Source organism: Passer domesticus, chromosome 3, assembly GCF_036417665.1.
Source record: "Passer domesticus isolate bPasDom1 chromosome 3, bPasDom1.hap1, whole genome shotgun sequence".
NCBI lineage: Eukaryota > Metazoa > Chordata > Aves > Passeriformes > Passeridae > Passer > Passer domesticus.
This window is the reverse complement of record NC_087476.1, coordinates 4874366-4934029: the sequence shown is the minus strand read 5'-3', so window position 1 is coordinate 4934029 and position 59664 is coordinate 4874366. Positions and strand designations below refer to the sequence as shown.

At 40.0% G+C, this 59664-nt stretch overlaps 1 protein-coding gene and 1 long non-coding RNA gene across 6 annotated transcripts in view; both read left to right on the top strand.

The window, feature by feature from the left end:
- The first annotated feature begins 2919 nt into the window (after positions 1–2919).
- Positions 2920–27518, top strand: LOC135297865 (uncharacterized). Of its 3 annotated transcripts, XR_010359788.1 has the most exons (4): positions 2920–3038; positions 14614–14747; positions 27183–27274; positions 27413–27518. It is a non-coding gene; the product is annotated as an uncharacterized LOC135297865 (long non-coding RNA). The 3 variants fall into 3 exon arrangements; XR_010359787.1 differs by lacking the exons at positions 27183–27274; positions 27413–27518 and adding an exon at positions 19291–19398; XR_010359789.1 differs by lacking the exons at positions 2920–3038; positions 14614–14747 and adding an exon at positions 20767–21047.
- Positions 27519–53879: 26361 nt separating this feature from the next.
- TFAP2D (transcription factor AP-2 delta) overlaps positions 53880–59664 on the top strand; it is a 50216-nt gene continuing 44431 nt past the window's right edge. Inside the window, exons 1-3 of one of the 3 annotated variants that reach the window (XM_064411645.1) lie at positions 53880–53932; positions 54879–55376; positions 58884–58944. In XM_064411645.1, the coding sequence (XP_064267715.1) occupies positions 53894–53932; positions 54879–55376; positions 58884–58944 (598 nt within the window). In that variant the 5' untranslated portion in view covers positions 53880–53893. The other 2 variants (XM_064411646.1, XM_064411644.1) reach the window with 2 other exon arrangements.

Sequence of the window (59664 nt, the reverse complement as noted above, 5' to 3'; positions counted from 1 at the left end):
ACTCCCTGAAAGGAGATTGTAGCCAGGTGGGAGTCAGTCTCTTCTCTTAAGTAGCAAGTGATGGGACAAGAACAAATGGCAGAAATGGGCTCAAGTACCAGAGGGAATTTAGACTGGAAATTAAGAAAAATCCCTTCTCTGAAAGGATGGTCAGGCTTTGAAACAGACTGTCCCAGGATCATCCCCGGAAGTTAAAAAAATGTGTGGATGTGGTGCTCATGTACAGGTCTTTCCAGAACAACCCAAGCTCCCCCTGCCCAAAAATTTCATATCCCAACTTTCAGAGGTACAATAGCACTAAAAATATATGATAGTAATAGTTTTGCAATATAGAGTCACATAATCATAGAATTACTTGGGTTGAGAGAGCCCCTAAAGATCATTTCACTCCAGCCCCCTGCCATGGGCACAGACACATTCCACTAGCTCCAATTGCTCCAAGCTCCACCCAACCTGACCTTGAACACTTCCAGGAGGGGGGTTAGATGATATCTAATCATGCATTTATGATAACAGTGCACCAACATTATTTACTAAAATCACTAAAAATATAAGTAATCAAGTGACAGTGCACGTGGCACTAGCAATAATCTTCCTTAAATAGCATAAAAGAAAAACAGTTGAGTTTTCTCTGTTAAGAAAGACAGAAAGAACCTTAAGACACCTTGTATTTTTTTTCCACAGTCATTTACAACCTATAATATTCCACCAGCTGGTTGTATGTAATTAACATCTCTCTATTTCACTCCAAGACATTGTTCTGCCTCCTTGCTTATTTTACTTCATTGCAGACCAAACCACTGCATTCCAGTTCCATTATTAAGGGGCTGTTTTTAAAAGTGTTTAATTCCTCAATACAGATTCCTTAATAGTCTAGTGGAGTAAACTCCAGACATAAAACTTACTGCCTCAAAGAGCTGTTGCAGCTCTTCATGTCCTCTTATGAGAAATTTTACTTGGGATTGTAACATGCTTATCATATTTATTAATCATGTAGCACTTTTTCAATTATTAATATAAGTGAACCTTAATACAGAACATGCTTAGAAATGACTTGCACTTGTGCTGTGAAAGGAAAAGTGTTTCTTGCAGTGCTGCTCCCATTGCAAGAGAGGAATGGCACAGGAAAGACTCTGGGCTTTAGCCACCATCATCTGTCTATGATGGTTTCCTGTGGTGTGCCTCAATTTCCCTATTTTAAAAGAAGCAGTAGCACAGTTCTGTTTTGCACTGCTTTTGAAAAGCATCATTTATTTCCTTTGTGAAAGCAGCAAAGAAACCCAGTTCCCTTCCACAAAACCTCACAAGCACAGAAACCTTCCCTTTCCTACATTGTTAAAGCGAATCCTAACCATTTGCCTCAGTGCAGCAAAATAAAACTCTAAAAGTCCCAGTAAGCCCCAAAAAAAAGCTGCACAATGAACAGATTGAGCAAGTGCACCTGGGGATAAATGCATTATGGACTTAGATCCATTATCACACCTCTCCCTGTCACAGCCACTATCCGAACCCCACAGGAAATCATTCATTGAGACGCGGAATGTCATTTTAGTTGTAGCATTAATTTCCCAGCTGCTGGTAAAGATATATTGTGCCCCTTCCTTGGGTATAAAAGAAAATGAGCACAACTCCATTTGATAACTTCGCTACTGGATGTAGGTTTTATTAAGGGCCAAGGTCTCTGTAGTGTAAATGTTGGGAACATCCGTGTTCCTTGCTAAAGATGGGCCCTTTGATTTTATTGTCTCTCCAAGCAGTGAATAACATGCATTGACATACTGATGAGGAGGTTCCAAATGAAGAATATGGCCATAACTAAAATGATATAATTCTGTCCCCTCAAGGGGAAGCTTTCCTCTCCAATCCCAGCAGGAGGCACTTGTGATAAAACTCAGTTTGGGACATTATCCTCCTCATGTTTATTTACTTTTCCCCTTTTTTATATATACAATCAATATGAAAATGGAAGCAAATGTATGTAATACCACATAAACCCAACTGTTCCCTCCCTCTCTCTTTTCTTTATGCAGCAGATTGAATCTTAAAAGCTTCTACTGATCTGAGCACTGTGGAGCCAGGATGTTTTTAGTGCAGATAAAAGGTAGCAGTGTGCAGTTTGGTTCTCTCCTTTGATTCACGTGGCCTCTTTTAGACACCTGAGTTAAGATGAAACCTGTAACAACCCAGAGAGCTTATTTCTTTCCGCTCATTACTCAGAGACACTATAATGAACCCCACAGATTATTATTTCTGTGCTGTAATTGCTTGAATTTGATGAGCTGAATCCTCACCCTGTTGTCCAAGGGACCGGCATTCTTGGAGAACATGATCTGGAATTGTGGCCATGGAAACTAGAAGCACCTACTGTTGGTAGATAGGCCTAATATGATGTTTTTTTCTGGATGAAAGAAGCCACATCCAGACGGGAATGGGGCACACTGGTCTCACCCCTGTGGTATCAGCCAGTCCGGTTCTCCCAGGATCACTTTAAGTGGTTATTCACACACTAATTCAAATTAGTAAAAATAAAAAAAATAATAGGAAAGATTAGTTCACACACAAATACAAGCATTACTTTAGAAAAATGGGTCCTCCAAAGTGTAAACAAGGGGGTTTTTCAATGAAAACAAGTGGATATTTTGCAAAGCTCCTTGTAAATGTGGCTCTAAGTGTTATTGTTTTCTTTGCTAGATCAGTCTTCAGTGTTTAAATCCTGGAGAGCCTATACACATTAGTTAAATCCCAGTGAAGTGTCTCTTTCAGTCTTATTAGGAGCTAAAACAAACTTCACTGTCCTGGACAAAGGGTTTATTTTCACAGTGGATTTAGGAAAATCTGAGGCTGTTTTCAATGGGAAAATCCCATCCTAGTCACCAGCTCTTAAGTCCTCACTATGACATCACAGACCTCCAGAAAGATCTTAATCAGGATATCAAGAACATAGTTCTCAATGCAAAAGAGCTCTAAAAAAACCAGAGCTTTCATCCACTGTCTTTCAGATTCACCTGATCATTCAGCCAAAAAACTGACAATTCAGGGTAAGGAAATGTAGTTGCTCCAGAATTGTTACTGAAGGAAATTCTCCCTTAGTTGCATGGACTTAGACTGGTTTAACTTGTGCTTGTGATCAAACCATAATCTTAAAGCAAATTTAGAGTAGAGCTCTTTTCTGTTCCTTTTATTTTCAGTCTTTCTCTGAAAAAAAAAAAAAAAAAAACAAAAACAAACCTTCAGAAAAATTACAAGTGCGTCAATGGGACTAGTTCAAGACAATATTGTGAAGCTGTGAGCTCTCCACATTGCAGAGGAGGAAATTCTATCAGAGAGGAATGAGTCAAAAACATTTTTTACTACATGGCTGGAAACTGAGATAATGTGACTTGACGTGATAAACTCCCACCCTTTCAAATGCCAGAACAATGTCCATTTTTAATCTTCTACGTTTACATGTTTTAACCCTAAAGTAGAAATGTATCCTGGCAGTAGGAAGTGCCAGATGGTCTGTGTGGTGTGGAGGTGATCAAAATAGTACAGCTGGAACAGTGGCTGATGAAGAAGAACCTCTCACTTATCCAAGCTCTATATTTACTGATAAGTCAGTATTAAACCACCAGACAGGTCCACAAACTCCATGGTCATCAAGATTTTTGTGGTGCATTAGGAAAAAATCCAAAATACCTGTACTCCTGTTAGGAGTTCAGTTACCCCTACCTAAGTTAGAATAAGTGTTTAATAGAGTAAGGATTGTTCTCTCTAAAAAATATGTATATACTAATGGCAACAGTTCTAGTCCTCAGAACAAAGATGACATATAATAAAAATTATGTCATGGTCACAGTGATGGGAGACTCCTGGAAGAAGGGTCCATCACCTCATTTCTGTCCCCTTTCTAGGAGTCAGGCTTTGGGGCACCTTAGGGCTAGGGGACATTTTCATTCTCAAGTGTTCAGTAATAAACTTGAGAAATGTGGATGATCCCCTCTGAGAATTCTCCTGATTGGGGCAGTCCCATGAAATGATGGGAAGGCTGTTTAGGATCCTCTCCTGATATAGAATCCTGGCTGGTTTTTCTCTGCACAAAGTACCAATCATTAGATTACTTATTAAGAGGAAAAAAGAAAATGAGACATCACAGCAAGGAAATTGCATTTCCTAGTTTCCTCAAAAAAAAAATTGAATTTAAGTACTCTTTCTGGTGTAAAACTGATAACAATCTCCCAGAAGAACAAACACAGTGGTTACTGCTGGGGTTAGGCTCTTACCTGAAGAGAGAGAGGAAAAGTAGATGGCAGGAAGGAGTTTCTGCTGGTGATGTGTAGGAAATTCAGGTGCCTGTATCCCTAGGGGAAAAAAGATTAAATTAACTGGACCACTTTCCCAATACTCTATAGTAATTTTTCTCACTGCCTAATTGTGGTGCCACAAAGTGTCTCAATCTTGATGGAAATCAACAAATTAGTACCTATATGTGTTTTGGGATACATAAGTCAAACTGCCTTCCATCTGTCTCATGTGAGGATCTTGCTTCAGTAGATATTCTCACATCTCTCAGGCTGGATTATACTCAAAATGTTATCACACCTCCTCCTGCCTCCTCCCTACCTGGGGTTCCCCTGCTTTTGATGGGACAAACAGGGAGGTGTTGGACAAATTTCCTCCAGGAGAAGCAGGGAGTAAATCCAGAATTTCCATAGATGAAGTAGACACCCTTTAAGGTGTGATTCCTCTGATCCCTCCTGGGAGAGCATCTTTCTTTCTCTAGACTATAAAGACACTCTCAGGTGACTTTTCTCACACAGACATCAGATTTCCAAATTTATCCCAGACATAGCTGAATTGTGACTAACATGGAAATACTCCAGTCACCATCTTTAACATCATAACTTTCCTTTCCCCCACATTTCCTACCCTCAAGCATTTTCTTGTCCCCGCTTTAGGAGGTGAGAATGATTCCTCATGGTGCAGTTTTGCTTTTCCTTCCTGTTTCCAAACTCGTGAGTTTTCCCAGAGACTGAAGTGTGACTCCTTCTCCAGCCACAGTTATGCAAATTGGGAGTCACAAACTGTTCACAATTTGAATGAGCTACAGAAATCCAGTGGATCTGGGGTGTCTTTTATACAGGGGAGTCTTTTGCACCTTCCCACTGTGTGTAAGCAGTGAGACCAATTCTACAGATCCAGCAGTATCCATTCCATAGGATCTCTCAGGCTGCAGTGTCCATCTGCACAGGAGCTCCACACAGCAGCCTAGGCCAGATGGGATTGTTTTAGTCCAGGCTGTTGAATGTTGGAATTCAGAGACAAACACTTTATACCACAGAAGAGAGAAGGAATAAATGTAAACCCATTCTGAGCTGTCCCCTCTCACATGCCAAAGATAAACAAAATTATGACTGGTGTAGAGAAAGTTAACAGAAAATATTTATTGTTTCTTCTAACATGCATGTCTAGATGGCAGGAAACAAAATTCCCTGGTAATGAGTTTTAAACAAGAAAAACCCATTGCATTTGCCATAAACTGGAAATCCTCACTGCAGTGTGCTGTGAAGTCCAAATGCTGAGTGGATTAGAAAAGTGATCAGATGAATTAATGAAAAAAAAAGTACAATAGATGAATCATTATAACTTGTCTCTCAACACCCCAGTCCAGACACATCCCAGAATCTTGACAGACATGTCAAGGACAATGGTCCATTTCTCTATATGTTCCTGTGAAACCTATCAGAGGCAGAACAGCAAATTAAGTGGACTTTTGCTCTGATGGGGATTCCTGTATTTTATACTCCGGGAAATCATCCAGGATATCAGCCACAAGAAAAGCTGTACCTCTAGACTGCATTTTACACCAGTAATGTCTTTACTCAAATATCATAGTAACACACTCTTTTTCTTACCCATGCCAAAGTTTTCTTTGCATGATCATATCCACTCCTTTTCACAGGGATGGTTTTCACACCAAATTGTTGCACCATTTTCCAACTCTCCCGAGTGGATTTTCTTATGGATCTGACTCAATGGTGCTGCCTGGTTTGCCCAGCTGCTGGCAGTGTTAAAAAATGTTGTCCACTGGACAAGGCAGCTTGTTATGATAAATGCCAGTAGCCTTTTCTGATATAGAATCAAGTCCTTTTCGAAATTTCAGCTGACAGCACCTTGACGACTGATTTGTCAAATCACCTCATGCCAGAAATGCCAGTATACAAACTGGTGCTTATGGGACTGACTGGAAGGGCAGGAATGGTGATAACCTGTGCTGTACTCCATATTCCAGAAGAGCTGTACTCCATATTCCAACCGATGATTCTGATGATTCTAGATAGAAACATCGTGTGCTTTTCCAAAGGACACTTGTAAGAAATTGTGTGCTCCAATTGACTAACAAAGATATATTTTATAGAATCATAGAAACAGAAAGCACTTTGGATTGGAAGGGATCTTAACAATCATCCAATCCCACCCTCTGCTGTGGGCAGGGACATCTTCCACTATCTCAGCTTGCTCCAAGCCCTGTCCATCCTGGCCTTGGACACTTCCAGGGATGGAGCAGTCATAGCTTCTATAGGTAACCTATGCCAGGGCCTCACCACCCTCACAGGGAAGAATATCTTCCCAACATTTAATCTAACCTGCTGTCTTTCAATTTGAATCCATTCCCCCCTGTCCCTTCACTTCAGGCCCTTGTAAATGGTCTCTCTCCATCATTCTTGTGGGGTCCCTTCACGTCCTGGAAAGCCAAAATTAGGCCACGTCAAATTCTTCTCTTTTCAAGTCTGAACAATCCCAATTCTCTCAGCCTTTCCTCATTGCCAGAGCTGCTCCGCCCTTCTTATCAGTTTGGAGGTCTCCTCTGGACTCTTTCAAACAGGCTGATGTCCTCCCTGTGTGATGTACAATAAGCCTGGATCAAGGTGAATGAGAAAGGAAAATAATCCTTTCCATTGTAATGAGCAGTAAATTCAACTCAATCTGCCTGTGAAACAATCTCAAACTGTTCTATGTTAAGATGAAATTATGATCTAAGCTTGACTTTCTTTTTCGTCAGCTTAGTGCCTCTTTCTGAGAGATACTTGCCATTTTTGCAAACTTATTTTAATCCAGTCATGAGAAATGTATGAGACTCCCCAGTACAGGCACTAAAAAAGGTTCATCAGTGTGCCCAGCATGGCTGGAGATGGGATACATCATGTGGGTTGGTTTTCCATTCCATAACCTGTTGGTTTTCCACAGTAAACCAAAATAGAAATTGGTTAGTGGTGCTTAATATTTCTGTGCTCGCCAGGCTGTGGACAAAGTCCAATACCTGAAAATGGAACACCCCCTTTCCTGAGCTGCTATCCTCACTTACCCCAAATCTTTAACATGGGTGGACTTGTGGGAACATGCCCCAGGGAGTTTACTGTGATGTAATGAAGTCTGAAGTGCTGTGTTTAGCCAGATTGGACAACTTTAATGGAGAAAAGTCATAGAATCTTGAAAGAGATGGAAAAATAGGGTTTAAGTCTCCTCATAACTCCTATTAGGAAGAAAACAACTAAATGCTTCCATTATTTGGGAATGTGAGAGTGCTGTAGCCCAGTCATGAAACTGGAGAGCTGCACTTTGACAAAGCTGGCACCAATTAGAATAGAGGCAGCTTAGGGGCAGATATTTTACTTTTAGGGACAGAATTTCATCTTCCAGTTTAGGACTGTGGATCTCTCATTTCCATTTCTTGATCTCCCCAGTAGTTTGGGGCAAAATACCTTATTTTCTTATTTATGTACTTACGTATATGGGATTGCCTGAATTCCAGTGATTTCAGGGGGAATTGAAGCTCTTTGTGATTTTAGACCTTGGTTGCCTTAGCACCCCAAATACAAAATTAGACATAAAAATGCTTCCTACCTTCTTGGGCTGTTTGGAGAAAAATCCTGAGCAGACTGGGGTGCTTATGGCTTTAACACAGACATACAAGTCCCTCAGATAGGCAGCTAATATAACATATCAAGTACACACCCTTTTCTACAGCCTTGCAGGCGTTTGCACTGGCACAAAATGATTGCTAAATAGAAGTAAAACTTGGATTCACATAATTTGTGACCCTTTTTACAAACACAAATGATTAGGCTGTGAGGCGCTGGCAGTTCAAAACAGAGACACATCTCAATATCCAGGAGCCTTGTGTTTTCAAACATAGGTAATAAACCAATGTGAAAACTCAGCCCAAAATAAAGAATACCTGACTTCCCTCTTAGGTTTTTCTTAAGGGAAATGGGAACAAAAACTTAATTTTATTTTGCTAATTACTTTTGATGATGGTCAGCCTTCTGTGTGCCTTTTTACAATAAATCTTTATGGTAGCTACTCTTCCATTAATTATCCCAATAGGAATAAATCTTCTCAACATAATAATAGCATCATACTCTAGTGCAGGAGGGAAAGAGATTTTTTTCCCTGTATTTATGAGTGACAAAAGAAAAAAATCTGGGAAAAGTAAAAATTCCATTCTTGTGTCTTGTTTAACTAGTGCCCCCTCTTGTGGTGCTTTGGCAGCAGTACCAAACCCCAAAATCTAATTTTCTGAGGTAAAAAAAAATTCAGAATGTGGTATAGGTTTGTTCCAGAGGTGATTTCAATGCAAGGTATAGTAAAATAGATTAAATTATATTATATGTGTAATCAGCAGGAGATCCATCAGCTGTTTATATTAGAAAAAAGAACAGTGTTAAGGGGATGTGACAAGAAGGATACAGCAGACAGGAGAATAGGATGTGCCTGGCTGCTAAAATCATTCCCCTTCCCTTCTGAACTGGACTTCTTGCTGGTGAACAGCTCGCTGACATTTTAGCTACAACCTTTCTGAAATCATTGCTCATTCGAGCATCCCATTCCTCCTTTCTCTCTTCATTTCCCCTCTTCTCTCTCCTGACCATCTTTCTTTTTTTCTTCGTTTCCCTTTCATCTGTGGCATTGGTTCTGCACTTTCTCTGCTCTCCAACTTTTTTCCTTGTTATTATCTCCAAAAGCCAGGCAGACACCTCATATTCAAAACAATGCCCAACAGTGCCCTATTTTTTTTTCCTCCTTGTTTACCACCCCCAGCTTGGCTTTTCAAAATCACTTTTTAAAGACTTTCTGCTGATGCAGCATGCACTTTCCTTTCAGATTAATTCTATCTGTGCTGGCAGGAGCATGAGGAAAAAATAACCCCAAAATGACCATTTTGAGCAGCGACTCGCAGGATTCTTCCTGGAGAAGTTTTAAGCCAGGAGATGTATCTTGTTCTACAGGGATCTCTGTCAACTTCTCTTTTTATGCATTTAATGTTCTTCCCCAGCGATAGCCTAAGGGTGCTTTCACTAAACAATTAATGTAAGGCATCTCCTGGGAACCTAATGGGTATTTAGCAATAAGTTCACTTCCAGTGAATTGTATAATGTGATATTTTGACAATGGATATAGCGAGGTTCTTGAAAGGTGAAGTTTTCTCCAAAGAAACACTAAAATACCTAACAGAACTTCTGATAGCATTTTGTGGGGTGGAATGGGATAGAGAGTGGGTCAGAAAGAGTAGGGAATTTAGCAGAGTGTTAGTGCTGTTGTACAATATGTTCTTTAATTTTAGTGTCATCCTGTAATAATGTTCACTTTCACTAATACAATGTACAAGTCGTAATCTATTAGTGAAAATAAAATTTGCTGTGACATTTGATATGAAAGCCGCTAGCAATGAAGGATGTAGTACTGCAAGTGATATTTGTATTATGTTAATAAAAAATGATATTAACATATGAAACTAATACTAGGCAAGGAAAAGTGTTTAATATTAAGGCTTGAAATGTAGAAAGTAACATGAAATCTCCAGTCTGGTCTGATGTTGCTGTGTTCAGAATTACACTGAGGAGACTGGAGGCAGCAAGTTTTTAAAAAGCAATTTTTTATTGTTTTTAAAAGTAATTCCAAGTGTTATCACAACAATAATTTAGCATATTAACCCAATCATTTAAACATAGAAGGTGGCATTTTTATATAGAAAAAATTGCAGGGCATGTATCCAGCATTGGATATTTCCCCACAAGAATTATTCTCACTGTGTAATCTAAATAAAACTAAATCTTCAAAGATGGGGTGTAGGATTTTGTGCCATTTATCTGTGGTGTGACAGCTTGCAAACTGCCAAATATGTCCAGCACTGTAGGATTGTGTGTGCAACATTTTTACAGAGCCAGTCCTCTATAGGGTACAGCATGGTATGGTTTCACAAAAAATAAGTTGCAGATAGGTATGTACATAAAATCAGCTCATTTTTTTCTTCTATTTATGCACTTGAAGCAGAACAGATTGGAGGGGTTGTTTTATTACTATGCTTTTTTCTAAGAGAACCGTGTTATAGTAGAACTGAATAAATCTGAATCTAAGATACATCTCTATCAAGCATATACATGCATAAAGAAAGAAAAATAGAATGAAAAGAAAATAGATTAAAAGAGAAAACTGGACTTCTGATTTTTTACAGTGTTATTCCCAAAAGCAAAATTAAAGTTTTACTTTAACCTTTCATTGTTCTCATGCACAAAGCAACATACATCCTACAAACAATGAAACTACAAGAAACAAAACAAAAGCAAGAAAAAAGTTATCAATTCTGTTAACCCACTTAACCCAGTTGTAAAGATTATATCTTTTGCTAATAAATTTAAAAATAAGTATTATCAATCTGGGTGGACTGTATTTACTGATTCACTGTAGATTTTCAGCTATTATATTAGATTTTATTTGATTTGATTTTCCTTCTAAAATGGTTTTTCAAGGTATTCAGAGTGAAGCCTATGTGATATCTTACATCAGAGGCATCCAGCAAATGATTCTAAAAGTGCTTTATTTCACAGGGTTCTGTCTTCCCTCCTCAGGCTTTATGTTAAAATTAAGCTCGTTATCATATTTTACAATTTTTTTTTCAAATATGGGAAACAATATGTTAAGATTTAACAAGGACATATCTAAGCAATGAAAGCATGCAAGTTCTGTTATTTTTATAGGAGCTATTTCCATTAAAAGCAATGATAATTGTAATATTTAACATTTAATTCCATTAAAAATGCAATAAGACATAGCTTTTATATGTATATTTTTTGTTTTACTCATTTTGCAAAATTGGAATATGAATCATAAGCTTACAGCCACCCTTATCCCAATCTCTTAAATTTCTACAGATAATCTCAATTAGGACTAAACTAATATATGGTCAAATACACACTCAACAGAACAACAAAAAAATGTAGAAAAGTAAAATAACTGCAAAGGCTTTTTCCTGAGCTGTGCACATGGTTATTAAAGTAGCACCCTTATGGCAATAATTTCTGTTCAATAAATGTAGCCTAAGGATTTCCAAGTAATGAATTTTTCCAGCTGAAACTGTAAATGAAGACTCATTCCTTTCTATGAATCTATCAGATTCTGGGCCAGTGGAAATTGGTGTAGTTCTGTTAACACCACAGAACTCTGCTGATTTACAAAGTCCAACAAATATGCACCATTTGTCTTATAAAACACCTCAATTTGCAGGACAGAATCCAGCAGAGTTGTCCCTTGCAATACAAACATTTCTCAGGCTGTATTTGCAGGCTGATTTATCAGCTCAATATTACAATGCACTGCTTTAACGTTCAGAGACACGAGTGCAGCATTAGTCTATGTGCTAAACACAAGCATAAATAACAGTTGATGCCCAGAGCCTTAAACCTGTGCATGTATATTCAGCTTCAGCCTCTCGACCTTAATGATCCACTCAGAATTGCACATGAACACAGAATTTGTAGCCTTATGCTCTAACAGATTTCTGTCTGCTTATTTTTGTAGAGGCAGAGCATAATCACGGTTAATCAGGGTAAATATGGAGTGTCTTAGCTCAAGGCTGTGGGATTGCTCAAGATTCAGATATCTGAGTGTTTCAGGGGGTCCACATTTCAAGCAGACTGCTCACCAAAACAGGGTTTGCTCTTGAGAAAGTGTTTGACTGCAGAGACGTTACAAAGATACTCTTCTGCTGAAAATTATTTTCTTGAACTTGTAAAATCCCCACTCTTTATTTTTTCTTCCTCCTTCCTTCTTTATTCTCTAGCACGTGCTACAGTCAAAATAGAGCCAAGGTGGACTTAGAATCATAAAATAATTGGGTTTGGAAAAGAACTCCATGATCATCAAATCCAACCATTAATCCACCACTGCCAAGCCCCCCAATAAATCATGTCACCAAATGCCACATTTACACATTTTTGGAACACTTTCAGGCTGGTGACTCTACTGCTTCCCTGGGAAACCTATTTCAATGTCTGGTCACACTTCCAGTGAAAAAGCTTTTCCTAATATCCAGTCCAAACCTTCCCTGGTGCAACTTGAGACCATTTCCACTTGTTACAGGTCCCCACCTGGCTACAATCTCTGGTCAGGAAGCTGTAGAAATGGACAAGTTTCCCTCATTGATCCTCATTTTCTCCAGATTAAACTGGATTAAATTCCTGAGCTGCTTCTCATCAGACTTGTGCTCCAGACACTTCCCCAACTCTGTTGTCCTTCTCTATGCTTCTTTGGAGGAACTCAATACATTTCAGACCTTCTGAAACCCACACCTATCATCCTTTTGGTTCCCTCAATCCGCATCCAATGTTGCCTAAATCTCTCTTTCATGGCTGCTCCCTGGGGAATTCCTACCTTCATTTTTATTTGATTCTCACTGGGTCTTCATTTTGAGTAGCTCAGCAATTAGACAGAAAAACATCCAAGTTCTCTCACTTATTTACAAATCTAAAAAGTGGAGGCTCATTTTACTGAGATCTCCAAACTAAACTTCATCTGTCTCTGGAGAACACTTAAAGATGTCAGTAAAGAAGGGTGATTGAGATGGAAGAGAGGCATGGGGCAGAAAACACTCCCTGTGGCTTTTACAGGAAAAATCCTTAATAGGAACTACTTTAGTGGGTCTGGAAAGGCTGAGAGCAAGAAGGGGAACAGCTCTGAGGCTGAATACTCTAAGAGTTCCATTTGATACCATTTCTGCCTTGTCAATTGGCCTTTTCTTATTATACTCATCAAAGGATCACAACTGAGGACCAAAGTTTGCAGTTTGGTCCTGGGTCAGATTTTTTTGAGGGAAAATTGTTTCCTTGGGGATTGTATGACTAATGATTATGAAAACTTTACGTGTCACAGAATGACCAAATGGCAGAATGGCTAATGCTGGAAGGGACCAGAGTGGATCTTTCATCTTGTCCAACCTCCCTGCTCAACAGGGTCATCCCAGAGCACTGGGATGCATAAGAGTGTATGCAGAGGGGTCTGAAATATCTCCAGTGATGAGACTCCACAGCCTCCCTGGACAATCAGTTCAGTGCTCAGTCACTGCACAGGAAAGAAGTTCTTCCTCATGTTCAGGTGGCACTTCCTGTGCATGTCAATTTACTTTGAGGTGTGCATTCTTGTCAGCTAACTATAAGGCATTGTCCTTTGAAAGTAAATAAATAAATAAAAATAAGGCACTTCACTAGGAATACTCTTGTTTTCCTCTAATTTTTTGAACAAAAGTTACATGCTATGGAAAGTTACCAGGCTGTGGTGAATTATTGTCTTGCTTATGATAATAATGTTCTTCTTCATTCCTTTATAAAATGGAATTAGAGATATTGTTGACCATAGTGCAGGAAGCTGAATGTTCTATATGAAATATTATATTTAATTGCCAAGCTAAAAAAAAAACCAAGCTAGAGGTTATTCCAACCAAACCTCTGTTCCTCTCTGTCCATTTCTATCAAAGACTGAGTACTTAAAACAACAAAACACATTATTTGAATTAAAATTTTTTAAATGCACTGCTGCAGTTTAAAGAGATCATGAAGAATCATACAAATAAGCTGCCAGTATTGTTTTTTCTTTTTCCATTACACTGGAAAAATAAAATGAAAAAAAACTTTTCAGATAACATTGCTGCTTAATAATAATTTCATCCATTTGTGATTTATTTTTAAAAGACAGATTAACTTCTTTCTCTATTAAACACACAACAGATTCCTCAGTGTTACTGACAGCAAGTTACCCTTTTTGAGGCAACAGTGTCATTTTAATGAACGTACTTGGAAGCTATTTTCTCATCTTATGAAAAAGATGAGAATTTTTTAAGTTACCTACTTCCTATTAGAACTGGTACTTCTGATATATGTCTTCATATCAAAATGTGGCATGAAAATTTGATTTAATAGGATAACTCACAATAAATATGTGGTTCTTGACTGTAAAACCAGTTAGTACTAATTTGAATTTGCATATAGATAAATTATAAATGTGTTTATTAATTTACTGACAAGAAATATGTGCTTGAACAGTGCTTCAAAGTTAATGGAAAATTACCAAATAGTAGGTGCCAGAGAGAATACAAAATGGGGAACACAGTGTTTTCCTAGTGAAGACCTGAAAATGTACTTTTATGTAGGGTGTCTTTCCAAAAACATCCTTCTCAAGCTTGTAGCAATAAGAGTGTTGATACTTTAATAAAAAATGTAAATCTGAATGTATTCCTCACTAAGATGCTGTATAATCAAATCTGCTTCCTTTTCCTTTTGAAGTAATTGAAGACTTTTTCAGTTTCCAGAAGGAAACATCAAGCCTTAGGTCAACTAAGGATCATTTAGTTGGAACATGGGAAGAAAAATTCCAACATCTGGGCTGAATCAACAGAAATCCTCTCTTGGACCTGAAAAAACCATTCCCAAAGCAAGGTGTGTTGACAAAGTTATTTTCCTAGAGTGTATTTTTGTTATTAACAAATCATCCTGTTATCTATAACTTAGTTATAAACTAAATCTGCTCTCTGTTGTGCTTGAAGCTAAGCTTATATAGAAACGTTTTCCCAACTAGGAATAAATAAGATGGCAAGCAGGACCCTGATGTGATGCACTGTGAGTAATTTCATTGGTTTTAATGGTGCATGTAAATTTTCACATGACCAAAGGTTTAATTAGTTATGACTTACACTTTCCAAGTAAAAGTCCATCCTGTGAAAGGTCCAGTTATCTCAGTTCTTAGGCTAGCAGCAAAAACTCTAAGGGTGGTGGCACCAAAGGCTGATGGTAGCCTACAGCACTTGGCTCTGTTCTGCCAGGAAATAAATAAATTCTGGAAAGGGCTTTCCTTAATCATTCCCTGAAGAAGCAAGTGTCTCTCTCCCTCGTTTTCCTGACTAGAGGTCAGCTAAGTTATCCACCTCTTCAGGCCAAAATTAGCCTTTGTGTGCTCTCCCCTGAGGATTTGTTTATATGCACACACAGAGACATAAATATAAATGTTTTTTCTCTATAAAGCCCAGAGAATATCAAGTTACTTTGCTTTCCTCTGCTTTACACCACAGTTGTCCTCTCAAAAACTTTCAGAGTCACAGAATGGTTTGGGTTGGAAGGGATTTTAAATATCATCTCGTTCCAATCCCTGCCGTGGGCAGGGACACCTTCCACTATCCCAGGTTGTGCCAAGCCCCATCCAACCTGGTCTTAAACACTTCCAGGGATGAGGCATCCAACTTTTCTAGGGACAGTGTAAAGGCAGCTGTTGCCAGGTCAAACTGACCAGTACTGAATCAGAACCACTTTGGATAAGTCACTTGGGTTGTCTTGGTAAATGCACACACACTTTCAAAGAAAGTGATGGAAAAAAAAAATAGAGACTTGGGAAAATTTAGGGACAAATGGAACACACCAAACTGAATGAATGTGAAGTTCAGTGTGACCACTTGGGGTGTCTGAATGCTCCACTGAAAATGCTCAGTATACACAGGAATGAGCCAGTATATAACTAGAATAAAATACATAAACCATAAACTTCATTTTGGAGCCTACTGTGGTTCCATTTTTATAAAATGACATTTTTATTTGGGTAGCTTTGTGGGGCTTCTGGATTCTGCCTGGTTAGTCCTTGGCCATTCATCCATCAGACATCTGGAAATAAAAAAAATCAACTCAGAGCTGACACTAAAAAATATTTCCATTTAAACTCCCCTAGGCTTCAAGAAGAATGGTCTATCCCATCTCTTTTTCCTTGTTTCCAAAGTCAGTGTCTAAACCAGGATATGCATTCCTTGAGAGAACTAAGTTTGGACTTCCAAGACTCTCTGACAAGAAGAGTTTTGGAACTGTTCAGATTCATCCTGAACTACTCTCTATGACAAAAATCAGCCACTTGCAATGGTCAAACATCACTTTCTCCTTGGTTTTTCTTCTTTGGCCACTTGCATGTTAAGTTCTCAGGAGTTGTGTTTTGCTCAATTTTTTATGTCTTTTTCTTAATAATTCACTGTAAAATATTATATCTTCAGTTTATCTGAAATTGTTCTGTTCCATTGCCAATATGACAGTGTATCTTATAGAAAACCTTTATCTTATTTTACTGTTGAATTAGCTAATAATTAACAAGGAACAACCTGATGAGTCATGCAATTTTGATAACAATTTTTGCAGGAAGTCCTGATCAAATGTGGGGCTTGTTTCTACATATTGATTAATTTATTAAGCTGTGAAAATACACCTCAAGTTCTACAAATTAGATTTATATTCTTCTGTCTGAGAAAAGACACAAAATAAGATACATTTTCTGAAGGCTTAAAATAAGTTTAAGACCAATGTCCTTGACAAAGATAAAATATGGTTACTATTTTTATTTTATGGTTACTATTACTATTCAGATCACAGAATGGTTTGTGTTGAAAGGAACTTTAAAAATCATCTAGTTCCAATGGCTTTGCCAAAGGAAGGGATATCTTGTACTAGAACAGGTTAGTCAAAGTCCCAACCCACCTGACCTTGAACACATCCAAAAATATCCTTGAAATGACATATAAACAAAATATTTCATAAGCTGTTCAGTCTTGTGTAGTGAGCAACTTCTCCGAATCTGCTCCAGAAGAAATATATAGAGACAGGCAGGTAGCTGATAACACACCTGGAGGTAAAGGCAGATCATTTTTCCAGCTGTCAACCCCACATGCTCAACGTTAGGACCCAAAAGTCAACCCCTGCTCTTTCCATCCCACACCTCATCAGAAGTGACATGGTTTCTGAAGCTGCACTTGCTGACTGGAGTCAGTGGGCAGCTTGCCACTAACTCCACTGGAAACTGGGTCATTGCTGGCTGACAGTGGAGCTCAGGACACAGGGGCCAGCCCACAGTCCCAGAAGTGCATTGGGTCTGCAGGACTAACTGGAGTCAAAGACATCCAACAGTAATGGGGCTTTGTGGGCAGAAAAACAAGAGGAATTAAAAAGTTGTTGTTATAATTTCATCAATTTCTAACCAGGAGTGTGATTCATGAAAAGGAGACTTCAGTTCTCCCATCTTTCTTCCCTCCCAGAGGTACTATGAAAACATCCAGTTACATGTAGTATCTAACAGGTGGAAAAGCTCTTTTTGAAACCAGTAAGGTGTCTTTTTTTCCCCTTCCTCTCACAATAGTAAATTAAATCTCCTGTTCACCTTCAGAACCTGCTTCACTTTGCTCTTTAGAGAGCTCTGCAAAGCAGAGCAGGTAACCAGGGTGCCATCAGCTCTCACTGAGGGTGACTGTGGAAGTGACTTCTCTGGAACCCATGGATCATCCTCCCCCAAACCTGCAGGGATGAGGCTTCTGTCGTGGTCCCTCATAATGATCACTCTTGTTTGCATCCAGGACAACATACATTTGGAGTTATTTAAATTACTTTATTGTTTCCTACACGGACAAGAAATAAACTGTATCAATGGTGTTACACAAGTGGCCTCATGCTCAACATTTCTTAAAAATTGTCTTGAAAAACTAGAAATGTTTAAAAAGACGAAAAGTTATGATAATTTTGCGTCCCTTGTGATAATCCCAGGCATGTTAACTACTTTCCACATGCATTAGAAGCATGCTTTCCTTAGTCTGCAGGTAGCCCATTCTAAATATAGAAAGAATAAAAAGAAAAATATAATGTAAATAATATATATACACACACAAATATGCTTGGGGATAACAGCTGCCTGCATAAATCTGTTTTGAGTTACTCAGCAGTTTGTACAATAGTTATAAAATATCATTAAGCTACATTTTTGGTTGAAGGATGTAGTCAGTAGATTTAGGGAAAAACCCCAACTTTCTAATTAATCTGGGAGTCTGTAAAGGTTGGAGTTCTTCTCCATTTCCCTGTGCCCTATGAGTCCTCCTCCAATGCACATGTGTGCTCTGAGTACAAAATTCCATAGCACGAGCAAAACTGCAACATGCAGGGCTGATCAAAGCATAGTGAAATTAACTCCACATTAAACACTCCCAGGGCTGAATGAGTCACCAAGGGCCTATTTCAGTGAGAAGAGTGAATTCCAAGTCACTCTGTAGTCACAGTGATTTCTGGAGGCCATGGGTTTCTCAAAGCTTGCAAAAGCAATGTAGATGTCTAGCTTGGTCTTAAAAAACACCTATTAAAGACCCAGAATTAAATGAGGTTACTGGTGACTGAAGATGTATGATTTTTGAAAGCTTTGTGAAAGTTGATTATACTATATAAAGACATAAAGCCAATATATGCATACATATATAAACCCAAATTTGCAAGACCACACTTTGTGGTTCTTTCCCCTCTGCCAAGGAAGGAAGGAAGGCAACAGTTTTCAAAATTATCTAATAACAATAAATTAGGGACATCATGCATTCCCCAAGTCATTCAAAATCTTGCTTTGGACTGTACTTTTTCCTAATATGTTTTCTTGTTCCGTTTGGAAATTTTATTTGGGAGAAAAATAATTTTGGGCAATTTTTTTCAAGTTCCAATGCCAGACATTCAGTCAGAGCATGGTTTCTACACTGTTCCAAAGCCACAGTAGGCAAATTAATTACATGCAATGTGATACATCAAATCCAGTGAGGCTTCAATAAAATAGACACAAACAAATTTTTTGGCCAGTTTGCAGGAGTTGTGCCAGGGCTGAGATGCATCTTGACATCACAGGATATTCCTGGGATTGCATTCCTGTCTGGTCTATATTTCTACCTGGTGTGTTCAGTGTGAATGCAAACAAGTTCCAGCTGCAATCTGCAGCAAGTTCTCTTGATTTTAATAGGACAATGCCCACACATGTTTTTGATGTGCTCATAGAGATGGTTTTTGATACAGGCAAAGCAGACAAGGACTCTATTGACAGATAAAAGGACTCTATAGACAGATAAACTAAAAGTGGTGTAGTTGAACCAGTAATTCCTATACATCCTCCTCCTTCTTTGCCTCTCTGAAAGATAAATATAATTTATCATTCCTGCAGGTTATGATGCCCATAAAGCTGATTGTCTCTGACCAGCACGGCAGAGCAAAAACAGCTTTTTAATTCCTTATATAGCTGTTCCTGCAAAAGGAGGTATCAGGATTCATGGGTTAACAAATCTCTTAAGAAGCATTTTTTGCTTCTGGGAGCAATAGTAACTACTGCCATGGTTGTTCCAAGTAAAATAGTGGAACAGTTTTCCCAGTTATTTGGGAGTTCTGATCCTAGATGGGTTTTTTTTGCACTGGCTCCACTTGAATGACTCCACTGAATAAACCTGGACTGGCTTTTCAGACTTTGCTTATTCAGTAATAAAGGACATGATTTCTTGTGCTTAAGGTGACAGTTAGAAATTTATTTTGTTCAGAAATATTCTTCTGGTATGTCCAGGCTCTCCAATACCCCAAGCACATTCAGATAAGGGAGGAAGAATGCAGTGCATATGTTAGGGCTGGAAAGGGACATGGAGTTTAAATATAGAACAAGAAAGGCTATAGAAAAGTGAGTGGGAGGAAATCAGAAGATGGGGTGTGTAGGCAATTTTGGTGCTTTAATCTAAGAAGACCATGATTAATAGATTAAAGACCAGAAGGGACCACTGTGAGAATTTAGCTTTACCTCCAATGAACTTCTGGGAACTCTATTTTGTGTTGGAGTTGAGTCAAAACTGTTGTGATTGGTACACATGTTTGCAGAACATCAGGGTAAATCAAGCTTGATATGAAGATTCCCAAGGTATCTTTTCCAAGTTGGGGTAATTGCCTTTTACTGTATGATGAAAGTTGTTATTTCTCCATCTAATGGGTTTTTTGAGAACACTGAAAGCAATTAGGATTCGGGAAAATGTGTGCAAATAATCAGTTTGTGTTGACTCACATTGTTGCTTGGGTTTATATTATTGCTTTTTGCATCCAGTGTCTTCTTCCTTGTTGAAAAGAAAAATGAAGATTAAGACAGGGCCTTGGAAACATGGTCACAATGTGTGTAAGAAGTGTAATATAAATTATTGTATATTTGGCATGTAAAATAATGTTGAATTTTCATTTCCAAAATAAACATTATGTCTTAGTAAGAATTTATGTAGTCCATCTATAAAATATTTCACATTAAAGGAAAAACAGCAAAGTGGCTTTCACAATATTACTAATTTTTGTTGTTATTGTATTATTATTATTGTTGTTGTTGTTGTTGTTGTTCTTGTTGTTATATAAAGCACATCTGTCATCTGTGTGATACAGAAAAATAATTACAGGTCTACACAGAGAAAAAATAATTATGGCTTTTGGTCCTAATTTTGTAATTTAAGCTCATGTTGGAGTAAAGCAGAGGAGTGATCTTTTAGAAAGAATTACTCATGTGTTTAAGCAGAAATTATTTGCTGAAGTGTTTTCAGTTTTACACGCTAAAAACTGGACTCCAGTCTTAGTTCCTTTTTATTTCAGACACAGAATTTCTGTTGACTCACTGAAGATGCTGCGCAAATTGCTCATGGCTCCAAAAAGAATGCTAAATACCAGCCTGGGCTGTGCTAATGCTGGTGGTGAGGGTGACTCACAAACTTCACAATGATGTTGTGAAACATCCATTCCAATCCTGCCCAGAGCTTCCAGCCATGAGATGGAACCATCAAACTCCACACACCTCAATAAAACCCTGGCAAGGAACTTCTAAGGTCAACAACTCTTCATTTGAGAGATATTCTCAGAGAGCAGTTTTCTCAGAGATCCTCAATTGTGGAATTCGTTACCCTGACTGAGGTAAATGGGGGAAAACAAAGTCTGATAACAGGGTCTAAAAAAGGTATTTCTGAAGACTTTCACATTACATTAAGTGTTCAAGGCCAGGCTGGATGGAGCTTTGAGCAACCTGGTGTGGTAGGGTATCCCCAGCAGGGAGGTTAGAATGAGATGAATTTTGAGGCCCCTTCTAAACCAAACCATCATGAGATTCTATAATTGTCTATCACGAAAGTCAAAGTACACACATTTCATCTAGAATGCTGTTCTACTTCATCACATTGTGTATTTCAAGCCCTAATATTTTATGGATTTTTAAAATATATGTTTTGGTTTTGATTTACTAAATTAAAGGATTTTTTCTAGTTTTTGTTAAATGTATTTGGATTTCTGAAAAGTGTTTTAATTTTAAAAATTAAAGCATCTCTTTTTTCTATTTTTTTGTCAACTTTTGTTTATTATTTCACAAAAATGTTTCATTTTCATGAAGACTTAATCCAAGAAATTAAAGAAGCACCTGTTAAAAACACTGCAATAAAGTCCATTTTTAGCTGTGTTTGTTTAAAAATTCCCATTTTCAAGGCAGTTCTGTTACTTTAATTGAACAGTCAATTGTCTGGTTGCTTTTGTTTTCTCTGACACTCTCTTGTTCAGAGCCTCCAGTGGTCCACACACTCCATGCACAGCCAACAAGAAGCTGTCCTTGCTTCCAGGAGTTTGCAAAATAAATGAGCAAGAGATGCAAAAAGCAGGAGATGAAGCAGTGCCTGAGCAAGATCTAAGAAACTGAAAGAACCAAAGCATTGAAATATGGTGCTCTGATCTGCTTTCTAGAGCACTGACTGAGCTAAAGATCAAATATTTTCTTGCTTAGTGCTGGAACAAAGGACCATGGAATGGGAGCCATGGGGGTGTAAGCCAAGGGGGATGAAGAGGAAGAGGAGGAGCTTCCTGGGAGTATCTTTAAGATTACTACTAAACAGACAAAACACTGACAGTGTCTTCTTCACTGTCCTCTTCACTGCACCCCTGGAACTGCCGTGTATTATGAAGTGTCTCCCTCAGCTCAAATATAAACCTAAGATTGTGTAGGCAAAGCTTAGAAAAGCATTGAAATGCTTTCCTCAGCCCACCGCCACACTACAGGTTGCATTTCTTTATTTCTGATGCTTCTTTTGTCCTGCTCTCTCTGCAGCAAACATTGTCAGGGTGAAGGACTCCAGAGCCCTGACCTATTTTTTGCCAATGACTTCCAGGTTTATCTCAAAAAAAAAAAAGAGCATAGCAGAATTAATTCCTTTATTCTGTTGCAAAGTGGAATGTTTGGAGATGGAGAGAAAACAACTACCCTGTCCAGCCAATACAGAATCACAGAATCATTGAGGCTGGAAAAGACCTTCAAATTCATCAAGTCCATCAGGGCCCAGTATCACCATGGTCACGAAACCATGTGACAAAATGCCATGGCTCTCCATTTTTCTAACACTTCTGCGAACATTGACTCCAGCACTTCTCTGGGGAGCCTGTTTCAATGCTGAACCACTATTTCAGTGAATAAATTGCATTGCATATGTATATATATACAATATATAGAGGGAGTCAATATTCTGTTCTCTGAAGAGGTGTGACTACATTACTTTTTAAAATTAAAAACCATTTAAGCACTGCAGCAATATAAATCCCCTCACTTTGACAGTGCTACATATATCAAATTCCTGTCTGGTCTCAACCTAGAGCAGCAAGATCAACATCATCCCTTGTTTTCCTTGAGTGATTTTGTTCTCTTTACACAACTGGCAGTAAACAGCACTTCTGAGACCAGAAATGTGTGACAAGTCTAAAATTTGTGTTAGTGGTTTGATTTTCATTAAATACTGTTCTTCAACAGGAGTGGTTAGGAAGTTTCATGTCTATTTTTGTGGGCATAAGATTGGATTAAATCAAAATATTCTATAGGGGCTCCTCTATACATATGTATGGGAAGTACTATTTCCTTCGTGGGAACAGACCACACCAAATCTTTGCCAGCAGGGATCACTGGAAATTTCTGTAAGAAGGGAATAGTGTAAGCCATTATATATCCAACCCAACTGCTGTATCATTAGTTCCCCTAATATAAATTAGAATAAAAAGTATTTCCATATATATAGAGTTGGGATTTTGGGGGCTTTTTTTTCCTACTGAATACATTGCTTTATTTGTTATTTCATATATATGATGCTGAAATACATTTTCTTTCAGGACAAGAGGGTTTAGAGAAGGTGATGAGGGTGTTTTGATATCAAATGACATGGTCGTTTTGCTGAGATATTTGTAAATCTGGGCTGTTTAAACAGCAAAGATTTTAATATGATTTTTGAGTCATATGCCCTCATTAGTGTTGCTAATTAAAAAGTGATACTCATGTGAGATGTGTGAACAACAAAATAAACCCAAATATAGTGTATTTTATAAAAGGAATGTTTGGCAAACAAAAATAACAAATAGGGCCAGACCCTATTTAATCTCAGTCTTGTCTGATTGTCAACACATTGTCTGCTGTAAACAGTATTTGTGGAGAATTTTGAACTGTTTGCAGATCATCTACCCTGGTTTTGAAGATGCTGCTGGTTATGTGAAAGTATTTGCTGTGTAGCTTGAATTAGCTAATTTATTTTCATTGCCCATTGTCAATCTCCCAATAATTGCTTGTAGCTATTCACTGTCGCAGTATGTCATTAATAATGGAAATCTGCTGCCACATAGTCTAATGTTATGTGAAAGCACTCTAACTATTCAAAAAAAGACTAAAATTAGGCTGCAAAAATTGGTAGGATTCTAGAGAATTTACATTTCTTACAGAGAAACTATTCTCTTATTTTATGGATGAAAAAATCCTGTTACTCTCTGTAACTTAGATATAATTTTGTATTAAATTCTGTGGGATTCTTGAAAATACACAAAATCATTGTCAATATTTATTGAAGGCAGAATTATCCTTAAGTAAAAGCTTTCATGAGGGATTTCAATACTTTTTTATGTTAACCATAGATAATGAAATTCAAACAGAGAAAATAACAGAGGAACAACAGATGGAACAAAGCTTTCCAAACCAGTCTGTGCAAGAGACATTGGTATGAAATGGGGGTTTCAAATCACTTTTTGGGTTAGGTTTTGCTCATGGCTCTGAAATGTGGTAGTCAGGCTGTGACTGACAGGTCTGGTGTTTGAAAGGTGCAGCAAGAGATTTGGAAATTAGCAGAGATAGAGAAGATGCAGAGAATTCAATTAGCTCAAAGAAAAGACAGGAAAGAGGCACAAAGTCATAGAAGTCTTGCAGAACAGGTGGGAAAAGGGGTCTTAACAGGAGAAATAAAGACATAAAAAAACCAGAGAAGGGAAAGCCTCAAAATTATCACCCAGCCAATAATAACTATATTCATTTGTTCATCCTTTTTTTCCATTTTACCTTTACAAGGCCTTCACAAACATTTTACTTTTTTAATATGATTTTTTTCCTCTTGATCATGACTTGACTGCACTATATTTCTCTCTTCATAACTGAACCCATCACCAAAAAAAAAGCAAGTTTTACTTCATGAGCATCAATCTTTCTGAACCTGCCTTCAAAAATATCTATCTCTCTCTTTCTATATCTTCCCTATCTTCTACACAAGTTATTTTTATATTTCTCTTAGAAGTTATTCTCTAGACAATTTCATGATCAATTCATTGTCTCTAACTCTATTGCCAAGGTCTGCAATGGGGTTAGGTAGATCTTGTTCTCAGCCTTTCACCCACTCAGAGTGACTCAGCTTTCACCTATTTAGTTTATTACTTCCCCTTTTACCTTGGAATAGCCTCCTAAAAATTTCCACATACCTAGGCCTAGCTGTTCATCATTCTTTAACTTTTCATCCTTTACTGAGTTTTAAAGTCCAATTGGCACTGACACAGGTTGCCCAGAGAAGCTGTGGTTGCCCCTGGATCCCTGGAAGTTCCAAGGCCAGGTTACATGGGACATGGAGCAGCCTGGGATAGTGGAAGGTGTCCGTGCTCATGGCAGGGAGGTGGAACAAAATGATCTTTAAGATCCCTTTCAACACAAACCATTCTGTGTTTCTATCATTCAGCTGTGAATAAATGCCAGAATTTCAAGAAGAAAATGGAAGAAAATGGAGGAACACTTGCAATCATGACAAAGGAATTCTGAAAGTAAAATCCGTTTTTAACAGATAAAACATGCAGTGTCACATTCCAAAGACCCTAAATGCCTTTCCAATGGACTGAAATTAGAGCCTTCTTCCAGAAAGTCACTGTGCATGGTTTAGTCCTAAAAACTGGTTTTCAGGAAAATGGGATGCATTCATAAATCACTGAACACATCAGAAGCATGTCTGGCTTAGGGCGCTCTGAAGCTACAGATGGTTTAGAGGCTGGGAAGGAAGTTGAAGAAAATATAATATGTTGCCCTGGTTTTATGGGTCTTCCCTGAGCATCTGATTTTTGCCAGCTATGGGAGACAACTTGCTGGGAGAGTTGGTGAGGTTCAGTCAGGTTTCTCTGGTGTTCTTATGATCTTAGAGGAACTCAGACGAAATAATCTGACTGTGAGTTAGACTGTACTAACATGGCTTGTACTTATGAATTGTGGAAGGATGGACCAGCACTTGAGGGTTACATTAGACTTCTCTGGTGGAGACATCTGCATCTGCCCTTGAAGGAAACAGACACATTCAGGCTTCATTTGTTTGACCTACTTGAACCTTTTGCTTTTGGTGACATCAGTCACAGCCTCAAGATACCCATTCCTCTCCACTGACCACAAAAGGAGTCCAGGGTGTGTAGCTCAGAGATAGAGTTTTACATTTCAGACATCAGCATTACATTAGATTAATTCTATCTGGAATGCATTTCCAATAATTTTGAAGCATTTGAGTCATATTCTGACTCAGAAAAAAAACTGCAAAACCAATAAATCACTGATTCCTAGTCCCTGCCCCAAAAATCCATGATTCAACCCACAGATGACACATACTACAAAATAAGGCAAGATTGGCATTAGCAGTCATACAGACAGGTCTAAATGCATGTCATTTTTACAGTGTAATGATTTTTTTCCACAATGGCCACCAGCAAGTAGAGACAACATTAGACTGACATGTTCTACATTGGTCTAATTCAAATAGTTACAAGGGTCATAACTCCAGACATTGTCAGAAAGGTATTAATATGATTTGTATACTTCATGGTGTTGTCACATATCACTCAGCTTTGGAGACTGAGTGAGATACTGAGTGAGCGGGAGCTATTAGGCTCAGATCAGGAGGAAAGAGAAATTTTTATAGAGACTGACCAAGCATCTCCATCTTCATATATCTCTATAACTGTACCTAAAAACTGTTCCCAATGCAGGTTCCTTGGTGAGAATAGAAGATAGAAGATGATAGAAGATAGATAGATAGATAGATAGATAGATAGATAGATAGACAGATAAATAGATAGAAGATGCTTCCTTCAATAGTACTCCCTTAAATATATCTTTCAGCAATTCATGGCCAATAAAATTCTTGAGTCATGTTATCCACACATTAAGAAAATATGGGTTTCTCTGTGAATTTTCCCTTCCTTTCATTGAAATCACATAAATTTTTAACACCTAATTACCATCAGGTACTAAGTAGAGGATTTCATTCTCCAGTTGGAGAGAGAAGTTCTAGTTTGTCTACGACATGAGAGCAGAAAGGTAGGAATCATTCCATGTGAACTCATGACATGTTTACATGACTGCCTGGTGGTTTGGGTTTTGACTGCGATGTGGGGTAAGACTCACAGTTGGTTGATGTCTTTCCATTAATGACATACCTTGAGCTCCCAATTTGGGCATCAGAATCTTCCATCTCAAAACTGTGGTCTCAAAAACAAAATTGCTGCATGAACAGCTGAATACAATGTCAAGGAGGGTTAATTTCTACTGTTTTGTAAATTTCAGGAAGAATTTCTTCATTGAAAGAGTTGTCAGTTGCTTGGGATGGATGTCTCAGGGAGGTGGTGGAGTCACCATCTCTATAAGTGTTCAAGAAAGGACTGGACATGGCATTTGGTGCCATGATCTCGTTGACAAGGTGATGGTGGGTCACAGGCTGGACTCGATTTTATATTCAGTTTCTCTTGCAGACAGAATCTTGTCACAGAGTTGCTGACTGGTGGTAACTGGGCGTCTTCACAGCCCGACCAAAACGCACATGAGAACCTGAACGGCTGTAAAGGTAATACTGGATTTTCTGTGATTCCATGTCAATGGGTGAAAAAAAACATAAATTGTTTTAATTTAGACAGACCTGTTTTATACAAGCTGAAAGAATCACATCTTAGACTCAAAAATAACAACTGATTTTTTGTTACAGGGAGATAAGGAGGCACAAAGACATAAGGGAAAGAAGGAAATTTGTGTTACTTCAGCACAAATATTTTTTCAAGGCAAGGCTGACATTCTTAACTTTGGGATTCATGAGGAACAGTAGCAATAGTTATGGTTTTTCACCATAAACTTGTGATGAAAAATAAATCAACCCTACAGTTTTACACCAAAGGCAGATTGACCCATCTGTCATATAATCATCCATGGTGAAACTGGGGGAGCCAAGGTAACTAATCCTGATGCTGGCTGCTGCCTTTGGCTACAGAAACTGGAATGTTTTGGCAATTCCAGTCAGAGAAGCCTGTGTGGATCACTGACCCTTTTGATAATTGATCACACTCTTATGCATTGGAATGATTTTACCCAAACGCCTGGGCTTCAACTGAGATCTTTGTCATTAGGGGAACAACTTTAGTATACATTTGTGTCAATCCTGCATATTTTTCTATGGAATATTTTCGGAGAATTTGCTCTTTTCCTCTTAAAACTCTGAATATGGGTCATAATTTTACAATCTCTGGATATGTGCCTATAAAAGAGGGAAATATGGTATTTGTATTTGATTTGGATTTCAAATGATCCCTTCTTTATGGATACACTGAAGATTCCCAGGGTCTATTGTCTGACTTTGAGACAACACATCCTTTAAAGACACAGTGACTTCACTTAAACTACCTGTTCAGAATGATCTCTGGCCCATGCTGACTCTTGACCATGCCTAGGAATTGTTTTGGAGACTACTAGCTGGATCAGGCCAAAATGTTTCATTAATAATTAAAAAGCACAGATGACCAAGTTCCAGTGTTTTAAATCAAACCCTGGTTTTGTTCAATATGTTGGAATAGGTGCCAAATAAAACCTAGACAGGCCAAACACATCAGTTTCAAGGGCATGAGAAAAATAAAAAAAATTAAAAAAAAAAGGAAAAAAACCAAGTACCTGTCTTTGTTCTCGTATATACAGAAAGTAAACACACAGGCTTCTCACACTCAGGATATTTTCTCAGTGACAGCCTCCTACCTTGAAGACCTGTAGGAATTAAGATGAAAAAGGTCATACATCACTATGTTGAAATTTCCTCACTACCTTGAGAAGACAAACACAGACAGTGCTCTGTGAATTCCTAATCCAGAGCTGAACACCATCCATAAGGAAACCTGGCAAAACAATTGCTACCAACAAAATTGCAGATGGGAGCCCATCACCTTATTCCCAGGCACTCCTTTTAGGTGGAAAGAAAGCGAAAAGTAATTGCAATCCATCTTGAGAACTAACACAGAAAATAATATGGGAACATATCTGTCCTTCAGTTTTCCTATACATAACAATAAACACATTTGGGTTGTTTGTGCAATAGCTGTGGTCCTTGATAATACTTTTAGAAAAAGGCATTCTGATGTAATATTGGTATTTTCCATAATTGTATCACAAATTATTGGTTCCAAAAATATTATTATTATTATTTACATACAGGCCTTGGCAAGGTAAAAATTCACTGTGAGAACATCTGTATGGCATAAAATTAATTATAAGCCCTCCAATCAAAGGATTTGTACTCAAGTGCATAGTAAGATTATTTTTCTCGCTCTGTAGAATGCTTTGCTCTTGTGTAGAGTCTCACTATGGTTTTATATCTTCAGACAAAAACTTCAGGTCCTTCCATGGCTCCAGTGTTGAGTGTAGGAGAAGGAAAGGGAGGTATGCAAAGGAGCTTTATCTGCTTGGGCTTTATCACTCATGCAAGGAGGGTGTCAGATGAATTTAGGTACCCCAGTGATGTACATCCTGTGTAACACAAGCTTCTAACCTTCCTCTGCTCTTAGTGGAAGGAGCTTAACACCTCCAGGATGTGAACCATCCCATCTTTTCCAGATACTTCTGTTGGAAGCGCCAAATCATCTACTGGAGGTGTTCAGCTTTCTCTATTGGCTCCCTCCACAGTTATATAGCTAATCCAATTTCCTCTAGTTTAGATCTAAAAATTGATTGCAGAGCACAAAGTGGCTTTTGAGCTGCCTTACAGGGTGTAAGACATCTGTCTGAGGCTTGCAGATGTAACACAAATTAATTGGACTTTTGTGGACAGGCAGCCGAAAATTAAGCAGGTAAAGTACCTTTTGTAGATTCAATGCAGCCAGAGGAGAGTAAAATTATGCCCATTCCTACAGTTACAGATAACAAATTTCACCCTTGATTTCTAAGGTCTGTGTTTTGTTAGCAGCTGCAGGAAGCTTGCACCAGCTTGAACCACCTCACTGTTTCAGTACCTACTTTACTAAACCCACACAACAAATAAATTGGACATATACAGAAGGTTGTCTCCAAATAACACTTCATCATTCTGCATGTTAATTCCTCCTCTGACAAGTGAGAATAATTGCTTCTCTCATCATTTTTGATTGTGAAGTCTTTGGGGTAGTGAAGATTTTTTTTTATTTTGAATGTCTCTGCACAGCAGACACCTGATTTCACCTGGGACCTTGCAGCACTGCTGAGCAACACGCATTTAAAATAAAAAATGTCATGGATTGCTTAAACTTTGCAAGACCCTGTGGATTCCATAATGTACTGAAACTTCCCAGCCCAAAATTTTCAAAGATGTTAAAAATAGGAGCGTCTGGAAGACAGGACTATTTTATTTATTTATTTATTCTATTTTCCCCATAGAGCTTCAGACACTGAGATTTTGAAGCCTCAATAAACATGAGGTTATCCTCCTTGCCATGCCACTGTGCTTGATATAGACTGCCAGGCAATCACTGCATTAGGAATAATAATAATAATAAAATAATCTTAAAGAAACAACCAGAGAAAGTCATGATACTCTGGAAGGAAAAGTATGATCCATCACCTGAGCCATGCCATTTCAGAAGCCTCATGCATTAAACATAATGGAAGGGAGTAGTACAGCTCCAGTTCAATATGTGACTTGTGAGCTATCACAGGGCTTCTGACTCAGTATTACTAAGAAATGTTCCCTGACTGTCACTGCAAAGGTATGCGAGGGAGAATCTCTAAGGACCAATTAATAGGAATGGAAGAAAATTCTGGTAGATTGGTTGCCAGTGGGAGGAAAGTGAGTGGAGAATGGTGAAGAATAATGTATGTTTGCAATTTACTTATTAGCCCCGCGAAATAAAAAAAAAGAGCAACACATGCCAAATGAAATAACAAAAGATCTTAGCAGCATTTGTAAATACCATTTTAATTATTTAAACTGAATGTGAATAGGAAGCTGCTGCTGCTTTTTTTTTTTTAAGGACACCGTTGTTAATCAACTCAACAACCCTATTTTATGTCACAAACCCACAGTGTTCTGCCACAGAGGAAACTCACTGTTTCAGTTTCTTAAAGCTTGTATCCTTTAATCACAGCTGAAATAATGGCATCTTAATTCTGGCAAGCTCGTGTAGAGGTTTTTTATTTTCCTGTTCCCTTTCTGTTAATTTGTTTGTTTTTTCTACTTGTGTATCCATTGCTTTTATCTAAGGATCTCCAACCACAATACAAAGGCTCATTAATTAAGCCTCACAGAACCCTGTGCAAAGCAGGGTTCTGAGGGTAAAATTCTCCCAGTACTGCACTGCTGTTGTTCAGTTTGAAGGCAACGTGATTAATTATTGCACAGTTTTGGTTGGTGCTGCATATTTTCTCTCCTGTTTCCATTGATGTGGTTGGTCTTGCACCTCTTAAAAGCTTATAACCAGGTTACTCTGATTCTTTGTCATGGAAAAAGAGGTTTTATCTTTGAGCTTCTCTATTTTCTGAAATTAATCTAGCCTAGTTCTCATTGAGGAAGGTAAATTTTTATTTAAAAAAATTCTTTCTTTTGAGAATGGCAACCCAAAGACAATTCTTCATCCAGCTACACCTGTGCAAACCATTTTGTTCCCATAAGAGCTCAGGTCCTGACACTGTCAAGTACATAAGCATGATATTAACTTTGATAATCTCATTTTTCAAGTCCAGAAGTATTCTAATTGTCATTTTATGTGGTGAATAGGACTGAAGATTAAGGACTTTGATTAATTGCTGCTAAAATGTGGCCAATATTTTAATAGAGTAATTAACCATGAGAATTTATATTGAATTTTGGCATGTAATTGTGGCCTATTTAGAAATGTTATATTGCCATTAGGGCTGGGTTCACTCAATTCCTGGTCACAATCACAGGCAAAGCAGAAAGTGAGACAGGTTTGGCATCTGCTCCCTTAGGAATCTGTTTGCTCTGCTTATGCCTGCAGCCTGCCATGACAGTGGGAAGGAAAAAGAACAGATCTGCTGCAGTTTTCACTGGTTATGCTGTGACCCAGGAGATTGTTCTGGGTTTTTGTAACATAAACTTCCTTTGAGTTAAGATAAAATAGATGAAACTGGGGACTTACTAAAGTAAGGGATGAAGATAGTTACAAATTTCCTTCAGTCTTCAGAGAACAACATCTTGTGCTACTTGGAATACCACGTAAAAAGTTATATAAAATCAGTCTTTTCTATTTAGCTGACCAAGAGTGTAGTGTGAGGTTATATGTGTATATATGTGTGTGCATTAGTTTTTTCCACTTGGGAACTGCAGTCAAGAAAAGGACTCATAAGGGAAAATAGGTGTCCCTCAGATGTTACCAAAATGTGAATTCTGCTCTTACTCTCAGAATTTTTTCTTCATACAGAAACTCTTACAACAAAAAAAAAGAACATGCTTAGTAGTGAACTGAACAAAGAATTAAACCTTTCAATTCTGACATAGGTAGTTGCTAAGCTTCAAAATATTCTAGAAATAGCGGGTTTTAATTTTATTTTTTTAAGAAAGTAGCAATCATAGGATTTGGTATCATTCAGCCTATGTATTTATATTCCTATTTATATTCCTGTAAACACATTACCTTGGATGTGTATTTTATGATCACAACTTCCGAAAAGGAAAAAAAATGTTTTTCACAGCCCCTGTTGGTGAAACTTGAAACAATCTGCATGATTCTTAAATAATAGTTCCAAGAAAGGGATAAAAAATGAGAAAGAGGTCTCATCTGCTAAGAGATGTATAAGCCTGGAAGCCACCATAGTATGACTGACACCTAAACACAATATTTTAGGTCTTTTCCACTTTCCACATCCTAAATTGCAAATTTTTTTCCAAGCAAGTTTTTTTTCTCTGATTTCAAGAGGTGAAGATTTTCAGTTTAATGGAATAAACAGAAAAAAAGACCAGAATTACCAAGTGATTGCAACACATGCTACAGAGGAAGTAAAAGCTATTTCAAGCAAAATTTTCCTAGTTTTACACTCCTGAGCCAGGTCTCCAAGGATAACAGGAAGAATGATGGACCTGCATCCTTACTGGTGATCTCCATGAGTTAATTCTTTATGAAATCAAAGGACCTAGGGTTTTAAAATTATATAGAAACACTAAGGATGGAAATGTCCATTCAAAAGATAAAATTGAACCCTGGTTTTCTAAATCCAGGTGCTTCCATTTAACCACAGCATCAGTTGTTTTATTGGTAGTGCAATTGTTCAGCTGTGTTAGTTCTGCCCACCCAGAGCAAGGGAAAAGAGAGCCTGAGCTGCTATAAAACTAAAAAGCCACCCCTGAGTGTTTTAATGGACTGAGTAATATTAGAAATGAGACAAACAATCAGTTCAGGCAACTCTTTCTAAAGGTCTTTAGATGCTTTATAAAAAACATATTTACCAACAAGGCAATTTCCCCACATCAATGAATCAAAGCCAAAATCTCAAGGAGAATTTCTCTTGAAATAGAATATTAAATCAGTCCATTGAAATGATGCCATAATCCATTTGTTTGGTAAACGAAAAGCAGTTGGCAGTCATCTGCAACAAGGAGGAACATGAAGCCCCAGCAAGCAGTGAAAAGAACAATTAGGAGCAGATGAAGTGGGGGAAAGTTTTATATTTGCAGCTTCCAAAATATAACATTTCCAATGCAGGATGAGATTCACCCTCTCTAAACAGAGCTGTTGGAAAGTTGGATGCTTTGTTTTGTCTAGGCAAGCACATGGGATGTTTCTAAAGTTATTGCTGAGGCAGGAATCTTCAGGGGCCAACTCATCCAAGCCTAAGCAGATGCTCAAACTCTATGAGAAGTAGAAAAGAGCCATTCATGGTGAAAAAAATGGTGCAAAGCTCAATGGTTGCATGGAACAAGCCAGGCAGAGGCATTTCCAGTTCCTTTAACTATTAAAAATACCTTCTAGTAAACTGCTGAAAAGAATTCAGCCAAGGAAACATAGCCAAGAGTGGCCCTGATGGTGTCCGAGACAATTTCTGTCTGTCACTTACAGCTAAACACAGTTGACAGATAATAAACCAAAAAACATTCGGCTTTTTGGCACAAAAGTTGTCAAGCATCACTAAAGATCAAGCCTGTGGGAATCTGACCCAACAAATCATTTCCTTTGGGGGATTTGCTTGAGGGCTGAGGATCTGAAGAAATGCTGAAGGGATATGAATTGCATATCAATATTCATTGAAACAGATGAGCAGTGTAAGTTTTTCTTGGGGCAACCAAAAGTTACAGATGAGCTGCCCATGGGCTTGAGATGAACCACCAGACATCTAAATCCTCTGATGATTTATTTTCACTAAAATACCAGCTCCTCCAACATGGCACAGAAATTGGAGAAATAAAAAAAGGGGGGGGAATCATAAATTAAACATTTTCCTTATTATGTGTGGCCACATTTCTCTCAGAAGCATCAATATCACAGAATTACAGAATCATTTGGGTTGGAATATCTTCCTAAAGAGTGCGATGTGCCCCCAGCATGGGAAATAAGATATTTATCTGTTTTTTAAAGCATTTCACAGAGTTACATGCGCACACACAAATGTACAATAAAACCCCCATAAACTCATGTTTCCCCACATCTCCAAAGATGTCATCCACCTATATATTTACTTGAATTTGAAGCTTCAGCTATGCATTGAAGAAGGTCCTAGGTCAGATGTGTGTGTCCACTCCAAGAGAGTAGAAAAAGGGGGGAGGGGAAGTGGGGGGAAGAGTAGTTTTCTTTCTAATCTAAAGCAATACCTGTATGGGAGAAAACACAACAGTGCCCATGTCTGGTTTAATTTCTTAGCTCCAACAGATTAAATCCAACTGGCTGCTTCACTTCTTCTTGCCTGACATCCAGATGTGAGGTACATGGGTTGTCTGTGCCTGGAGACATCCTACACTCTGCTCTCCTGTCAGACCCCAGCTGCACAGGACACCTGACGGTAGCTGAGGATGTTCCTGTCTCACAGCCTCTGCTTCTCTGCAAGCACTTGTCCTTTCTTATTCCTTCAGCTCCTGGGGAGGGGAAAACCCCTTCCTTTATTATAGACGCAGCATGACTTAGAGGTGTACCCAGTGCTTGTGGGCATCTGCAGGGTGGTTCCAAGCTGGTGAGACAGGACTGCCAGAACCTGATAACAGAAAAAAAGCTCATTCAATAAAGAGCAAGCAATGCAATGAGACTGTTTCCTTCCAAAAACAAGATCTGAGAGGACAAAGAGATGAGAGCAGATAGGGAGAAGAAGATTTGGGTGTGAAATAAGTGACAGTAACAGAACAGGTCAGCCAGTGCATCCCTGAAATAAATCCCTGCTGCCTTTGGCAGGTTTGTGGAAGGAAGGAAAGATTGCTCAACTCTAAGCTGTCCATGTGAGGGAACTCAAAGTGAGCATTGTAGAATTCCTGGCTGAAGTATGAGTGGCTGGATGGGAAAAGATGATGATGTTGTGCATACACCATAACAGAGAGGTGAGAGAGGGCTCAGTGTTTATTATAAATATTGTAAAATTGATATCACAGCCATCCTATTCATGCTGGATCTCACCTGTAAGTTGGTGGAGGACATGAAAACAGAGGATGGGGGAGAGACACACAGACATTTTAGGAAAAGGCATCTCTAAGATAATGAACTCAAATATAAGTTTTGCTGAGGGCAGTTTTGGTTGGTTGGTTGGTTGGTTGGTTGGTTGGTTGGTTGGTTGGTTGGTTGGTTGGTTGATTGTTTGGGATTTTTTTCCAGAAAACACACAACAAAAATATCAAGAAGATAAGTTTTTGAGAAGAAATGCAAGAGGTAATTTAGGAAACTGAGGAGATTTACGCATCTAAACTTGATAGTTAATATATTTAAACTGATAATAAATCTTGCAAATATTTGGGCAGATGGAAGGGAATGGTAGACAGCCTGAAGTGGAGAAAGGGATTGAACTACCTGGACCTCTCCTAGGCAGTTATATGTCAGATATGAGTGTGAACATCAGTGCATATTGACATGAATTTCAGATGTGTTCTGATGCATTAATTGGAGCAAGGGTATTTAAAGGCAAGTATGATGTCTTGGTTTCAAAGCTAATAGTATTTCACAATTTTTTGAACCTAAAAATGTCAAGGAGATTTTGACCTCTGTGTCTCTTAGATCACTCCAAAACTTTAAGCTTTTTCCTCTTCATATAATGGAGAGATTTTTCTCTAATATTTTTCATTTAATTAGAACTGCTTTGCTTTCATTTTATGAATCTTTGTTAATGAATATGACCTGAGGCTTAGTCGGGCTTAAAACTCAAAATCCACTGACCATCTTTCTGTTAAGGTAAAGGAAACTGCCAATAGGAGACAGCATAACTCCTAGACTATAAACGTGATCATCTTTTAATAGCCAATGAAATCAGTATTTTTGGGATTCAACCTGCACAATTTCAGCTCCCTAAATAAAGGAATTGATACAGCATTGTCATTGGACTCTCTACCATCAATGAAAATATTCAGAAAGTCCAAAAGGTAATTCAGCAGGACTTAAAATTGATGCCTGAGTGATCAGAGTCAAAAGGCTTCAGTCCATTTCCATTGACAGGATCTTAGATAACTATTTAAAGATATTTAATATTGGATTCCATTATTTTCATTGGCTTTTGTGTTGTGAAATTGAGTCATAATAATCATATTAGTAAAGCTATCCATGTTATCTTATTGACAACCAACTCCTGTCTTTTTTGTGTAGCTACCATATCAACCTTGGTCAGCAAGAAGAATGAAATAACTTGATGGACAAAAAAATAAAATTTAGAGACGAGTCTAGATATTAATTTGGCTGTTCTCAGAATGTCAGTTGTCAATAACACATGATAAATATTATTAGTATTTCCTCTATAATCCACAACAACAATGCTGTTCAGATAGAGATTTGTTCTACATCATCATCATCCCGCAAGCATACCCAAACTTCCTCAATAAAACTCAATAAAATATTGAACTGAACCACTATCTTTCTAAATTATAATCACCTTCTTCTACCTTACCCCCAGCCAAAACTCTGGTTTCAGAACATCTCTCTGTGTTCATCCAAGAAATGTTCCAGATGAATCCCAGTCAGAATGGTGATGAGTGCAGTATTAAACACCAGCTCAAATCCTCAGCTGGAGTAAATTGGTGAAAATCCATTGAAGTTAGTGGTTCTTTGCTGCCAGAGAATGATTCAAAGCCTTTGGGAATCTTTTCATTGACTTCCCTGGGCTTTGGCACAGCTAAAGATCTGATCCTTCAAGAGACAATTGACAAGATAAACAAGGTTGGCAGTTGTGGGAAATGTGGGAGGGTTCTCTTGCTATGGGAGCTGTGGTCAAATATATGTCAGAAGAATTAGTCCCAGTTCAAAAGGTGAGAAAAGAGTAAAAAAAATGTATGAAGGTGTGAATTTTAATGGTAGCAAATGAATCTTCCTGTCAAAAACAAATGAAAGCAAAATTCTTAGGTAGGAAAACACAAGCTTTGTCTACTTCTCATTTCATATGTACACATTCATTTTGCAAACCTCTGTAAACCCTATTGAAACAAAAATGTGTTTACAATGTTACATATTCCATAAAACATGTTTGCTACTCAGCAATCTGCTTGCTCCTCTTAAAATGTATTTTTGTGACAAACAATCATTAAACCTCACAACTGCCGTGTGCAGATAAATGAAACTAGCGCAGATATTACCATTTGGTTGACACATTTGTTTTGACATTGTAAAAAAAGCGTTGAGGATTTTTTTTTTTATAAAAGTCTTCCTTTTTTTCTCGGAAACAATAATATGTTCCTGCAAATGCTGCAAAAGATCAAAAGCTGTTCAGATCATATTTACAGTACTAAAAGCACAATGAATGCCCCTGTAAATGACATGTAAATTACCGAACGATGATTCAACTTCAGTCAGCTTTGCAGATGAATTGAAGGACCTTAATTCCACTTTAGCTTAGAAACCTGATTATTCTACTGCTTGTAAGAAATCAACTTTAATCCTCTTTTAAATGTCATTCAACAGGTTCTTCCTGCACAAAAGATGTAAATGGATTTTTCTTTATAATACCTTTTCAAATTCATTTTTCTTCCACAGGACATTCTTAGATATAATTTAAGACTGAGATATCAAACTAATAACTCTCCTATTCTACATCTATTCAAGAATAATTGTCTGGATGCACATCTCAGCTTTGTGATAGCATCACTCCATTGACCTGCTTTTTATTCTTACTGATGAAACTGAGACCAGAATTTGACTCCACAAAAATGTTTGCGCTTGAATATACATTTAGAAAAACAAAAGATTCTCTTAATTCACTGTTAATTCCCTAAATAAGTCAGGTCCACATAAAATTGAACACTTCAGCATTCTTTCATTATCATTTTATTTTATTCCATCAGTTTCCTACACTCATGGAGCCCTTCTATGCTACACCAAAATGTTTCTAAATTAAGGACTGTCTTTTTGGCACTTAGCAGTACAGTAGGTCCTCGTTCCTGATTAAAGATATCCTTATCACTGGCAAATGATAATTTTATTTTCTGTTCATGAAGAAAACTAAGTGCTAAAAATCACAGACTGGCTGAGCCACATGTCCAGTGGGTGTAAAATCAACACATGTCCTTTGAGAGTTGTGCTGATTTACACCAATGGTATATCTGGCACCCCAGGTTAGAGTGCTGTTATTTAAGAGAAATGTCCTAGATGATCCACTTATGGAAAAATTGCAGCTCCACAGACCATGTGGAATTTAAACACTTGTTCCTCCCGTTTCTCCTCTGAGCATTTGCTCTCCTGGTGGCTGTGAGAAATAAAACTGAGTTCTCATTCCTTCAGCTGTTCTGTCAGCTGTGTCACCTCCCTAAAGGAACACCCCCTCATTCCTTTGAGGTATTTTCCTGGTGTTTCCCTGTTGGCTGCTGTTACCTGGCTCAGATCTGTAATATTTTTGTGCTGCAGTGTAGCCAGTACATCCCAGAGTAACAACATGAGAGCCCTCTCTAACACCTCATCCTTCTCACCCTGGTGTGTCATCCCACAGCTTCTCGTGGGCAAACCTGGTATTATCCCCTTCCCCCTTCACTTTCAGTTTAAATAACCACACCTACTGGGCAGAATTTCATTACCAGTGAAGATCAGCCAACAAAGTATAAACTTTCAATTGGTTTTCTTATTTGACCTTTTCAAGCCATGGAATAGCCAGTCACAGTGTCATATTCATGGTCTTTACATGGACCTACAGGCAGGCTGTGGCACATCAAGTCTCTCAGAAAAAGTTAAAGTGGAGCAAGTCTTTAGGCAGGTCCTCATGATTAAAGTTTTATCCTGCATGTTGCATTTTTTCCAATAAAAGATGCAAAACATACTTTTTTGTTTCGAGTGTGACCTTAAGCTCAAAGAAAGGCTCCCATTCCCTCAAGCAATGTGCAGTCACTCGGCAAGACTCAGTGTTCACCCTGAAGAGCTAGCACTGCAAATAGGTAAGACATAAAAGAAGCAGATATACCACACATGCAAAATGTGAGGAGCAGAGCAATAATTTGGTGGGTGATTTTTCCCAGGTGACACAGAAAGTCAATAGAAGATTCAAGGAGTGATCTTCCATGTGCACCCCAAATCCTTTTCCATCTCTCACCCCAATCACCCCCTGACTTCCAATCACAGGCAGTGCCTCCTGTGTCACACATTCCAACACACATTACAGTGGACTGTAAATTCTCCCCTTGGTCTGTCAAGCATAAACTTATAAAATGTTCTGTGACATGTTTCTAAAGTCTTTGAAAGCATTGAAGAGTCTGTCTGCTATGAATGTGGTAAGGTCACAGGACCAGGAGCTGCTACTGAAGCAGAGACATCTTTCTGCACCACTGACAAGAAGCAGCACCCACCTCTGCTGTGTAACAGGTGTAAAAGACTTGCACTGACATTTGTCTTCCTAAGGTCCTGGGACACCCCTTGAAAATATCATCTAGCAGAGGCTGATAAAATTCAGTGACATAAATCATGCTTAGTGTGACAATCCAGCCTGCAGGATAACAATAAATAATGCAAAGAGGATGCAAATGCATTGCATTTTAGCAAGAGTGGCACAGCCCTATTGAAAATACCTGCACAGTCTTGAGACTGAAAGGAGGTTTCTTACATGGCAGAAGTTTTCACATTTTAAATGGTTGTGTATAAATATTATTAGCCAAGCCTATCTTTGGCCTCATGCTTTCAGTTTGATATGATGTGACCCGAATTTCTGCCCTAATGTAACTCTCTTATCTAGTCCTCATCCAAGCAGTCTCAGGGGCTGCTGCATTTATGCTTTGAATACAAGAAACCATTCTCTGCTTTTGAGTGGGAAAAAAAGCACAACAAGGCACAAAGGCTGACACAAAAAGTACTCTTTATGTCAAGGGCAGGGTGATATTCAGACACCCCCAAAAATTAAATTAGGCTGAGATGTCTAGAAGGTATAAAACACCCTAGAGCAGAGGGACAGGTTCCACAAACAAATAAATAAATAAATATTTATATTAGATTATAAGAGTCAAAGGTCTGTCTTCTGAGTCACTGTGTAATGAATGGTATTCCTTTTGCTCCTTATATTATTCATACAGGTGATATACAGGAATACAGAAATACTTCTGGCCAACTGCTGGAAATGCTCCTCTTCCAGGGATTGAAAGGAGAATGATTTGGTGGTCATAGAAAAGGATGCTCTCTCTGAATCCAAACTAATGGATTTCATGTGTTTTACCCAGGCCTCACCCCCTACCTGACTGCTGCAGAACACTGTATTGTTTAGCTCAGAAGGGTGATATCTGAGATGAAATCCCAGTGCTGAAATTTTCTTCCAGATTATTGGCAGATATGTGTGTGCTTTGGAGATGGGGAGTGTGCATTTTAATTCTTGTTCTCTACACACAGGCAATGACACAATTTTTATGACTATTTTTTTTAACAGGACCCTTTGTGTTGCTGTTTCTGGAGGCTGCCCGACTCAGGTAGGTGGCCAAGAGGAAATACCATGAAATGAGGTTGTATTTGTTGAAGTCACAGCAGATCTTCCAATGAGGCTCATGCTAATGGGGAAAAATCCATGGATACAGTGAAAATTACTGGCTATGAGTAGTTCTGCTGTTCAGATACTGCAAAGCAAACAGAGAACTTTGTGATGGAAGTGGTCTCAATTATTTCTTCCCTTTTTGTGAGAAATCCCAGGCTTCCTTCTTGGAAATACTGAATGTATACCACCCCACTGGTTTTATTCCTTCTGAAGTTAATAGAAATTTATAGGACTCATAGTACACTCATTCACTTAAATTTCACCCTTAGCTCTTTTTTTTTGTTTTGTTTGTTTCATCTAAACAGCCTTAATATGTCTAAAGTAACTCTTGACATGGAAAGGAAACAATTTCAGTGAAACCTCATTCCTTGAGGTCTGTTTGACTGGATATAGCTCCAGAAAGGCTGTGGAAGGAAGAGTGCAGGATCCTCTATAACTTGAGCAAAGTTTTAAGCTCTTAACAGTCTATTCTGTGCTACCCATCACAAAACCAGGCAAGTGTCACATGAGTATGTCCTCCCACAGATCTTCTGCCCTCCCCATTGGGGAGCTCACAGCAAGGCAGTTCTGTGCCTGCCTTCCCTAGACTGATAGCTCCTGTGTTTTTACTTATTTGAAGACAACTTCTTCTGGTCCCTTTTACCAAAATTTTTTGCTACAGCACTGCAAGAGAAGGGACAAAGGGGGTGCACACCTGTCGCAGATGGAAACTGAGGCTTAAGAAAAAGGAAATTGCTTTAAATAAAGACACTATCTCTCATGTCCAAAGACCTGTACAACCTAAATTATTCTGTTCTCCAAAAGCAACTGCTCCTTACACCTCCATCATCACAATTAGGAATAAGCAACAGGCGGTGGGAAGGAATACCACACTCCAGTTCATGCTGTTTTGTTTTGTTTTACCTTAAAAGTCTCTTTGATATTTTTATACCATCAGACAGAAGCCAGCTCTTTTTTTTTTTCTTTTTTTAAACTTCATCCCTGTGGACAAGTAGGATATTAATATTATCCCTGTAACAAGTAGCAGAAGGAATAAAACATCTAGGTAAATACTGCAAGTGAGATTAAAACTCTCTAGCTTTCTGATGTAACCCTGTGACATAGCGTTTCTAGTGAATTAAACCAAATGTACAAGTATTTAACGACTAATCCTTTTAAGTATTTTAATGCCCCAATGAAGATTTCTTATAGGGAGAGGCAAAGCATATGTGGTTTCCGTTAGAGTCTGCCTGCAGGCAGAGGATTGAGCAGATTGGCTTTTTTTTTTTTTTTTTTTTTTTAGCTCTCCCCCCCCTCTTTTAATTAATTAATATTTCCCTGCTTTTGTTGTTTTTGGCGGGCGGGTGCTGAATGGACAGCTCCCGCCGGCGGGGCTCAGGGGGGACTCACCCCGCAGCCGGGGGAGGGAGAGGGGAGGGGGGGCGGCCACATCGCAGCCTGCCTCTGCCTGCAAGAAAGAAGAGGGATACTAAACAGGCTTTCTTCCTCCCCTGGGTTACTACAAACAACTAACCTAGCTCAGGGGGTTCTTTGAAGACAATAAAGAAAAGTAACTTTTCATTTTAGAAACCCATCCTGCAGGGCAGCAGGTAATAAGCTGGTGATAAGGTTCCATGTATGCGTCTAAAATTTATAAATAAAAATGCACACACATGTTTATGTGGATTCAGACTAGAGGTAAAGATGCCTTTTCCCATGGTGAGGGTGCTAAAACACTGGCACAGGTTGCTCAGAGAGGTGGTGGACATCCCATCTCTGGAAATATTCAACATCAGGTTGGACAGGCTTCTGAGCAACCTGGTCTAGTTGGAGAGGTTCCTGTTCATTGCAGGAGGGTTGGACTGGGAGGCCTTTAAGGCTCCCTTCCAGCCCAAACTATTCTGATTCAATGATATATAGCTTCTTTTTATGTACAGAACCTCCTAGCTATAGGAAATAGTTTTTCTCCTCTGTTAATAGCCAAGACAGTGTTGTGCACTGCAGGGCGAAAAATCCGTGCTCATCACTGTAAACCAAATGATCTCCTGTTTAAGCTAATCTTTAAGGGTTGCAAATTTAGGGTGAGGGGTACAGTTACAATGAAACCAAATGCTCATATTTCCAGCTGAGGGAAATGCATCCTCTTCCTATGCTCTTTTGGATGCACAACAACCAGTACAGGAATTTGGGGGATGTGAGTGTGGGTAAAAAGTCTTGGCCATGCACTTGGATCTGTGGGATCCAAGGTGGGACTGCTGACAGCACCTCAGTATTTCCTGCTGGTGTGGGGAGGGATGTTAAGTAAAGGAGTGTGTTTCTGTATTTCAAAATAGCAGACCAGAGGTTCAGCTGAGGTAAATGAGAGGTGGATCAGTTATTGTGTTGGTTCATCTAGAGCTAAGATGTGAAACAGCTGTGCAAATTGTTGTAAAATCTCTCTCAATATTATATGCACATAAAAGTGAGTGATACACCTCTGTGATGTATAGATATGTGATATATCTTCACAGAGAAGAGTCAAGATCTTTATTGTTATCAAACATTTATTGCATTTAGGAAATATAAATATATACAAGAGCATTGTTAGAAATAACAATTTTGCATCTTTTTATGACAGATAATATATTCATTTGACCATCATTTAATGCATGGCTGATATCCCTGGCCCCTAAAACATACAAACCAAAGTTATATCCTGGTCTTTGTTAATCTGAATACCAATGTCTCTTTCCACATTGAATGAATGTTTCTTACTGGAGCTAAATGCACTTCCTTGCTTCTTTTTTTTTTTTTTTTCATTCTAGAAATAAAGTTAAGCATTTGTTTCAGCTGAGCACATTGCTGATGGGGTCAGTAAGCTGTAGCCCATTGTCTTTAAACTACTAAAAACATTGCTCTTCAATTGCAGTCATTATTGTACATTATTGTACAATCGAAAATTCCTGATTGTCCATGTTTTGTTCACTGGGCTGCAAATAATCATTCCAGAACAGCCAGATAAGACAAATTGAGAGAAATTACTGCTGAAAATCACACTTTAGCTCACAGTTTAGAAACTGAATAATTGCCCTGTTCACAGAAGTAGTGGAGGGAGGGAGGGAGGGAGGGAGGGAGGGAGGGAGGGAAGGAAGGAAGGAAGGAAGGAAGGAAGGAAGGAAGGAAGGAAGGAAGGAAGGAAGGAAGGAAGGAAGGAAGGAAGGAAGGAAGGAAGGAAGGAAGGAAGGAAGGAAGGAAGGAAGGAAGGAAGGAAGGAAGGAAGGAAGGAAGGAAGGAAGGAAGGAAGGAAGGAAGGAAGGAAGGAAGGAAGGAAGGAAGGAAGGAAGGAAGGAAGGAAGGAAGGAAGGAAGGAAGGAAGGAAGGAAGGAAGGAAGGAAGGAAGGAAGGAAGGGAGGAAGGAAGGGAGGAAGGAAGGGAGGGAGGAAGGAAGGGAGGAAGGAAGGGAGGAAGGAAGGAAGGAAGGAAGGAAGGAAGGAAGGAAGGAAGGAAGGAAGGAAGGAAGGAAGGAAGGAAGGAAGGAAGGAAGGAAGGAAGGAAGGAAGGAAGGAAGGAAGGAAGGAAGGAAGGAAGGAAGGAAGGAAGGAAGGAAGGAAGGAAGGAAGGAAGGAAGGAAGGAAGGAAGGAAGGAAGGAAGGAAGGAAGGAAGGAAGGAAGGAAGGAAGGAAGGAAGGAAGGAAGGAAGGAAGGAAGGAAGGCATTTTTCTCATGGTTCTCAAAAATACAGTAAATATTTTTCAGCTTTCAGAGTATGGAACTAACATTTGAAATTAAAGGCATTTTCCAGACAGACATTATTTCATTCTTGTTTTGCCTTTTATTCTTCTTGTATTTTAAGCACAATACAAATCAAAATACTTGTTTAGGGCATTTTCCACAGCTCTTTGAATTCCAGGGAAAGAATTCCATTGACTTAAGGTGATCTTTGGAGCAGGTCCCTCATTCAGGGGCATACTAGTCTTTTACTGCCTGACCCCTGCACCTTCACCAGTGTGCTCAGGCCCACAGAGGTCAAAGAGACAACTGGCTTAGACAGGGATTACTGGCAAGAGTCTGGGATGCAGAATGGAGCTCACAGTGAGCTCCACCAGCACATTCATTATCAAGCCTCTGGTAGCTATTGTCAGGTTGTGAATGATGTCTCTTCTACCAGAGATCTCATTCCAAAATCAGCTCCTGCAGGAAAGATCTTATTTCTGGAAAAAAAAATTAGAAAAAAAAAAATTAAAAATCCTTCTTCAAATTAATTTTAATGCCTGATTTTAAAGTAATAGAAATCCCAAAATCTCTTGCTTTTATGCATGAGCTATTATGATCAATTGGGAAATTAAAATATGTTTTTAAAGCATAAATACCTATTCCCTCGATGGAATTTTATGTCTCTGAAGTAGCTGGCTTCAGTTTTGGGGATACATCTTATGCATTTTAATAGCAAATGCCTGAATACTGAACCAATGAAAAAATATATAGTGATTTCTCCTACCTACCCAGGATTCTTGGGTCAATACAAGTCCCATTTTCAAATATGTTAGCAAATATATGTGTTCAGTGAAAATTATATATTACTTAAGCCAAATACAGATTTATTTGAGCTATTCAGAGCAATTTCAGACTCTTGAGGAAAGAATCTCTTTAAAATATTAATGGTATTACACCTAATTTTAAAGTGTTAAGGCTACAAACTCAGTGTAAGTAGTAAAAAATCCATGAAAATGTACATCCATGAAGACAGACAGGTGGGAAAAAATGGGAGAAGCCATCAGTACAAGAGTCATGAGCTGAGGGCAAAGATGTCAGCCTCACCTATGAATTTACTTTTTTAGGTTTGTGACAAAACTTCAATGTTATTTAAACACATAGTAGGGCACAGTGTTTAATTAGGTAAAGAAACTTGTTCACAATTACTGCCACTGCATAAGTGCATGAGCAGAGTGGAGCACACTCAATAATCCAAAGAACCTGACACTGTATTATTTATTGGAATGTCTGCATTAATTATGGATGATTCTAATATAAGGTACATCTTTAATACATCACAGTCTACAGATGTTTTCATTCTCCACTACTAGAGAGAAGTTTAATTATAAGATTCTGCCTCATGCATTGAAAGGCATACAGAAAATAACATGGATAATGACTTCTTAGCCAGTTCATGATCAGCAGAGTTTCTAAAATCCTAGTTTAGCTGGCTACATGTGGAGAGTTTGGTTTACACTTGCTTTGTGGGCTAAAACTGGCAAGAGAAAAAAAAATAGAGCTTTCAAAGGGATTCACCAAATAACTGCAGGATTTTCAGTTCCATCACCATTGCTTTCTCCTGAGCAGCAAAATCTAAAGCTGTGATTAGAATTTCCATGGACTTTTAATGATTTAATGCAAAATCCCCACCACACAAGGAACTTTCCTCTTGCCTTGGTTGAGTATGGGTATTATGCTACATCAAAGAGCAGGAATATCCCACAGAGCTTCCTGTTCTGCTGTCTGTGGAAGTAAGCTTCAGATCTTCTCTTCAGTAGCTAGGTTTTTAAAAAGGCAATGAAAAAGTCTCACAAATTTTGCTGAAAACAGGCTGGCTTTAAACAAAATATGGACTTCCATTTGAAGAGCTAAGTGAAAATGATGGAGAATGGTTTTCCAAAATTTATATTTTTCCACTATTCCACTCTTGTCCAGAGGAATATCCCTGTTGAAATCCACAAGGTTTCACATTAATTATTAGATTCAGAGGTCAAGGTTCAAATATTTATATCACAATATTATAGAATAGTTTGGGTTGGAAGGGACCTTAAAGATCAATTTGTTCCAACCCCCTGCCATGGACAGGGCACCTTCCACTATCCCAGTTTGTTGCAAGCCTCTTCCAGCCTGGGCTTGGACACTTCCAGGGATGGGGAATCCACATCCTCTCTGGGCAACCTATTCCAGTTCTTCAATAAGTGGAGCAAGAATTTCAATGAGGACTCCTGTTAATTTTCAAGTCGCATTTTGGGGCTTTTTACCATTATGTGGTTTCATAGAATCAGGATTCATTTTGCTCTACAGTTCAGTTTCTAACCCCATCCCATTCCATGAACAGAGATGGTTATGTCTGTGCTTCCTTTTAATAGTTTCCCAGCATGGTATTAATAGTGGAAATAACTTACAACAACAATAATGCTGGAGAAATCCTCAGTGAAGCAGAAAGGATGGTCAGAGCAATGAAACACATGATCACAACTTGAAAAAAAAAGAAAAAAACATTATCATAGAGAAAGTTTCTTTAAGGGACAATTTCTGACTTCTTCCTTGATATAAACTTGAGGGAACAAAATGGCAGTAGGATATCTGTGAATTCTGCCTTTGCTAATATTTAAAAGCCTCAATGGCTTATAAGCAAAGGGGAATTGGCTGATGAGTTACTGATGTGCAGGAAGGCAAGGTTCTCACAGAGGAGAGGAATTAGAGCCTATTTAAGTTTGTAATTATAACCAAACCTCCCTTTTCAGAACAGCAAACCACACAGGATATGAGAAATTAGATGCCAGTGGAAAAAAAGAGATTGTTAGAGGATTCTCCAAAATTATTGTGATTCTGTTTCTCACAGCTGCAAATACCTTCAGATAGCCACAGCATCAGAAAAGTATTTAAGGGTAAAAAGGTGACCTACAGGAGTGAGATGGATCAGGTAAAAAGAAAAGAGGTCTGAGAGGATTACCTGAGGAAGGAGAGCAAGTCTAAGAGATGGGAGAGCAGCCAGAGTGTGGAATGAGAGAACTGCACAAGAGAGCAAGATAAATAAAGTAACAGGACATTCTTCAAGTACAGAAGAGGTCACTGGAAAATAAAAACGGCTTCTAAGGGATGGCAAGAGCACTTGACAGAAGAAGCAGTGTTTGCTTTCAAGAGAAAGCTGGAAGGAGGAAGGGAGGTTTTTCTTTGTCTCAGTATTTGCAGAACTGGAGCGAGGACAGCTGCCACAGACAGTCGGCATGTTACCCCCCTAAGGGATGCAGGAGAGATGCTGAAAGAAATTAGGAACATGGCAGTGAAAGGCACTGGCAAAACCGGTGTTGTGTGAAGATTGAAAGGGGGGAAATCCCAAAAGGGGGAAGAGTGGAGGCAGCCTGTTTTTCTTGTTGCAGGTACCTAAAGGAGGGAGGGAAGGTGGGTAGACGGCTTGGTAACAAAACAGTGGTGACAAAATAAATGCCTTAAAGCAGGAGTGTGTGCAAGACCAGGATGCACCAGAGGCTGTTGGAAAGGAGGACCAGGTGGAGAGGCCTCCATGGAGCAGGTACAGCCCTAGGAGTCTCTAAGAAGAGGCCCTAGGCAGAGTCCCCAGGAGGATCCCCACACCTCAACAAGCCTAAGCCAAGAGAAGCTGTTTTCTTGGGGTCTGGCTGGAGAGAAAAGGCAGAGGGGATGGGGGACTCAGAAGCTCAGGGACCTGTGGGAAAACACCCAGAGAGGGAGAAATTCAATTACTACAAGGTCATATGAGTGGAGAGGATAAGCATGAGGAGCAGCTCTGTGAAAGAAGTAAACTTGTGGGTCTATGGGAGGGGGCTTGAAGCAGAATTAGAGAAGTCACATCATCAGGACTCTTAGCACAAGAAATAGGAGCTGTGGGGCTTACAGCTCTGCTTGGATGGCAACAGACAGCAGACAACAGGGAAGAAAGAGACTAAGGAAGATGAGGATGGGGGAAGTGAACCAGTAAAATGAATGGAAAGTGGTCTCTCACTGACACCCTTAACAATGTCACCAAATACCTAGAAAGTTGGGTTGTAATCCAGTGGCCACAAATTCTGCCCTCCTGATCCTTGTATGGAATGGTATGAACGACATTCACTGCAAATGAGCAATGGTCTGGTTTACAGCCAGGCAATATTGATCAATACTGACACCTTTGAAGCCATCCCACCTCTCCCTTTTCATTTGCTCTGAGTAACACCTGGCTTGAAATACAGCTGCCCTCAAGTCTTCGTGAAAGCCTCAACAAGCTGGAAGCCTTGCTGCAGTCAAAGAAATGACTGAAGACACCAGATATACTCTTTAATTATTTTACTAAAATATTCACAGTATTTTAATTACTTGTAAATGCATTTTCTATCCCAAAATGTTGCCTTTCAGCTGTTGTGGTGATGTAGAATAGAAATTGGGAGGAGGAGGAAACATGGTTGTGGGTTTGGAAGCTGTGTCCAGAGGGCAGGAAAAAATCTCTTGCAGGACATCTCTTGTCTTGAGGTTTGAAGAAAACCACTGCAAAACTCCCCATTTCCATTGCCCATAGCTACACTCAGTGAACTCCAATATGAAATCACTCTCCTTGACAGAGAAAAAGCAATATAATGTAATTTGGGTCCTCGATGATTCTTAAAGGGAAACGGGAAAAAACCCCATGTCTCTCTCACACAGATAGGTTTGTTTGGAAATGCAGGTGGGTAATCTGTGGGTGTATGTGACAGGGGGTTACCAGCTCCCTCCTTTCCACCTGCAGAAATCTGGGCTGTCCCAGGGCTTTCCCTTCCAGTGAAGTTCAGGGAAGGGAGATGGGGTGGTGAGGCTCAGCACAGAGGGGGCCATGATCAAGTTCAGCCCTTCTGCCAGAAAAGAGGGGTGAGTCCAATGAAGAAAAAGAGATAAGACAAAGAATGGCCCATACAGGGATCAAACTCTCAGCGCTGGTGTTATCAGCACCATGCTCTGATCTACTGAGATAATCCAGGGTCAACAGCAATAGGTCTGCAAACAATGGTCAGGAATCAGGCACGAACAAAAGTGACCTCAGGGCTGCTTTTCTTTTGGGTCAGCTGAGTATTCCCAAAGCTGCAAGCCCTCAAATTTCAGGAACTGAAGAGGACAAAGGGGATGGACAGCAAAAATCCCTTTCTGGCTGATGAACACCCTAACACTGCTGATTCCAGCTGCCTGTGATGGCTTGAACTACTCTCTGGCCTCATTCAGACACCAGAAACTCCGGTAAAAGTCATCAGAAGTTTAGGTCCAGCAAGACCAAGTTTTGGTGACTTTCAGTGGAAAAGAAGGCTCTCAATTAAGAATAAGTTTAACTATTATTGGGTGACCAGCAAAATGCAGGAGCTAAGGCAGGATGTTATGGCAGGATGGAGCAATTAAAGGAAAAAATGTGATTTCAGGCTCCTAAATGCTGGAAAACGTTTGTAAGACAAACAGGAGGTGAGAGAGCTCTGTGCGTCTCGGGAGCTGCTCTCATGCAGCAGCCAGACGTCGAGCCCAGACTGTGTCCCTGCAGCAGCACCAGACACTGCACACTTCCACACTTCAATGAATCAGGGGAAGTGAGATGATCCCAGAGAGGAACTTTTCATTTTCTTGAGTATTTAGCGGTTTTTTCCCTCAGAATCCCCACCCTTCCCAGCCCAGTGTGATTTTTCCAGACTCCTTTAAAAAAATTAGATATATATATATATAAAATCTGTAGCTCAGCAGCAGAAGTAAACTTTAGGCAGGGGATAAACAACGTGCTCAGCCACAATGAAACTCAAGGCAAAGTCTGTCTGCTCTGTTCATAGCGCTGGTTGGAAAACCAGAAAGCTCCCAATTAACTTTCCTGAAAGATTTTTCTTTGGGAGCAATTAATAAGTGCTTTGCAGTTTGACTCGCGTTATTAATTGGATTTTGGGGGGGAGTTAAAAGCGCAAACGGTCTATATGATTTTTTTCTAGGGTCTGTAAACGAAGCTAACAGATGGAACTGACCAGTAACGTGCATCTGGCAAGCCGGGTTTCTTATAAACTTTCCTCCAAACAAAACCATTTTGGTGGCTTTGTTGTTGTTTGAAACGAAGTTGGGCTCCGGGCTGGCTGGGAGCGTGGCTGTGGGCTCGTCTGGGCTGCGTGCGCGTGGGGAGGGAGGATGGAGGGGGAAGGGGTCGGGACGGGGGAAGATCTCTGGCAAAACTGCTCTCCTGCAGCGGGGTGATCTCCTGGCAGCTCGGGCAGAGACCTGGGAAGGCGCCGGCCCTTGCGCCGGGCGCGTCCTGCCCGCGGCGCTCGGAGCGGGGCATCCGCGCACCGCGGCACCCACGGCACGGAACAGGAGGGAATGTGTCCCCACATCGCTCTCTCACACCCGTGGCTTCCTGGAAATGAGATAAATGAGATAAATGAGTGCGTAAAGGAGCAAGAGTCTTGCGGGGTGACTCGCTGGGGAACGCGGCCGCCCTGCAGCGCCTGGGCTCGGTGCGCTCCGCGCTGCCGCTGCCCCGCTCGCCCTGGCCCTGTCCCCTCGCCGTCTGTGCCCCGTTCATGCCCTGAGCCGGGCTTGCTCGGCCACGTCGAGGAAAACCTTTTCTCATCCCTCCTCAAAACAAAACCAAGCCACACAGACGGTGCTAAAGTGGCACAGCGCAAATAGTCAAAGTCAGCAGAGATGCGGAGCGCTCCGCCATGGATGTTTGGGAGGGATTTTGTCTTCCTTCTCGAAGGGAAGGAACACCTCTCCTGCCTCTCCCTCCTTTAGGAAGGTGTGCTCACGGTGTGTTGACTTTTTTGGTCAGGTCTAATCCTTCCTGTTCAAGGCTGGTGTGGCTAAATCCACTGCGCTCTCCACACTCCAAAGAGGTGTTGGAAAGGGCAAAGTTTGTTTGCATCATTAGGGTGGGGTTTGTCCTGTGGCATTTTTCAATTCTCTCAAGTATCAAAATCTTGAGAAGATTAAACAAAATGTGAACTTGGAGAAAATTCTGGATTTTTTTCCCAGTTATATATTGGGGATTAATATTTGTGTTCCATTAGCAGAATTAGAACTGTAGGAAATCCAAATGAGAAGAAAAAAACAATTCCTTCCTTCCTTCCTTCCTTCCTTCCTTCCTTCCTTCCTTCCTTCCTTCCTTCCTTCCTTCCTTCCTTCCTTCCTTCCTTCCTTCCTTCCTTCCTTCCTTCCTTCCTTCCTTCCTTCCTTCCTTCCTTCCTTCCTTCCTTCCCTCCTTCCCTCCTTCCCTCCTTCCCTCCTTCCCTCCTTCCCTCCTTCCCTCCTTCCCTCCTTCCCTCCTTCCCTCCTTCCCTCCTTCCCTCCTTCCCTCCTTCCCTCCTTCCCTCCTTCCTTTCCCTCCTTCCTTCCTTCCTTCCTTCCTTCCTTCCTTCCTTCCTTCCTTCCTTCCTTCCTTCCTTCCTTCCTTCCTTCCTTCCTTCCTTCCTTCCTTCCTTCCTTCCTTCCTTCCTTCCTTCCTTCCTTCCTTCCTTCCTTCCTTCCTTCCTTCCTTCCTTCCTTCCTTCCTTCCTTCCTTCCTTCCTTCCCTCCTTCCTTCCTTCCCTCCTTCCCTCCTTCCCTCCTTCCTTTCCCTCCTTCCTTCCTTCCTTCCTTCCTTCCCCGCTAGGCCGGGCGGGGCGGGGGGCTCGGGTGGAGCCCTGCTCCCCAGCAGCGCTCTGGAGAGGTGTGATGTGTTCCCGCTGCCCCCCCGCCCGCCGGGATACCCGCACTTTCCCATCTCAGACAATGCATTTCCATTCCAGTCGTGTGCCTTTGTCCATTTGTAGGAAGAAAAGAGGGCTGAGTGACAGCTCCTGTTAGCCTGCATGAACAGATACCAATAAACCCTCCCAAAACCTGGACCTTAAAAAAAAATAAATAAATAAAGAGGAAAGAGCAAGGCAGGGAGCCACATGCCTCTTTGCCTCCGGCTTATTATTAAGACACCTTCGCAGCTTAAACGCTTAAACGCGACCCAAATTAAATGGCAATTAAAAGCAAGTTACACCCTCTCCTATCTCCAGGCTTATCTCGGGTGCTAGCCATCAGCAGAGCCTCCCCGTCGGGAAATGCCATTTGGGCTGGCATCTTCGCGGAGGGTGTGTGAGTCCCCCCCCCGCCACCCCGAGCTCGCCCGGCAGCGGGCGGCCCCCCCGGCGCTCCCCGGGCGGAGCCCGCAGTCACTGCGGGGCTGGGGAGCCGCTACCTGGGGGCAGAGGAGCAGGGGGGCGCCGAGCAGGCAGACAGGACTCATTCCCCGAGTGGCAGCTCCTCGGACCGGTGTCACTAAATAAATAAATCACGTACCCCTTCGGCTTTGCCACCCAGGGCTACGCAGCCTCCGTGCGTTCCCTTCTCCAAAATATATCGGCACTTGGAAATGTCGAACCAGACATCAGTGGTCTTTAGCTCTTACGTCCCCTTCCCTGTTTTTCTTTCGCCTGTTACAGATGTAATTCCGTAGATCTATATGTATTTTATGTATAATTCCATAATATCATATGTCACTGCAGCGATACTTTGTGGTCTCACCCTAGTTTTATGTTTGAAAATGCTATTTAAAGAAGCCTGTAAGATAACATATTAGGCAGCTTTAAAAGCAGGTTGGAGTGTGGGGTGGACTTAAATTCGATGTAAATGAAAGGGTAAAAAAAAAAATACAAACCCCAACCAAAACAAACCACATAGTTTTCATTTAGGAAAAAAAAAATACACTTAAACAGACACACATACAAATGTGCAATCTTAGATTCTGGTCAGTATTTAGAAGCAGTATAATCAACAGGAAGGAGCACTTACCTATTGAAAAGGATGGTTTAATAATATATATTTGTATATATTAGCTTTATGTCTTCCCAATAAAATGTACACAAAATACCCCCTTCGATCAGATTAGTTCCCATATTAGCCTGGGTAAGAAAAAGCATTCTAAAGAGTGGAGGAAAAATTGTATAAAAATGTTGAAAGAACCTACAGTTCCTTATTAGGCGAAGATACAATATTTATTCCTTGTCTCCTGGGATGAAGCTCCTCTATCTATTGTCCTCCCAGTTCTCAGTGCTGATGCTTAATTTTCAAAACTTCTATATTACCAAGGGACCTACGACATCAGCCAAAGAAATACCCAGCAAGTACAAAATCTGATCCAGGGAGCAGCTTTTGTGCAGAGGGAAAATTTTGTTCCTACAGGTTTTTAAGGAGGTGCATGGAAAAGCGAGAGATCTGATCTATGCAGATACATTGCAAATTCTCTCTGTCTGTAGAGATTTTTTTCTAAAAAAAATTGGGGAAATACATGAACTTTGGATTTTTCAATTTTTTCCTTTTTTTTTTTTTTTTTTTTTTTAAATTTGGAGAGGGGAGTTTTATCCAGAGTTGGGGGTTTTTTCCTCTTCTTTTTTTTTTTTTTTTTTTTTTTTCGGAGAACCAAAAAATGTCAACTACCTTTCCAGGTCTCGTCCACGATGCAGAGGTATTTTGTGTGTGTGAGTGTGTGTGTGTGTGTGTGTGTGCGCGTGTGTGTGGATGTGTGTGTGCATCTTGTGTGTGTGTATGTGCCTGTGTGGTTGTTTCCATTTTTTTAAAATCCATATTGGACCGTTACGTTTAATTATAATCCGGCTTCAGAGATAACTTAAAGAAGTATAGAGAGAAAATTCGTTATGACATCTGTCGCCAGCAAGGGCAACTCATTACCACGTTAAAACCGTTGCCAGAACGAAAATCAGAATAATACCCCTAATAATATAATGAAGTGGAGAGAAATCACCACCAGCTCGCCAGGAATGGGGAGTTCTCGCTAAAAAAGCAGGACCTCTCCTTTCTTTCGAAACGCAGGGAAAAGAGGGGGGGAATTTTGGATCTGATTCGTTATTTTAAAAAGAAAGAAAAATAGGGGTTCAAAAAAAAAAAAGAAGGGAAGGGAAAGAAGGAAGGAAGAAAGGAAGGCAAGCAGGCGGCAAAGCTTTCTCAATGTGTAACGCTGCAACATAGGGACGGGACTTGTGTGTATTCTCGGTAGTTTCCTCTGTTTGATGACTTTTTTTTTGTGTCAGCCCCAGATATTACAGCTGTGATCAGGAGGTGGATGGATAGATGGATGGATAGATGAATGAATAGATAGATAGATAGATAGATAGATAGATAGATAGATAGATAGTTTTTATTTCAGTGTGTGGATTCCTTTTGTTTGACAGTATTAAGGGCAGGCTGGGCTGTTTATGATTTTTTGAACAGACCTTTATGGCACCAGCCCAAGGTAGGAAAGGATCTTTTGTTGCTGGGGTTGCCGCTCGCAGGCTTAGACGCTTCTGCAGGGGGAGAAGCTATGCAGGACAGAGTGCTTGGAAGAACCGTACCCGGGGTTTTCAATGACAAACCTCCAGTTTTGGGGTCTTCTTTTCACTTCTTCCTTTCAGATACGTCATGACGGATCAAACAGTTACCGTTTGATGCAGCTTGGATGCCTGGAGTCTGTGGCCAACTCGACCGTCGCCTATTCCTCCTCATCTCCTCTCACTTACTCTACCACGGGCACCGAGTTCGCCTCCCCGTACTTCTCCACTAACCACCAGTACACCCCACTGCACCACCAGTCCTTCCACTACGAGTTCCAACACAGCCACCCGGCAGTCAACCCCGACGCTTACTCCTTGAACTCTCTCCACCACTCCCAGCAATATTACCAGCAGATCCACCATGGAGAACCCACTGATTTTATCAACCTGCACAATGCGCGGGCACTCAAGTCCTCCTGCTTGGACGAGCAGAGGAGAGAGCTGGGGTGCTTAGATGCTTACCGCCGCCACGACCTGTCTCTTATGAGCCATGGATCCCAATATGGGATGCATCCAGATCAAAGACTCCTGCCAGGACCAAGCCTCGGGCTTGCAGCCTCGGGAGCAGACGATTTGCAGGTAAATAGCATGCGATCTCCTTTCGAGGCACCTACCCCTCCCCTCCCCCTGTCCTGGACCCCCCCACCACCCCCACCCCCACCCCCATTTTCCTCTGCTCGGAATCGCTCATACAAAGGAGGGAAGGTTCATCCCAAACCCGATCCAGCGCCCGGCCCTTCCAGATTAGTAGCAGCAAGAAAAAAATGTAGAAGGGGAAAGAAAAAAAAAATCAACAAAACTAGCGGTCTTCTTTGGCCAAACAAACAAATCGAACAAAACCAACCTCGCGCCTGCCTTTGCCGCGTGGGTTGTGTCTCTGTGCTGGCTGAGACCGTGGGGGTCCCCCGGAGATCTGGGGGTGAATGTGCGTGTGCCAGCCCTTACCCAGTCACACAGAACTCAAATCAAACCAGAACAAACCCATCTTCTTGCTTTTCCTAAACTTTTCCTCTCTTTCGGGGCAAGGAGCACTTTGCAGCGACAGAGCAGGCAAGTGATTTAAGGAAGGCAAGGAGGAGGAAAAGAGAAAAAAGGCAGGGCAGGAAATAAATCTGCTTTCCGACAGACCTACAAAGGCAAACCTTCCGAGATATGAGGGAGGAAAGAGATAAACGGGAGCAAATGTTCGTCAGAAAAAAAAAAGTCAGAATGATAAAAATGCCTCGCTATATCCGATCTAGGTGTTAATAGGGTGAGAGATAAAGTAGGTAAAGCTAAATTCATCTGTCTATCTATCTAATTATTCATCCACTCCACGCTAACTGGCACCTGCACCCATCTAAAAAATTTTATTTCTGTGTATCAAAAGCTCAGCTTTTTCCGCTCAGAAATCCATTCCCGCGCGCTAAAAATTCACCTCCGCCAAACTGAGCCGGTTGCTTAAATGAAATTGGTTTCCAAAATTGCAAAGAACGTCATCCTGTATCTAACCTCCATTCCGAAATGTGCCCCAAATCAAAAAGCAAACCTTCCTTCCCCCGACAAGCTGAGGAACTGAGGGCTTCCCCATCGGCAGGGAGAGACAAACGGGACCGTATTTACTGTACTTACTTTTCCCCCACACTTCGCTCCCTGGCATACAAAGCTGGCCGTGGTGGACTTTCCAAAAAGATGTAGCGGTCAAGGGCTTGGGGGAAAAAAAAATCAATCCGAAATTTGTAAAATGAAGGTTTATTTTCTTTCCTTAAAATCAAAGCACGGAAAATAATCCAAACAATCTACCTATATCAGGAAAAATAAATATTTTTGCCCCTTTTTTTTTCTAGGAGGAAAATAAACCCACCAACAAATAATGTTATCTTTTATACCTCAGATGAGTAAAACCTAGCAATTTAAACCTAGTTTTCTCTACTAAAATTCACCATATAATTTTGTCCTCTCTGGCCATTTTTTTGTTTACATTTTTCACAAGGATCTCCTTATGTTACACCCCTCAAAAAAAAAAAAAAATCTGCCATTCACTGCTCAACCCCAACTAAAACCTATTTACTCCTTTTTATAACCACGTCTGCTGCTGATTTTTTTGTATCTGTACAAATTTTTTTTCTTTGGCAGGCACAAAGCCTTGTATTTTTCAAAAGAGGGGATTAGGAACGTTTGCAAGACAGCAGACAATGCCTAAGTCCCGGGCAAAAAAGCACCATAGTTTATCCAATTTTCGACTTAGTGCCATTCAACTGGTCATTTATGCAATGTCATCCGACCAAACAACATGTTTCCCTTCTAAAAGGAAAAAAAAAAAGGTTGGTTAAGCTGCTAGAGGCACAGCCTCTCTTTATTTATGTAACGAAGAAGAAAATCAACAGCTTTCCTTTGGAAAATATTAATTTTTCGATCACAAGTTATTATCAAACAAAATACTTAGGTATTTGTACTTAATCTCTTCTTTATTTTTTCCTCCTCCCTCTTTTTCCGAACACAAGAGGGAGTGTACAGAGGTATCAAAAGCCTGTGTGGTGAAAAGTTGAAAATATTAGTATTTGTCGTTAGGACTTGGGTGATTCAGAACAAATTTGGACTCTCGCGAATATCACTGCGGGTGTAGAGGGAAGCGTTTTGGTGGCGAGCAGAAACAAGATAGCACAGAAATACTTTTAAACCAAAATTATGGTCTAACTAGTCTACCCCTTTCTCCTTAGTCTTTCTTTTTAAAACGTTCATCAGCATATGCCTCATTTCAAATGCAACAAATGTAAATATACTTTTCCCTGCACAGAATTTTAAGTGAATGTCCAATAGTTTCGAGGGCGGTTTAAGTCAGCCTAACAGATGCAAACAGTCTTGGAGCTGGAGTGGCATCTTTCAGTGCCCTAAAAAGATTTTCCATGGGCAACAAAGAAAACTGTCACACCTTTTCCCATCACCGCTTTAATTTATGCTCAGTCGCCAAGTTTTTTTCATATTGATTTCATAATCACTTTAAGGCAGAACACTTAAAATAAAAAAGGGCCTTGAAAAGGAAGGTCTTACAGGGCCAGGGCCAATATGGTGAAAGTGGGGGAGAGAGCCAGGACTGTAAAGATTGTTTTGTAAAGTGGGGTTTTTATTATGCACCGACTCTCTCCGCATTTACTTAACTCTTCACGGGCTGTTGAATAGGTTAACACCCTTAAAGGCCTCTTTCATGTCCAATACCTCGTTTGTTTGTAGAGGAAAATGCGTCTTTAACACATTTCCACTGGGCAAAGATTTAGGTTTGGTTTGTTGTGTTTTTTTAACCCCAACATAAGGAAAAACCCAAAGAAAACCCAACCCTTTCAAGTCTTTTATCACTCCAATAAAAATATTTATTAAGGAGGGCGAAGATCCCCAAATAATCAGCCTTGTAACAGGAGAATAAAGAAGTGAGATCTCTTCGGACGTGCACCAGAAGCCCTAGGCAGGTTTTTTTGATGGTTCTTCACCCCTCGCTCACACATGGGTGCCTGTGTGTGTGCGCACACAGATGCATATTCATCCCCACCTATGTGCGGACACACGCATTGTTACAGCACCCTCACGACTCTGTGGAGCCGGCAAAGCCCAATAGGTCATCTGTTGTTTGTGCTCTTTGTCTACTTCTGTGCACACTTTCTAAGTCGGTGTATGCGTGTCCCAAAACGCATCTGTGAATTTAGCTGTGTGACCCAATATAAATATACCGCTAATCATACAAAACCAGAAAAGTACATTTTTAGCTTTGTGCGTGCAACTGTGGAGCGGGAATGCACTTCCCTCAAAAGTACTTGTTTGTCTGTCTATCCTGCTATGTAACTGCCCTCCTAAGTTGCCAGTTCGGGATAAATTCTTGTTTAAATGGCAATGAAAGGAAAATTATTCTGCATTTGGTGGGGTAGGGGCAGATGGCAGGATGGAGGGAGGATTTCACTTGGGTTCTCTGAGAGTAACTGTGTTTTTCCAGTTCACCTTAACTATTGTTCCTGGGCGAGTCATGTAACAAAGCAAAAGCTGTGTGATCTCTCTGCGGGTTTCTGTGTCTGATTTCTTTCTTTCCTTTCTTTCCTTGTTTTCCCCTCATTACTTAAGAGCTCAGTGGAGGCCCAGTGTGGACTTGTACTCAACGGGCAAGGAGGTGTGATAAGAAGAGGTAAGAGGTTACAAATACTTGCGTCTATCAGTTTTTGTAAACACACATCCCTTTCCATCTCTCCCTGCCTTTCCCACCCCCACTGTTTGGCGTAGTTTGGATTTACTGCCGAAAAAGTGGTAATTTGCCGTTTGTCAGAAGTAATTTCAAACTCGCTTAGAGCACTTCGCATTTCACAGTCCATTTGCACTTTACAAACGATCTGCTCCTCGGTAGCTCTCGGATACTCCCTCTGAATTCAGAGTTTTCCTGAGTCGGTGTAACATTCCGCGTTTAATCGGGATGATCCCTGATAGTTTGAGAAACGTGTTCCCTGGCGCCGGGCTGTTAAGTCGGTAGTTTGATCTCATGAGAGGGGGGGAAAAAAAAGGAGTTTTTTGGGAAACGTGGTTTCAGTGGCGCTACAGACCGGTGTGGAACTAGCTTTTGAGTGTCACTTCATTTGATAACCATCTGTCAGTGTAAATATCGAACATCAAAGTTAGAGGAGAGGTTTGGAACTCGTGTTAAGTACACGTCTCTACAGAATTTGTGAAATTTGAATGTCCCGGGAAGTTTGTTATTACCGTCATTTACTCTGAAGAGAAACACCGCTGGTCTAAAGGCCTAACATAGGAACACATTTTCCATACAAGCTTAAACACATCCTTTCACTCCCGATATAAACCCCGTAATTCGGTCGGGGAGAGGACACTTGGCGACTCAGCCTCTCACAATGCT